A 61,201-nucleotide genomic window follows, 5' to 3' on the forward strand; every position below is an offset into this window, starting at 1 on the left:
ATGCTGCCAGCGTCCACGGCACCATACCAAAGGGGCCCAATTTCTTAGATATATTTTAATTTTATTTAGTATTCGTTTTTAGTTTTATTTTATAGCTAAGTTAGTTTATTTATTAAACTAAAACTTAAGAGGCAGTTGAGAGTGGCAGCTTCTTTGACTGAAGCGGAATATATATGGCTCTATTTGAGGCTGTCACAGAAGCTCTTTGGTTAAAAACTTTAATTTGCAGTAAAATATTAAAGTAACCAGTGCTATATTTTATACACTCAATATAAGTGCGACGTTGAACTTCGAATTACAAACGAGCGACGATCGATTATGCGACAGATCACTCACTAGAGCCATGTTGTTGTCCAGGCAATTGATGCTAAATCGATCAGTTGATCTTTGATATAGGCCCAGAATAAATAATAGTACTGTGTACAGAAGGTTCACTCTTTAACAAAACGGGTCTATTACGACAGATATGACCGCTAGGTGGCGCAAGCGCTAGCAGGCGTCCGTTCCGTAGCGGTGCGCGGCAACTACTATGGCTAGACACCAAAATTGGTGTGGGCCGCATGTACGTGTAGCGACGCGACGAAATCGCGGAGTGAGCCATGCCTAGATTCAATTAATCGCACTAGAGCTTTATTGTATAAGCGTTTGTGACTAAATCGTCTAGTCGTCCATCAATCGTCCAGTCTAGACCGGGCCGGGCCGGAGCGGAGCTTCGTTTTCCATGGAAAGCGCCACGTGATCACACATCAGCCGTCATAGAAAATGACATGTAGGACGCCTCGGCCCGGGCCCGGCCCGCTCTGCCCTGAGCCATCCTTTAGTCGATCTATAATTTTTTTGCACTATATATTTAGTTGTGCTGTCTCTGACGGTTAAGATCTTGCAAACCAACTTTCATCGCAAAATAATCATGTCACTTCTGCTGTTTGTGTTATTAGCTCAAAACTTTTAAACTACGAGTAAGTATGTACCGTTGTACTTATACATTGTAGATATTTTAAACAAACTGTTTGTTCCTTTGAAAATTATCTTATCTGAAAGTCTTAGGTATTTTGAAGAGTAACTTACGACTTTTTGAACCAAATAGCCAGTATACACCGACTTCCTTAAAAAACCGGGCAAGTGCGAGTCGGACTCGCGCACGAAGGGTTCCGTACCATTATGAAAAAAAAACGGAAAAAAATGCAAAAAAAAAGACGGTCACCCATCCAAGTACTGACCACGCCCGACGTTGCTTAACTTTGGTCAAAAATCACGTTTGTTGTATGGGAGCCCCATTTAAATCTTTATTTTATTCTGTTTTTAGTATTTGTTGTTATAGCGGCAACAGAAATACATCATCTGTGAAAATTTCAACTGCTAGACGGTTCGTGAGATACAGCCTGGTGACAGACAGACGGACGGACGGACGGACGGACGGACGGACGAATGGACGGACAGACGGACGGACGGACGGACAGCAAAGTCTTAGTAATAGGGTCCCGTTTTACCTTTTGGGTACGGAACCCTAAAAACGCACAAAGTACACAGCAACTTAAGTAAGCATCACGTAGCTACGAGTACCTACCTAATTATCGTAAAGCTCTCGTTAATTCGTAAAGGTTTACGATACCAAATAAAAAAGGAATTCTCTAAAAAGCTTTTTTGTTTTAGCAGGTTAATAGTAGGTACAATTACGATACAAGTGTGAAAAATAGGAAATTCCCAACGAGTTGCGATAAATTAAAACACGACCAAAGGGAGTGTTATAAATCGACACGAGTTGCGATTACCTATTCGCACACGTATCGTACAATGTCTTACAGTGCATATGTCCCTTTAAATTTTTGGTATAGTTACGCAATGTGCTAATTATCGCACTAGTGCGGTAAAGTAGCACCATATGTACTGTAAAATAAATTTTAATCCCAAAGGCTGGGAACAGTGGGCATCAGCGATTCCGCATCACAGTAAAAATTAAACTTGCAAGTGGATTCGTATGAACACGCAAAATGAGTTTCTGTACAGTACACAGACAAGTGACAGTAGTAAAATAGTGGCCATACATCTACAGATGTAGCGTTCAAAATTTTTATGGGCAGATTTAAACAATACGGCGGCTAGCGCTTTGCAATACAATACAAATACTCATTATTGAAAAACAAATAAAGAAAGAAAATACATTTATTTTACGCCACAAGTGCCACAACTTACGCATAAAAACGAAAATATGCATAATACATTGCACACCTCAATACAGAAAACAATTGTAATGCAAAGAATACAGCAAATTAAAAACAGGCAAAACAACAGGCAGTCATTACATATCTTTCTTACTTTTTAGGGTTCCGTACCCAAAGGATAAAAACGGGATCCTATTACTAAGACTCCACTGTCCGTATGTCCGTCTGTCTTTCATCTCATGAACCGTGATAGCTAGACAGTTGAAATTTTCACAGATGATGTATTTCTATTGCCGCTATAATAACAAATACTTACTAAAACCAAAAAAAATATATTTAAGTGGAGCTCCCATACAACAAACGTGATTTTTTTGGCAAATTTTCATAATGGTACGGAACCCTTCGTGTGCAAGTCTGACTCGCATTTGGCCGGTTTTTATACTTATGTATGTACCTGCGGCCTCGAAATAGTTGATATAAAAATGCTGCAAAGCTAACTTTGCGCAGTCATACTTTATTCAATATTCATAGGTACTGTTCGTTTTATGCCGACTGTGCCCACAGTCGTTTAAAACGGAATGTTGTTATGCTGACACATTATGGCGCCCCGCGGCCGCGGTCATTCAAGACAGTTTTAATTAAGTAAAATGTTCTCTATTCATACTGTAAGTATTATGGCGACTGTGCCCACAGTCGTTTAAAACGGAATGTTGTTATGACACATTATGGTGCCCCGCGGCCGCGGTCATTCAAGACAGTTTTAATTAAGTAAAATTTTCTCTATTCATACTGTAAAGGGGCCCACTGATTAACAGTTATTATTAATTAATTTTGACAGTTCCGAACAACTGACAGGCCGATACCGTCCGGCGGACTGTTAATCGGTGGGCCCCTTAAGTATTATGGCGACTGTGCCCACAGTCGTTTAAACGGAATGTTGTTATGACACATTATGGTGCCCCGCGGCCGCGGTCATTCAAGACAGTTTTAATTAAGCCACATTGACGGGATATTACATTCCCGTACCCCTAGTGTGAATGTCATTCGATAGAGTGACGTGACGTTCGCGTTTGCGTTAAGTGTCGTTTTGTATGAAATTTTGAGTTTCCAAAACGTCCCGTCTCTCTCTCTTCTCTGTTCCTGGGACCACTAATGTCAAAAACCGGGCAAGTGCGAGTCGGGCTCGCGCACGAAGGGTTCCGTACCATAATGCAAAAAAAACGAAAAAAAAAAGCAAACAAAAAACGGTCACCCATCCAAGTACTGACCACTCCCGACGTTGCTTAACTTTGGTCAAAAATCACGTTTGTTGTATGGGAGCCCCATTTAAATCTTTATTTTATTCTGTTTTTAGTATTTGTTGTTATAGCGGCAACAGAAATACATCATCTGTGAAAATTTCAACTGTCTAGCTATCACGGTTCGTGAGATACAGCCTGGTGACAGACAGACGGACGGACGGACGGACGGACGGACGGACAGCGAAGTCTTAGTAATAGGGTCCCGTTTTACCCTTTGGGTACGGAACACTAAAAAGAAAGTGCCTACTTAGCGCGGCACGTATTGCAACTCTATGAGCTACAGAATATTACGGGAACAGTACGGTTACCATCAGTTTGTCACTGACATAAACGCCGTCGAGAACGTAATTTACTTTCTATACATCTCGCTCGCACTCGCATATTAGTGCAAACGGGATGTATAGAAAGTAAATTACGTTCTCGACGGCGTTTATGTCAGTGACAAACTGATGGTAACCGTACTGGCCCTTTACACGCCGCCACAATAGATCACTGCTTGGTCGACGAAACACTCAAAGGCCCATAAAGGGGCCCACGGATTACTAGTTCGCCGGACGATATCAGCATGTCAGTTGTTCGGAGCTGTCAACTTTTGCGTTTTTAGGGTTCCGTACCCAAAGGGTAAAAACGGGACCCTATTACTAAGACTCCGCTGTCCGTCCGTCCGTCCGTCCGTCTGTCTGTCACCAGGCTGTATCTCACGAACCGTGATAGCTAGACAGTTGAAATTTTCACAGATGATGTATATCTGTTGCCGCTATAACAAAAAATACTAAAAACAGAATAAAATAAAGATTTAAGTGGCGCTCCCATACAACAAACGTGATTTTTGACCGAAGTTAAGCAACGTCGGGCGGGGTCAGTACTTGGATGGGTGACCGTTTTTTTGTTGCCGTTTTTTTGCATTATGGTTCGGAACCCTTCGTGCGCGTATATGTATGTTTGTAACCTTGATTGCATTTATTATGTAAATCCGACCCTTCAACCTTGGTTTAAAGTCGTCCCAAAGTGCCCTGATTTCAGCCCAATCCCTTTTCAGCCTGAAAAAACGAAGTGTCATTTAAAAAGTCATGGCTACGTGAATGTAGAATTAGGGTCTATTCTATGTCACGTTTATTTATTTATATAAATTAAATTGCACAAACAAAGAAAAATTTACAAATTGCGGACTTAATGCCAAAAGGCATTCTCTACCAGTCAACCATAGGGTCAAACAGAGACATAAATGTTAGTGGAGGAGAGATTCATATATCATAAAGAGAAATCGAACCGAAAAGTCAAATATTAACTAATACAGGATGATTCAGGAGACGTGAGCAGGACTAACACTGCGCATATCATGAATTATAAGCAACTGTTTCGTATCAGTATTAGTGAGGTTAACGTTAATTTTCTAGTCGTGTTGAAAAAAAAAAGGTAATAATTTTTTTACGACATGCATGGTCACCCTAAAATTAGAATACTAAACTACCGATATTCTGTGTCAAATTGAATGTCATTACTGTCATCACGGTCTGGTTACTTTTGAAAACTCGTATCTCACTCAAGTTTGACATTTTATTTTCTTCGTAATCAAAATGCCATTACGGTTAAAGAGGTTTTATATTGATTAATTAGGTCCTGTAGGGTGACCATGATTGTTGAGAATTAAATTTGCCCTCACCAAAAAGTAAAAAAATAGGAAAAAGTGTTGTTGTTTCTCCTAAATACGACGGTGATCGATCAATTATCAGTTACTGAGTGTGCAGGATTAGTCCTGCTCACGTCTCATAAATCATCCTGTATATATATAATACCTTTAAACGAGCAATACTAGTTTATTTATTTGTATACTTATATATTTTGGCGATCTCGGAAACGGCTCTAACGATTTCGATGAAATTTGCTATATGGGGGTTTTCGAATGCGAAAAGTCCGTCTTCCAGATATTATACCTATTAAACATCACGAAACCTTATAAAACCAAGTCCCTCGCCGCGTCTGTATGTTTGTGTGTTTGTATGTTCGCGATGAACTCAAAAACTACTGAGCGGATTTTCATGCGGTTTTCACCTATCAACAGAGTGATTCTTGAGGAAGGATTAGGTGTATTTGTTAAGGAGAAGGAAAACATCGTGAGGAAAACTCCATACATCTGCGAAGAAATTCAAAAGGTGTATGCGAAGTTCCCAATCCGCATTGGGCTTGCGTGGGGACTTTAGCCCAAGCCCTCTCGCGCATGAGAATAGGTCTGTGCCCATCAGTGGGACATAATATAGGCTGAATTATTATTATTATAATAGAATGGAAAAATAATAAACTGTATAATATGGATAGTACTATGTACAACTTACAAGCCTATCTAAAAATCCTGGCTAAAAAATTAACGCTAAATTCAACTTCCACCAACCAATTAAATACTGTAAACTGGGCTTTACTCAAACGCAATAAGGTTCAAATTCCAACCAGTTAACCGTACATTATATTTCTAAATAAAAATTATCGTTGCTCGCTTGTTTTCAGGGCACCCAACAAGCATAACAAAAATTTTGCCCCTACAAGCATAACAGAAAAATCAGTTTGAATTTAGACTTTAAGCCGCGGGAATACGGTATAAAATTAAATGTGTTTTGCAATTGCGGTTACGGCTTTTATGCGTTGTAAGGCTGGTCTCAAATGAAGCCAATTATCGAAGCACATTCATTGTACAAGGAGATTTATATTAGGGTTTGTGTACCTGAACCTTTTTACCTTTCCCACGAATTCACACATTGTTTAGGCCTACAGGTGTATGCGGCTTTATTTTTGTACAGGTCATGACATTGCGATTAAATTTTTAACAAGCAGAACGATCGTTCGCAGACGGGTCTGCTTGTTAAAAATTAAAATTAGTATGGGTACCTATAGTCAGTCCGTTTTTTAGCATTAAAAAGAAGGTAAGCGATCTTGACATGTCTTTTAATTGATAAACGCTTTTTAAAAATCAGTAACTATTACTTATTAAAACAGAAGAATATATTTATGATCGTATTAGATTCATAATGATTACCTACTCGTGACTTATTTTTAAAACATGTTTTTCAACATCAAGTAACAAAATTTGGTACTATAAAAGTCCTGAGAACGCTTTGGAGCGTGCTAATTAGTGTTCATGATTAGCACTATAATGGTGTTGTAAACGTTTACAAAACCCCAAATAGGCCCTAATTTTATCACTGATTTATTCTATAAACATTACATAAAGGCTCTCACGGTGATAAATCAGCTCTATGGTTGAAATGTAAAAGTGACGTGAAACGCTTTTTAGTACTAGAATAGTGCTGTCTGCAACGTTTATGTCGCAATTTGCAATTATAAAAGTAACCAAAACATGTTTATAGTGCTATTTTGCACCGTAAATGATTCCAGTGATCTTTCGTGAGGTGCCTAAAATATGAAATATCGGTAAGTTCATTCGCCATTGTTTCTTAAAGTGACATTTGTATTTAGGTAATAAAAAGGACGTACTAAAACCATTCGTGAACCATCACTATGCCGGTACATTGTACATGCAAAATATTAAAATAATTGTATCGATAAAATCATTATGCTGATTTCAAAATTGACAATGCGCTCTCATAATTTTCATGTTTTTATTAAATTTTAATTAATAAAATAAGGACTTGTCCCAACTGTGGCTGCTATAGAACACATAGGTTCCAGCCGTGCTGCTAATGTGCTATCATGGCAGAAAATAGCAGCAATATTTTAACGGATTAGGGTTAAGTTATTTAGCAACGTACCAGGTAACTTTTATGGTACTATATAGCAATATAGAAAAACTTTCATGACTTTAACAGAACTCTAGCTAGCCTTATAGCGATGTTGAGAGAGCTTTTAAAAAGCTAAAACGTTACTTAATGGTCGTGCAAAGTCCTTTTATAGTGCAGATTGATCCTCTAATAGTGTTTACGATACTGCTACAATACTAGTACTATAAAAGTTATTTTGACGCATTATTAGTGCAAAATAGGTACATAAAAGCGTCAGTAAAGTCGTTAATAGTATTAAATAGTACCATAATCGCTTTTTGCATATCTATTACAGTGCAGCACTTTAAAGATTATTTTGAAAGGTCCTATAAGCGTTCTAAGAGCTAAATTATAGAACTTAAATGCTCTTTAATCTTATAGAATCAAAACACTCTGTTAAAAACCTTTATAGTACAAGCAGTCACAATGGTTACCATTATAGGCCTATTATATCACTGTTTGGTGATAAAATGCCTTAGTTATAGAACCTTTTGTTACTTGTTACCACTGCGCTGTGTCACCAGTAATCGTTTAACTAAGTGGAATGCTATCCACAAATGACATCTCATAACACAACCGCACTTTTGTGTGCCTTGGAAAATTATTTCGTTACTGAGGTTTTAAGAATAAATGGTTAGCCATGAAAAGGGACTGAAATTCATTCGAAAATTATTCTTCTTTGTGAAATATTCCTTCATTAAAAAGGGTTTAATCTATTGTTTTTTGTTTGAAAAAAGTTCAGAAAACTTTTTGATATTTTGTTTTATTTAAACACAGATAAAGATTAGAAGATAATCCATGTCCATCCAGTCCATTAAATTATAGTATTTCATCATCATCATCATATCAGCCAGAGGACGTCCACTGCTGGACATTATAGGCCTCCCCAAAGAGTAAATTATAGTGTTTATTTATATACAGCTAAATTTTTTTTCGCGATTTCGGGTTTTGTTCAATAGTAAAAGTTGCTCAGTATACTCCCAAAACCTCCCTGGCAACGGGAATGCACTTATTTTATAACCACCCTGTATATAATTGCAAGCGATAAATACAAGCGTTAAAACTTGTTAATTTGGGTAAACAATGTGATCGTTAACTTAAACGACCGTTAACGTTAATTGTCCCATTAACGCTTGTTAAAAGTTATTTTATTGCTCTTTAAAAATGGACTCAAGTACCAAGGGCTTAAGATATAATTTTCCAGTGCAAGCCATTCAAGCCAAAGATACGTGATGTAAGGAAAGTGTCTAAGGTGGTCGTGACATTGGATCCGGTGTGCGAGCGGGACGGACGGACTTGTATAGCGCTGTCGCAACTCACGTATTAGAGCGAAGTGAGGATCCACATTAAAGGTGACAGTCCATTTCCAACGACAGCTGCACTACTGTTGCGACGTTACTGTCATTCATTTTACTATGGAAATTGACAATAACATCTACGTGTCGGAGCAGTAGTGCAGTTGCGGTCAGAAATGGAATGTTACCCTTAAGGTGTCGTTCCGGTGTTAGCTGCAGCTGCAATACTGTTGCGGCGTTGTTGTTGCCGCTGTATCTGTCAATTTATTAACTAAAGTTTGAACGAGTAACGGATTGAACGTTAAAATCGCGGCAGTATCGCCAGTGGGGAGACACTCCTCACTTCGGTCGAACTCGGCTCCGTTCGGCTCAGGGCTATAACCGCGAAAATCGAAGTTCGCAAATTCCGGGCATTTTTCTCTGTCACTCTAATTACGCCTTCATTGGAGTAAAAGAGAAAGATCCCCGCAATTTGCGAATTTCGTTTTTCGCGGTAGCCCCTCAGCATTGCTCCGAGCAATTATGAAGGTTGGCACCACTTGACTTCCTGTGCTCGACCACAGATAAGATAATCACATAAATATTGACAATCCTATACATAATATTTAAAACCCTATATAGCCGAAAGAGATACATACAGTGCCATACATTAGAAAGGGATAGCATGATTCGACCCTGAACCGCTTTCAAACTTTGGGTTTGTTTAGGAAGTGTTTATTCTGTGGTATCGCGGCTACGAACGTCACTCATTCATTCATTCATTCTTTTAAAATTATGGCTTCAGTCCAGTGGGACCATTTTGCCAGTGTCCTGTCAAGGTATTAGGAGCTAAACACGATGACTAAAATTGTACGGTTAGTACAAGACAGTGTACGGTGATTTTACGAGTATTAGCCTTTGTAAAGCGATAGCTCGCTGGCCCAATATTACTTTTCAAGATAGTTGAAATTCGACTTAATGTCAATGTGACAATGTTCAAATTTCAGTTCGATAATAGTGAAATCTAGAACCCTGTAATATTGGGCCTAGCGAAGTAGCACGTGGACTTTCGGCCGTTGACTCCAAAATGGTGGTTAAATAGTACCTGATTTTACGGTACCTATTGTGAAATTATTCACCTATTTTAATAGGGTGTGCTTTTTTACTTTAGTTTTGAACTGACCATTAGTTAATTAAATGTTCTCACTTGCTTAATTGCACAAACGGTGCAACTGCATTCAATCTCAAATGAAATCACGAACCAGCATGGACTGTTTGTTCGCCATCAAACGTACGACTTGACGGCAAACGGGCCGGCCTGCTTGACGCAAACATCGCAAGGCTTACCAAGAAGGACGGGTCTTAGTGCAAAATCGTTGGCGGTTAAGCCCTTTCTTATGAAGTGTAGGGCAGTTCACAAAGCTTACTAGTTGACAAGTACGTGGCGATGGTTGGGTGGCCAGTACCTATATCGCTGCCCCAATATTACAGGGTTCTATGTTTCACATTTATCGAACTGAAATTTGAACATTGTCTTAGTGACATTAAGTCGAATTTCAACTATTTTGAAAATGTAACAGAACCCTGTAATATTGGGGCAGCGATATGTCATGTATCGAGAAAGGTGTAAAGAAAATGATGATTTTTGCAAAATTACCCTTTCAAAAAATCGCGCGTTCTCGTGCGCGAGTCCATACCTACATGAAGTCGCGCTAGATGTATGGAGTCGCGCGCGAGAACGCAACTCATGCTAGACCGACAGGTTGGTAAATAGGTAGGTTAAGTTTATCACATGTCTAACACGTTTTCAAGATATGACTTGTGTCAAACTAATTACACGTGCTAGAGTTTTAAACGGGAACACCCAAATATTCCGAAATATGTTTTTCCGACTTTCATAACCTCGATTTTCATAATGCCGATTTTTTATATGACCGAAATATCGAAATTACGACTTTGAAAACCACGAAAGAAGAAAATCACGACTGTGTTATTTCCGAATACTTAAAATCCGATTTTCATATGGACGAAAGCTTAAAGTTCCGATTTAGAAAAAATCCGAAATTATTTTTTCCGAATTTGTCTATTCCGAAAAATCATTGACCGATCGGAAATAAAGTAATTCGGTATTCAGAAATTCGATCTTTTGTAAACTCGGAATAATGAAATTCGTGATTTTCAAAATAAGACTTAAACGCACTTTTTTAAGTCTAACTAACCAAAATCCGAATCGGAACACCCCACTATCCACGTGGTCTTATCTGTCTTATCCCTAGAGTGTATGTAAAAAGCCGGAGGCGCGGAGGGGAAGCAGCCCTCGTCCGCCGCATTAGTGCCTGCGCTTTGCTACGCAAGGGCGAAGAGGCTGCTATGTCCGTAGCGCCGGAGCAGATGCGGAGCCCAACAAAAAAACTGTTGCCAGAAAAGTGGCTTAGGTTAGGTTAGAACTGCAACCCCACGAAAACAAACAGTTGCCAGTAAAGTGGGTTAGGTTAGGTTAGAACTGCGACCTCACGAAAACAAACTGTTGCCAGAAAAGTGGGTTAGGTTAGGTTAGAACTGCTACGGACAGGAAACCTCCTAGAGTGCCGAGTCTCTTGTCATTCCTCTTGGTCAGTTGATCCGGGGGAAAGGTAAGGGTTCTTGGACGGTGCGCCCCGGGGGCAACGGTAAGTAATCTCTTGATTTTCAAGTAATTCCTTACCGGTGCTGCCAATGTCCTGTCGTGGGGGGGTTGAGGGGGTTCCGCACAGGGTGTCCTCTCAATGAGGGAGAGTTCACCCGAGTGTGTGCTGGAGGGGGGCCTTCGGGCCGGGCGGCTGCGGTCGCGGATGAGGCCTTCGGGCCGGGCGCCTTCGGGCGCGTGAGGGCACAGGAATGCCGCTGACCTGTATAAAACTGCGGTCCCCGTAACTGTCTAGGCAGAGGGCCTATGATGACGGCCGGGGGGGTTGCCACTGCTGGCCGGCGCCGGCGTGGTGGCCACGAGGATGACCACCTCTATAAAAAATCGCTAAGACAACCTGAGGGGGTGGAACCCGGGGTTTTTCCATCTCCTCCCGGCGTGGAGGTTGTCATGAGGGATAAGTGTGTGGTGTCGCCCTGCATACTACCTTCGAGAGGGGGAGCTTCGGCTCCAGGGCCTTCGGGTCCAAGGAGGGGACAGCCTCGGCTGTCGGCAGCAGGCGGTGTTCGCGGTAGAATGCTCTGCGATCCCGTGTTCACCGTCACCATTGCTGCGAGACGGGCATACCGTGGAGGGTTTAGTCGGTATTTGGCCCCTTGGCCACGAGTCCGACATATCCGTCCTAGTTCCCCGGCTAGGCGGAATGCTTAAATGCATTACTCCACGTAAAAAAAAAAAAAAAAAAAAAAGGTTAGAACTGCAACCCCCAAGAAAACGAACTGTTTCCAGAAAAGTGGGTTAGGTTAGGTTAGAACTGTGACCCCACGAAAACAAACTGTTCGGTGACCAGCAAGCCGAAGCTGCGGAGGCGAGCATTTATTGTGCCTGCGCTTTGATACGCAAGGGCGAAGGGGCTGCTTTGCCCGTAGCGCCGGAGCAGATGCGGAGCACGAATCGATAAATTCGGAATTTAAAAAATGGGGATATTTAAAATAGGAGTCACGTGGAATCGGAATTCAAATTTTCGGAATAATGGCATTTCGGAATTCGTGATTTCAAAAATCGTAAATGTTAAATTCGGTGCTTATCACTATCGGAATTTTTATATTCGGAATTATGTGGTTCGGAATTTAAAAAAATCGTCTTTTTTGCTATTCGGAAATATACACTTTAGTGATTTTCATCGTTCGTAATTACGACAGTTGGAATTTTGATGGGTCGAGCATTTAAAAAACGGAATAATAAAATTCGATATTCTAAAATTCGGCATAAAATATTTCGGAATTATGTAGTGTACCCGTTTTAAACACTGCTGCTTAATTTATTGTGAAAGCTTTAACTTCCTATTTCTGGATTTATCCTTACAGCAAAAATGTAAAATCCAAAAAAAGGAACATTTTGCGTCAGTGACTTACTGGGTTATGTACGAAAAGCACAAAATTACTGCCACAAAAATGTGACTTTTTTTCAAATATTATTTCGTTTCAAATCTAACATCGTTTTAAATTAAGTATAAGGTACATTATACAAAAAAAAACATTTATAAACGTTTCACGATCTCGTTTTGCAGAAGAACAAAGCAAGCAGGTTTGAAATGAAAAGGTCTAACTATACTAGTCGGTCTAACCGACGTACATAACGTTTTGTAAATATGTGGCCAAAACAAACTGCACTAAGTTGCTTGTAGTAACTAGCAGAGCTCGGTAAACATGGGGTTTGCTGCAGTTCTGTTGCAGCTGTTCCAATGGTCAGCTGTCTGAATACCGTAATGGTGTTTTATGCAACGGTTGTGTAAAGGCAGTTATGCTGAGGTAGGGTAGGCATTGCACAGATTTTTCTAGGTATATAGAATTCTATTTGAATCAGGCATAATTAGGCAAACGGAAAATAATCACGTTAGAGTTTGTACAAGGTACGTTTCGAGAAAAAAAAATCCAATAATTATGCGAACTTATCACCAATAAAGTAGCTTCGATTCGAGTCAAAACCTCAAATTATACAAGAAATACTGTCTGTCTGTTTTGTAAATAGGTATGTGTCCATAAAAATCTACACTGAGTTGCTTGATACTAACTAGCAGAGCTGGTCTGCTGTTGCAGTTCTGTTGCAAGCGTTCCAAAATGGCCAACTGCATGCTTGAATAGCGTACCTAATGGAAGAAAATGTTTATGTTAAGAAGAAATTTGAGTCTCCCAACAAAAACGTTGACATCAAAATGTTTTTACACAAAGACAGACAGATATATTTAGATTTTTTTTTGCGATTTTGAGGCTGGTCTCATATGTACATACTACATACATAGGTGATAAAAGATGCCTAGATGATTTAGACTTCTACAATCAAAAAGTGTTAAAACAAGTTTGCAGGGCCCCTGTTCTAAATATATTTTTGGTAATGTTTAATAGTCAATAAATAAACAATTAAAGGTAAACCAGAACTTTGGGAGTATTGTCAAGAGGGCGCTCGTTTTGAATTTTATATAGCAACAATTTGTATAGTGGGGACAATGGAAATTGGCAGATGATTTTTGTTTTATTCCGACAACTTTAATAAGTGCGAAGTTTGATGTTTGGATATTTCTTCGGTTTTTACGCTATAAAATTCGTGAATTTTACGACGTATGACACATAAATCAAAATCATCCAAATCTATTTTCTTTTTTTTGTTGTCTTTTTTTAGGTTTGGTCGTTTAATTCCGCCCTTACGCCCTTCGCTAGCAATCCGTGATACCGATGCATGCGATACACCTAATACACAAATCAAATTATTACAAGACATCAACCAAATCGTGACGACCTGACTATAGTGACATTTGTCCATAAGTTTGAAACTTACCCGTCAATTCAGGTGGTAATTTCGTTATGTTTTCTAATGGAAGAAATTTCTCTCCCGCACGTTTTTTTTCCAATAAATAACTATATACACTATTTACAACTTTTTCTCTGTAAAATCTAAAACTTTCGGCATGATTATTGCAGTCTAATAATAATTCACACGAAACTAGACAAAGCAATGTTTACATTGTCAATATTGACAACTATCATAAAGGGTAGATGTTGTCTATTATTAAAGTTGTTGCCATTGCTAGAAATTAGTACCAACAAATTTCCGTAACATGGCGCACCCTCAATAGATCCTGGTTCACCTATAAGTATAATTAACCTCGCAACAAGCACCGAAAAACACCGTGTACATACGCTGGCAGTGGTAGTAGTACCTATTCTGACTTTCTCATTCACTTAACATTTCGCAACCCCCCCTCCCCCCACTCTTACGTACCCTTGAAATGAGCCGGACGCATTTGAAACAACGTCGCCGATTTTAATCTGCATGAATAATAGACCTATAAATCTATTTCATTATCAAAAGGGGGTCGAAAGAAGAGACCTTACCACGGGTTTCTCGAAAATGTATTTATTTATTTGCTAGCTTGTTCAGTCCCACTGTTCGGCAAAGGCCCCCCTCGTATATCTCATGTCATGTCATGTCCCCTATTCTAGGGATTAGATGCCAAGCAGGCTCCCATGAGCCGTGGCTTAATGCCGGGATAACGCGAAGAAGATGATGATGAGTTCGACGTCGATTCGTTTTAAAGTTTCTCGAACCTTAACCAAACCTCGTGGTAAGCGCTCTGAAAGGTTTTCCTTGTCAACGAGAATCGTTAGAGATTTCCGATCCTCCCTATCTACCGGGCACAGATAAAGGAACAGATGATTTCACAGATTTTTATATAGGTTTTGTCATTTAGAGAGTGGCGGATGGAAGGAATGATTGAAAAACATTAATAACCCGTTTCTGAGATTAAAAAAGTTACGCCTCAATATTTGGAAATTATTTACTTACTGAAAAAATTTGAACTTCACAAAATAAGCAACACCAATTTGAAAATTAAAAGAGCCTTCTTACGAACGTGCGCGAACGCTACCTACTATAATTTTTTAGTTGTAAAATGTTTATCGTTAAGTTGGAAACTCCCAGAAAATGTACGTCGACTTTAAATCTAAGGACATCCATGATATGACGACCTATGTCATTGATCTTCTCCCGCCGAATGTCATATCCTTACTGCTTTTTATATTTAATAAATGTGTTAATGCGGGTGTATACCCCGACACGTTAAAGTTAGTTAAAGTTCAGCCTATCTATAAGGGAAAGGGTGAAATGCATATACCTAAATTCTATAGGCCGATATCCCTTATACCTACAATATCCAAGGTCTTTGAGCGCCTATTAAGTACCCGGATGATGCAACATATTACATCTAACAATCTTTTGAATAGCCAGCAGTATGCCTACCAGACAGGTCGTTCAACGACGGACGCGGCGCGCGATGTGGTCGCGCGAGTGATGGTGCATCTCGAGGGCGGGCGGCAGGTCGCAGCGATATTCTGCGACCTTTCGCGCGCCTTTGAGATGATCGACCACTCATTGCTCCTCTCGAAATTGGCACGCTACGGCTTCGAGGGCAAGTTTCTCAACACGATTGCCTCTTTTCTCAGCAATCGACAGCAAAGCACTGTTGTTCTTGGCGTGAAGTCAAACCTCGAACCCGTAGGGGCTTGTGCGGTACCGCAAGGATCGATGATTGGCAATAACCTTTTTTTGATACTAGTTAACGATATAATGACGGCGTGCCCTGAGCCTGAATATATTATGTTCGCAGATGACACGTGCATAATAGTTAATGCAGATAATTTTGACAACCTAAAAATTAAAACTAATAAAGTAATTAATAACATTGCCAAGTGGTTCTCGTCTAACGGCATGCTTCTTAATATAGAAAAAACAAATATTATGCATTTTCAACTTCGTAAAACTGGTATATGTTCACTAGATATAGTCGTTAACAATGTAAAACTCCCCCAGGTTGAGCAAGCAAAATATCTGGGTTTTACTATAGACTCGGGGCTAACCTGGACCCCCATATGATGTGGTCTCTGACAGGCTAGCGTCAGCGTGCTTCGCCCTTGGCAGACTCGCGCCATCCCTAACGCCTCAAAACCTCAGAATAGCATACTATGGGTACTTCCACTCAATTTTAACTCAAGGTGTAGAACTATGGGCTACTGCAGCTGAATGTAATAGACTATTTAGATTACAAAAACGTGCCCTAAGGATTATTTCAAAGAAACCCTATGATTATTCTGCTAAGTCATTATTTTTAGAACACAAAATACTTACGCTACCATGTGTTTACATACTAAACAGCCTGCAAATATGTAAGGTCTAATCTGGGGCTATATACAACTCGTGGGCAGAACCACGGCCGTAACACGCGCGGCGAGCACCTCCTGCTGGTCCCGCGCTGCCGACTGGCCAAGGCTCGGAAGTCACTCGGTGTCATGGGTGTAAAAATGTATAACACACTTCCGAAAGAGGTCATTAACTCAGCTAGTGAGGCAATATTTGTTAGTAAACTTAAGAAAATGTTAATTGGTTTAGCTTGTTACACTATAAGTGAATTTATGTCGAGAACTGCTGATCTCTAAAAATGATATTATTTATTTATAAGAACTGAACTCAAATGTAACTACTTAATAATTTAATCTAATAGTGATAAATTGATAATTAAGTAATGTATATAGCTTTGTGACGTGTAAAATTATTTATGATTTTATAAATAAATATCTCAATCTCTCAATCTCAAATGGTGGTTTTGCATAATGAAGTATTCAATGTTTATTTTAATAGTTCAATATTTCCTTAAAGAGTGCGCTATTACTATACTTTTAAGTATACAAATACCAAGACCATCATTCCACAAAAAAATAAAACCTGAAATTTTGCGAAAGTGGCGCCATCTAGCGAGGGTTAAGCTTCGAGTAACTTCTTCTTGGCTCGCATGGATGTCGTGGCTCGTAAGATTGACCGTTGAATAAATATTTAATTTAATAACCAAAGGAAAATATATTACTTTTGTACCATGAGGGTTCATTCATAGTAATTAATCTTACCCTTAAATGTCATGTAAACTCCCTGCAGGGCAGAGGCCACTTATAAACCACTCGAACGTGCCCCAGACGGGCAGAGGGTTCATACGAACCACAAACTTTTAGATCGAATATTTTATCAGAATACAATAACTAAGGTAAGTTATGACTTACTACACGTACATTTTCTAATAATGTACCATAAAAATACAAAACAAAATACTAACAGTACTTTCTTTCGGCGTAGCGAACACAGCGGGAGAAACGTCAAAAACTGCCATTTGTTGTCGATTTGAACTTGACAACTAAAATATCAAAGAAATTTGTTTTGACACCTGTATTTTTTTTTACGTTCCGATATAACCCACTTAATAGACTTTACGGCAATGACATTTTGCGGTCGTTGTATTTACTCAGCTCGCCAAAAAAAATCATTTGCTATGTGGTACTTATAGATACACAACCTGTTTAAGGGTTAAATCGTAAAATTAGCTTAGCTTAATTAAAAGAATGGCTTGAAGTAATGTACAATCTGTTGTACAACGTTTTCATTTATGCTCTAATAGTGTAGTGATAGATTAGCAGGTAAACAGATTAGGTATAATCTTAGACATGGTAAACTAGAGTCAACATGGGTTCAGTCCAATTAGAGTGTAATCTAGACTCGGACGGGGCTAGATAAATAGCCTTTAAGGTTGCGGCACACATATTAGGAGCTCAGAACCCCTAATGCAAATTTCATTCGAGAGCGTTATGAGCGTTCGCGTTTGCGTTATGTCTATTTTTATATGGGATTTTGAACAGCGCGCCAAGCGGGACGTTTTGGAAACGCAAAATCGCATACAAAATAAAATGTACGCTAGGGATATAATACAATACAGGGGCCTTACCATGATGTCCTTATTGTGATTCGGTTTAGGTTCTAACGTCTGTTTAGGTTAAAAGGTCTGTTTAGGTGTTTAGGTAATAACGTCAAGCATATAATCGAATTCGAAAATGAATCTCAGCACCAAAAAAAAAAAATTCAAAGCTCACCTCCACCAATGGCTTACTCATAGAGTATTTTACTCAATAAACGAGTTCTTTGCTTACAAAGAAGACTCTGCAATATATTGGTTAAGTTAGTTGCATGATAGATTTAGTCCTTTAATTTTATGTTTTTCATTTGATATTCGCACGCCAGAAAAGGCGTAATATATAGAACAATTTTTTACCTACTTAAGACCTCTATGTAACCATATTACTGCGAATAAACCATTTGTATTTGTATTTATATTTGCACTCTCTGGAGGTACTTAAACATGGAGCCTCTAAAACTGTAATAACGTGATAACTAAAAGTAATAAGCACTATTAGGTACCTATATTGTTAACCAAGGGATACAAGGCATCCATTTTTGGCGAGATATTTTCGCCAATCGTACTCGTCAGAATGATTGGTGCCTTTCACCTGAGTTAAACACTTTTGTGTTTAGAACAGTATTTCGATTTCAAAATTACATTTTTTTTTATATACGAGAACTCCTGCTGATTTGTGCGTGCGAGCCGCACTGTCTTGTCAAAGTAGTAGTATCAGCCAAAGTGTGTGACTTAGTTTTTAAGATAATATATTCTGTAATATTAGGTCCTTACCTATGAAATTGGCGTTTTTGTTCATAGATATAAGTCTGATCCTAGTTTTTTTTTTTTACAAAAGTACATACACAATTACAATAAAACTACAGTGCACTCAATAAACAACGATTTTACATACAATTAATTGTTATTTTTTATTGTTAAGTGTTCAGAATTAAGCCTTGAAAATAGGTCTTTTCATGTGCTGTCGGTTCGAGTATTAAAATTACTTATATTTTTCTAATGGTACCAATTTTCAAGAAATGGAGATATTGAAAACATACCTTAAAGGTGTCAAAAATTACTGGAAAAATTTTGTTTGGTTTGAATTAGCCATCAAAAAAATATCCGCAAAATTAATTGTATGGAAATTCGTGTTTCGTTGAAATTCTCCGAACAAAACGCCAATTTCATAGGTAATGACCTAATATGTAAATGAATTATCTATGTGCCAATAGTTGCCTGAAAATTAAGATTTTCATAACAATATCAAAACTTAAACAAATCTTAACGCCACTCAGGTTGATAAGTGAGCGTGAACCCGAAATCACACACGATCGGACAGTGTACACTGTGGGTACTAGGCGTCTGTAAACGACCCAGATGATGTGAAGAGGAACATTTACTGCTTACGAGACGACTGCGATCATGCATCATCGAAATTGCTGCGACCAAGTATTGGCACTCACAACTCATATAGAGAACGGGTTTAACAAACAACTCAAATCGTCAGCAGCCTTCATCGACCTAACGGCAGCGTACGACACAGTTTGGCGTCAGGGATTGCTTTACAAACTGCTAAAAATTGTTCCTTGCATGAAGATATATAGGCTCATCGAAAACACTCTAACTAATAGGCCAGTCCAAGTCTTCCTCGGAGAAGAAAGTAGCAGTGTTAGAGTTTTAAATAACGGCCTGCCACAGGGCTCCGTTCTAGCGCCCCTACTCTTCAATCTCTATGTGCATGACTTACCCGACACCTCCTCCCGAAAGTTTGGATACGCCGATGATCTGGCTCTCATCACACAACACCGAAACATGGATGCGTCAGAACCAATCCTCGAGAAAGACCTTGCTGCACTGGATGACTACTTCAGCCGATGGCGCCTGTGCCCTAACCCAACTAAAACGGAGGTGTGTTGTTTTCACCTGAACAACAGGCTAGCTGGCAAAACTCTCAGCATCACGTTCAAAGGTGCAACCTTGAAGCACAATCCGAACCCCAAATACTTGGGAGTTACGCTAGACAGAAGCCTAACATACAAAGTTCACCTACAGAAAGCTGCAAACAAACTCAAGACCAGGAACAACATTATCCAAAAACTCACGGGAACCACTTGGGGAGCCACTGCATCCTGCCTTCGAACTACGGCTCTGGCTCTGGTTTACTCAACGGCTGAGTACTGCGCCCCAGTATGGATGAACAGTGCACATACCTCAGCCGTTGACACGCAACTAAACCAAACACTCCGACTAATTACCGGATGCTTAAAGCCTACGCCATCCCACTGGCTCCCCATTCTGGGCAACATAGCTCCTGCACACCTCCGTAGGAACAATAGCCTTCACCGAGAAGCCATCAAAACGCTCAGGTGCTCTAACCTTCCCATCCACCGAGACCTCAACGAGATGACTAATCAAAGGCTGAAGTCCAGAAACCCTCCTGCTCTACAGATGCCCAATCAACAAACCACTTGGAGTTTGGTGGAGGCGTGGCAAGCAGAATGGGAGCACCATATGGACCAAATAAGCCCTCTCGTCCATCTCACACCTCAAACACCTCCTATCGGCTTCAAAGAGCCCCGCCGCGTATGGTCCGCCCTTAATCGCTTCAGAACCGGAATTGGTAACTGTGCACACCACTGGCACAAATGGGGTTGGAGCGCCTCTCCTGCCTGCGAGTGTGGACACCCAGACCAGACCATCGAACACATAGTGCTGGAATGTCCCCTCACAAAATATATGGGCAATGTGAATGACTTCAATATCCTGGCTGAAGAAGCGGCTGCTTACCTGAGTAGGGCGAAATTTTAATTATAAGTTGTTAGCATGCTTAATAAATTTTTGAATCCAGTGACATGTAACGAAGCCATACGATAAATAAATGCATCATGCATGGTTGTTCCAACTATCTCTCTCTCAGGGAACCACGTTCGACGTGTTGCCTCTCAGTCGTACTTGTAAATTCGTAGGTAAGAGTGACAGGGAGGCAACACGTCGAACGTGATTCACGGTAGGTCCTCAGAGCGGCTACCGCGAAAACCGAAATTCGCAAATTGCGGGGATCTTTCTCTTTTACTCCAATGAAGGCGTAATAAGAGTGACAGAGAATAATGCCCGCAATTTGCGAACTTCGATTTTCGCGGTTATAGCCCAGGTGACTGAATGATGTAGCCAATATGATAGATGACAAATGTTGTTAATGGTACCTATCAGTCGATTCGGTTTGTTTTGAAGATCAAATATTTATGTGACACCCATTGTATTAAAGCAAAAAAAAAGTCAGAAATTACTAAACAGTGCTTGATCGTGTCACTGTCAACACGCTCCTCCGTGAAGTCGCTTCGCTGCCGCAATTAACCTCATCACTACACCTTAAAAAACAAAGTCCCCCGCCGCGTCTGTCTGTTTGTGTGTTTGTAAGTTTGTTCGCGATAAACTCAAAAACTACTGAACGGATTTTCATGCGGTTTTCACCTATCAATAGAGTGATTCTTGAGGAAGGTTTAGGTGTACAATTTGTTAACCCATGCGAAGAAGGGGCGGGTCGCTAGTTAATAAGAAAACCTACTAAGTAAGTATGTAAGTTGTGGTTGAATAAAGATTTTATCTATCTATCTATCTATCTATCTACTTGCATGCCGAATCGACACGACATCAAACGTTAAATATAATAAAATGGTAGATTTTTGAGTGGGCAACTGGGCAATATCATCCTCTTCGGCTAAAGAGACCAGGAGTAATACCTATGATTCCGATTTTAATTTCTTGTTCTAAAACTGTATAACATAGTTATGTTACACAGTTGTTTAATTCACAATCGGGCACCCGGGCTTACGATTCCAAGAGTCCATGTTACAACCATCGGCTTATGATCACAAAGGAATTGCTGAACTATGGTCCAATCTTCACATTGTGCACGTCACACTGTGAGTTTCTAGGAACGGAGCATCTGGCGAATCCTTTATATCCTTAAGCTTATCTTGTCTGTCTTGCTTTACCAGTAGACGTGGGTGTATCTCAAGAACATCTGCAGTTCTTTAGCTCGTAATCTATCAAAAATGGTTTACGTAGCAATGGATGGGTACAAAATTACCATCATTATGGCGTGATTCATAAACGAGTGAATTGCAAAAAAATATACATAGTTAAGCACCTGTAATTAGTCTAAAGTTAATTGATTCCATTGTGTTACGACAGTTAAGCCATTTCTATTTAAGTTAAATGCATGAAAGTGTGTTAGTGTAAGCTATAGACCTATATGTGTACGAATTAAGTACAATAAATACAATACAATACAATTTACATACTTAATTTTCGTAACACAAATGAATCAATTAAGTTAAGACTAATCACAGCTTCTTAACTGCGCTTATGTAATTACGTAAAATTTTTTTACAATTAAATCAAGCGCGTTACTGACCTGAATTACCTAAAATCGTTGTTTTCCGTCACTTTGACTTATCTAATATAAGTATAAAATTTAAGAAATTAAATATTAGTATTTAAATTTTTTGGTATTTGTAAGACAGGGATAAAACATAATTTAACTAAATCAGGCCGGTAAAGTTTTAAGAACAAGGGGGATAGATTTTAAGAATGACTCACGCTAGAACGGCCCGGGTCTGGGCCGAGGCAACCGAGTGCGTAAAGTCGTAAAATTAGGGTAATGTTATTATGACTCGCGACAGTTTATAGTACATTGTGCAACGTGGGGGGTAAGTGAGATTTTGTAAGCGAGGTCTATAATTCCCGACAGCCGCAGCTTTCTTACCCCCGGAGTTACACACAATGTTTTTCATCACACTTTCGAAGAAAAAACTAATTTTTAAGGCAAATAATTATTAAATATGGTGACATTTCAAAGCAAGTGTGATGAAAAATTATTGAATAAGTAAGTATTTAATCTTTATTAACTAACTTGTAAACATAATTATTATTGAATTATGATCATAAGTCTAAACCTAATAAATTAGCCTGAGGCATTGTTCCCAGGACATTGGCCGCGTTCCCTCTCTGCACAGTGAGGCTGAGTTTTTGCGCAAATAAAGCGCCTGCTCGTAGGTCGCAAAAAAAATTATCTACCTACACTCAACACAAAATACCGAATTTTAAATTAATGTAATTCCAAGCACTAATATTCGTTTTTTGGCACGTTTTTTGGCATTTACCTTACGATAGACATTTGTCCCTACAAATCTCGCTAGGGGAAAAGATACAGGGTATCATCTGCGTGAGTAAATGACTCCCCCCCCCAAGCCCCTTATGTTCTTTGCGTCTGCTCTACAATAAGATTTACTTCAATGTACGATTTAAGGGAAAGTCGACTAGTTAAAGCGTATTGGTAGGTATCTATAGATTCAATGGGGCGATGGGGGATAGCGGACTGCTACTCCATACAAACGTAGGTAGTCCACGTTATCCTCACTGTGACACGATCTTATTCGTAGAGCCCTAAGAGCGTGTCACGTATTTTTGCCGCCATCGAAGAGTAACATACTAGTGCAGGTGACTGTACAGTCAGCGTCATATAGTAGGTAGCATCCAAAGTATTCAAATAGTTCGGTACGCCATACAAATAAGATAGTGTACCGAACTATTTGAATACTTTGGATGCTACCTACTATATGACGCTGACTGTACAAAGTCAACATAAGAGGTAGACGTTCCCCTTAAGCCCGATCGATCTCAGAGTATGCCTCATCTCATTGCCACGCAAATTGGATCGCTGTGCGAGGCTCTCGATACCGAGCTGTCTCCAGGCTCCACAGCCGTGCCATATCCTACTAATACCATAGAGAAGTATAGTAAGAATAGACGATATAGACGCTCACTCCATACATGCAGGTAGCCCGTCTTTGGAACGGACTTCCCTACAGCATCAAAAATGCTCCAAATAAGTTCGCATTTAAAAAATCTTTACGTGCTTTCTTTGCTAGCAGAATGAAAGATTCATAATATATGTACAAGCTCTATATGTTTTGACTTTATTTTTGTATATAATATTATATGTAATATAAGTAGTAGTAGTTATATGTATGTATGTATGTATGGTTTGTTATTTCCTATAAATAATATATTTGTTCTTGTTGTTAAAGTAGCACCGCCCACAATCTCTCAACTCTCAAAGGTTGACTGGTAGAGAATGCCTTATGGCATTAAGTCCACCTTTTGTACTATAAGGTTTTCTCTTGTGCAATAAAGGTTAAATAAATACATAAATAAATAAATACATCCGTTTTAATGCCAAAACTACTATTATTTTCGCAGTCGACATCTAGCATCGAGTAGCGGAATTCTCAGTACCGCTACTTGATACTAGAATTCTCTAGTGTCGCGACTCACGAAAATTGTATTGAACAACAATTTACAACGAATATTAAAAGCAGATGGAGTTGAGAATAGAGTTCCGGTTAATCCGGTTATAATATTAGCTGAAAATTGTTGAGCATTAGATTTTTCGGTCGTCGAATCATCTATTGTCAAGTAGCAGTCCTGATAATTCCGCTACTCGATGCTAGATGTCGACTACCAAAATAATAGTCGTTTTGTTACTAAAACTGATGTATGGAGTGCGCACTCTATGTATTTTTTTCTCTATGCTAATACTGTGTGGAAACCTACGATAAGGTGTGTGACTGGTTTCAATACTAGACAATATTGCAGTGAGATGTTTCGACTTTAGCTCGTTTTTTTTTGCATTAGAAAAAAGGTAAACAATCTTGACGTGTCATTTTATTGAAAAACAGTTTTGAAAAATAAGTCGCGGCAAATAGGTTATGAATACTTACTTACCTACGATTAGGTATTTACATTCTTTTGCTTTCATAAGTTACTGATTTTTAGGATTCCGTACCTCAAAAGGAAAAAACGGAACCCTTATAGGATCACTCGTGCGTCTGTCTGTCTGTCTGTCTGTCTGTCTGTCCGTCTGTCACAGCCGATTTTCTCCGGAACTACTGGACCAATCAAGTTGAAATTTGGTACACATATGTAAGTTTGTGACCCAAATATGGACATGTAACGTAAATAAATGAATTTTAAACATGGGGACCACTTTTGGGGGGTAAATGAAAAAATGAAACAAATTAATTTTTCAAACTATATCATGTTACATATCAAATGAAAGAGCTTATTGTAAGGATCTCAAATATATTTTTTTTATAATTTTCGAATAAACAGTTTAGAAGTTATTCAAGAAAATAGGCAAAAAATGACCATTCCCCCCCCCCCTTATCTCCGAAACTACTAAGTCTTAAATTTAAAAAAAAATACATAAAATAGGTCTATACCTATAGATGACAGGAAAACCTATTAGAAATGTACAGTCAAGCGTGAGTCGGACTTAATTACAGTTTTTGATCCGACCCCTACGGATTTTTTAAAGAGATTTCACTCACGTTTCACATAAAAAATACATTGTTAACAGTGCCGGATTACTTAGAGTAGTAGTTTTCTTAGAGTAATTGGTGATAATTTTCTGATAAGATAATCATTTTAAATATTTAACGGTCTTACCTACTTACGAGTAATTGTAAGGTCAAATTAAAAATAATGTTTAAAAAAATATGTTAAATTGAGAGCTAGCTCAAAGTTTTTTGTACTCGTCGACTTTAATGGTTGAATTAATAAAGACTTTGTAACCAATAAGCAAAACAAGCACGTGCTTACGGCACCACGTTCAGGGAGGGCACCAAAATGCCAGGTTGAAAAAGGTGAACAAATTTTAAAATTAGGGACAGACACATCGTTTTTACCACACGATTTTTTTAGCTGTCCAAAAGCTAAGTTGCAAAAATAATGGCGCGTAATTCTTTGGGAAACAATCAGTAGCAGTAGAAGAGTCGTGATTACATGCATAGATTCGATTTCAACCCACTCTTTTGCGGTTCGGCGTTAGGTCTTATGCGAGGCCTTCTGCCTTACGGCAAAGTTGATCTTCTGCCTTAATTACACTTGGGCGTGGATCCAAATCCAAGCTTTCCTCTTTCGCACCTGGGCCTACTGCCTTTCTCACACTTCGCCAATTCAATTCCAAGCTCTCTGCTTTCTTGCATATTTTATGCATGAAAACAACTTCGCTGAGACCCTTAAATATCGAGCCCTATGCGAAGCTAGGCTGATAGAAAACTGTCCCATCCCTTCTCTGTATGAAATCCTGGATTCGCGCCTGGTTGGGACTAAAACTAAAATTGCGTTTTTATACCGAAAAGTTTTCGCGCTCGCTTCGCTCGCGTTTTCAATTACTTTAACAGGTATGATAAAGGTGACATTCGGGTGGCGACTGCAGCAACATTACTCTGTTGCAACGTTACTGCTGCAGTACTGTCAACTTCCGTGATAAAATGATGTGACTGATTTCCATACTAGAAGTAAAAATGTACAACTGTCTATCATATTGCGTTTTTATATCGAAAAATTTCCGCGCTCGCTTCGCTCGCGTTTCTATTACTTTCTACGCTATGATAAAGGTGACATTCGGGTGGCGACTGCAACAGCATTAGGTACTCTGTTGCAACATTACTGCTGCGGCACTGTCAATTTTCGTGATAAAATTATGTGACTGATTTCCATTCTCAGCTGTAATGCGGCAATGAACTTCTCTCAATTTACCAAAAAATCAATGTAATCTTGATGACCCTAGGGAGAGGGGGCACCTAGAAATGCTTAGGGCATCAAAATATCTTAATCCGGCACTGATTGTTAAAAATTGTGTAATATACGGAACCCTTGGAACGCGAGTCCGACTCGCACTTGGCCGGTTTTAAAAAGCGTTTTTCAATTATAAAGACACGTCAAGATTGTTTACATTTTTTCTAATGCTGAAATAATCGAACTATAGATTTGTTTACATTTACTTAGGTATACTTTAAAAAAAAAACAAAGAGTGCTGTCAAAGGGTAACCCAAGCCAAAGCTGACGCGACAAAATCAGTCTCAAAGCGTCCTGAACAAACACGCTTCTTGTTCTCAAAGGTCTGCTTTTACACTATACGATATACTGCTATATCTTAACAATTTTTTTCGATCGTTATATAATATATATTATTTTAAAAACACAGTCAAAAATTAAAATTAAAAACTAAAGTTAAAAACTAAAATTAAAACTAAGCCTAAAAATAAAACTATAAATAGAAAATTTGCCCGAAATCGCCGTCTATTGGCAGCGTACCCAGAAGGCTGGCAGCATTGCCACGTTGTATGGCAATGCTGATCCGCTGCGCTAGAGACCCAGCCCTCTGGTCACGCGTCAACTCGACTAACCTGCGATTTTTTTTATTTTATTAATCCAGCAATCGATTCCTTAACCATATTATGTTATACCTTGAAACGAGCAATAAATATATATTTCGGGGATCTCGGAAACGGCCCTAACGAATCGATAAAATGTGTTTTAATTGGGGATTTTCGGGGGCAAAAAATCTTATCTCGGGGAAAACGCGCATTTTAGAGTTTTTATATGTTTTCCGAGCACAGTTTTCGTCGCCTAATTCAACATTTTTTTATAAAACAAAATCTAAGTTCCAATACCGGAAATTAGATTTTTCGATATTGGTCCCTTTCAATTCCGGTATGTATTGTAATATCGTAAACGGTCCGAAATTCCGGTATTTCGTAATTCCAGAAATTCCGGTATTTATGCTCTACTCTCGAAAAATTCAACCGCTGCCATTCGTTTGATGACTAGACTCGCAACTAAAACTCATTATAAGTTTCCACTTAGTAGGCAAAGGTAGGAGTCATAGAAAACTAGGAGCTATGTAAAATGTTTTGCTTAATTAACGGGCCAGTTCAAGTTTTAGTTATGCGATCTGATTCCGATGTGATACGTTGTCGGACGTTTTTGGTTGAAGAAATGACACTTTCGACACTGACAGACCAGTAACTTTTGTTAACTTTTGTTCTGCAGAAGAGGGCTATTCGAGCAATATACAAAATGAACCATAGAGACTCACTTAGAGATAAATTTAAGGAAATTGACATAATGACAGTGCACTGTCAATACATTTATGACAATATTCTGTATGTACATAAAAATATTGTAAATTTTAGGAAAAATTGTGAAATTCATAATATTAATACTAGAAATAAACATAAGCTCGCAGTGCCCTTCACTCGGCTCCATAAAATTAAAAAATCATTCATGGGTAATTGTGTAAGATTTTATAATAAACTTCCAAACCATATTACTGAATTATCTATTAATAAATTTAAGAATTATGTAAAGCGTAAACTTATTTCTAAAGCTTATTATACCACACAAGACTACATGAATGATATTACAACGTGGGATTAATTGTTATTCGAAATGATTATTTATTTATTAGGTATATTTTACTTTATTTTACTTTATTAGGTACACTAAACAGACATCGTACAATATCATGGGTAAGTAATACAATTGCACATTATGGCTTAAATCTAGCACGAGATCCAAAACAAGTGTACACAGCATGTTTTACAATTGAGCGGAAATATTACAAACTAATTAACACCATATTCCTATAGCTACAGTGAAAAATATCAGAGAAGAAATAACTATCTAAACATTACAATATAACGAGTAACGAACTTTACATTATAAAGACTATTAAACATCACTGAAACAAACTTAGAGGATTAAGGCAGATGTCATCAGTTAAGTGGGAGAAGAGGGGAAGAGGACGCCAGCCAAGCACTTCCTAAACCTAGCGATGTGAGGGTCAAAAATATCAATATCAGTATCAGTGCCCCTACCGCGATGATATATTTGATTATTGATGAGGAAATGGATATTCCGATGTAATACTATCTACCTCTTTTGTTACTTATGCTTTTTTTTTGACATTTAGATTTTATTCTAGAAATTCTAGACTAGTATTTTTTTATACAATCTTTTTAATGTTTGACGATCCTTTTGTGACATTTTTAGTGTTAAATTTGATATGTATAATAATCCAATTTTATTATGGAATAATATTAACATCAATAAATTGCTCTGATAATTAGATTAAGATTAATTACGATTCATAAGAGCTTGTTGCTAGGCCTACATGAATAAAGTAAATTTTGTTTGTTTGTTTGTTTGTTAACGTATCGAAATCAGATCGCACAACTAAAACTCGAATTGGCCCCTAAAACTGCAGAGGTAGATTTTTAAAGTCAAAGAATAATAAGTAAGTCAGTATTTACCTACTTATTAATACCTTAATACTGCAATGCAACTTTTTGATGTATATTATACAAGTTTTTTATTTAATACTTAGTAGGTATTCCTTAAAAATTGTCCTACTCAGCGCCCCTGGCACCACATTAACCCGGGGTTAACCGGTTAAACCGTTCCCCCAGTGTCAAATTGTACTGGTAACCACGGTAACTCCAGGATTAACCGGTTAGTGCGATGGTGCAAGTGGCGCTTAAAGTTTAATCTTGTGGTAAAGGAGGGCTCCGGGATTTTTGTAGTTACTCGAGCGTGTCAGATTAAGATATGAGTGATATCTTGCTACCCGTGGAGTCTTTACTACCACTTTTAGCCGTCTACGTTGGTTAGTGGGCAGTTAAAAAATCGTTAAGTAGATTGTGGATTTGGTTAATTTGGTCTACGTTGATGCTGTAGGTTATGCTACTTAACTGACAATTATTTGTACAAGTTCGAAACAAATTATCCGCCAGATTATGAAAACGCGTACAAATAAAAATCAGATTCTCTTCTGAAACGTGAAGCGTTAATTAAGTTTCAGGATTTTTACTTCCTTTTCGAAGTTCAACAAAAACTTTCTACGGCTGTTGAATCTGGCCAAATATGACTTATGATTTATCACTACACCTTATAAAACAAAGTCCTCCGCAGCATCTGTCTGTGTTTGTATGTTCGCAATACTCAAAAACTACTGAACGGATTTTTGTGCGGTTGTTTGCGATAGAGTGATTCTTCAGGAAGTTTTAAGTGTATAATTTGCTAACCCGTGCGAAGCCAAGGCCGGTCGCTAGTGTATAATAGTATCAGGTCGCGTAGCCAACATGCCAATCGTTTTACGCTCCGTGGCGATCGTAACGCCACTATCGCTGTCGTACTAATATGGAAGAATGATAGAGAGACACAAAGCGTTTCGTTGTTGTAGTGATAGCGATTGTCACCTTGGCTAGGCCGGCAGAATATTAACCTTTCTAAATAAGGTCTTATAATTAAAACCAACAAAAATAATCTAAAATATTTATTGCACTTCATTATCACATTATAATCATTACAAAAATATTGGCACTCTATCAAACATACACTTAATTGAGTTCTTATATTTAGTAGTTAACTTACGCGCACTAAACTAACTAATACTGAGAAAGATCACATAAATATAGGCCACAGCCAGTTTTATGTCTTTTATTTTATGTTATACAGGGTGAAATTTTAACCACCGTTCATACCCTACGTAGTGACTTTATAGGTCATATTGAACAACTTTTACTATGGGACCAATGCCGAAACCGCGAAAAAAAATTTGGCTGTTTCATACAAACCGGCTGATGTGATGCCGCTGATTTCTATGGGACAGCCAAATTTTATTTCGCGATTTCGGCATTGGTCCCATAGTATAAGTTGTTCGGTATGACCTATAAAGTCACTATGTAGAGTATGAACGGTGGTTAAAATTTCACCCTGTATCATATTATTTATATTCTATATTAAATAAAAATGACATTCGGATATCTAATGCAGCAACATTACTGGGGGCCTACCGCGAAAACCGAAATTCGCAAATTGCGGGGATTTTTCTCTTTTACTCTCATTTAGACGTAATTAGAGTGACAGAGGAAAATGCCCGCAATTGACGAACTTGGATTTTCGCGGTTATGGCCCTGTTGCGACTTTACTGTTACGTTGACGCGGACGCTGTCACTGTATTTTTTTTTATATGCGTATTTTTTTAGACTGACAGCCTTTGATGCGTTAAGTACTGCATCGATTAGTACTTAACGCATCAAATACGTTTAATTTGTCACTCATTTTATCAAGGCCTAATGACAAATTTTGAAATGCCTTTTATTATTGTCGGTACACTTGTATTGGTTCCGAAGAACACAATATTTCAGCTATACTCATAAGATTTAACATAGATAATTGCATTTTATTATAGCTAATTTAAACTTCGCGCGAAAACGCCTCGCATGCCATTTGTGACGTCATCATTTAGTTGGTGGTAGGGTGGTAGACATTGTTTACATACTTACAGTTACGAATTTCCCTCGAATCCGAATGATATTGTTAATTCAGCACCATATATTACGATTAGGGATTTTAAATACATTACAAAAATTTATCACAATAACTCATTTCACACAAAAACTCTCACACGGTTGCAGTTTAAGATGAATTATTTAGATACATGTAAATTTTAAATGAAAATCACCGAGCGCCGGTTTTACTTTTAAATTTTTCATTTTTTTCTAGTTACGACAGCCAACATGGCAATGATAGTTCCATACAGCCAAATAATTAAAAAAGTTTGTTGTTGAAATATCGTATTATTTAGCATTTTATTTATAGAATAACAAATAGATATCTACTTTATATCGTGTAATAATATTTTTTGGACGTAATAAATATTTATTGGCGAAATAATATTTTTTTTGCACCTTTCGAACTCTTTGGTGAGGACGTATAGATTTCGGTCAATGAGGTTGTCTATGTTGCTCTAAGAAATATGTTATGGATTGATGACGTCACTGTTTAGAACGCTTCTGATTGGCGTTTCAGTAATAATGGCCGATTGGAGAATTTTGCACTTTTTATTTTATTGAATATCTTAATAATCCTTCAGTTTATTCTGAGAATTGGCCATTTTTTAGAATCATATTAACATATATATATGTTTCTTTGAAACCATTATTTCCATGATTCTTTGTTACTTGCAACAGGCCTATTGGTGTTATCGCCGCTTTATTACTGTAGCAGTAACGGCCTGGCCACGACATTGCGCGACTGGCTTCGGCTAAGGCGAAAACCATAGGTGAGAACGAAAGGTCCGATCGCTGTGTCTCGCTCCAATCTATGGTTGTTGCCTTAGCCGAAGCCAGTGGCGCAATGTCGTGGCTAGGCTGTAACGGTGCCTTTTTACGCTACTGCAGTCGACATCCGAATGTCACCTTAAGACGAAACAGGAGCTGAGTTGTAAATATTTTAGGTAAATATACCCGTCTCGCTAACGGAAGCGGCACCTAAAAGTAGTGCGATAAGGACAAGGCGAAAAATCCTGCGTAAAAATCTCAAAAATCGAGGTTTCGTACTCCTCTGTTTCCTCCTCCAAAACTTAACCAATCGTAACCAAATTTGGAAATCTAAATGATTATGAAATTATCTGTGTCGGACCGTTTTGCTTTTTTGGCTAATTGATATCAGTTTTGAATGCCACGCCACTCATTGCGGCATAGTCAATTAGGCCATTTTGGCCATTTTTGAAGGGCTCTAGCGCCTTAAAAAACAAAAATATCAAAAAAATAACAAAACGGTCCTACACAGATATTGACAATATTAATCTGTGTTGAAAAAATCATTGCTCTAGCTTCAAAAACCACGGAGGAAAACGAGGAGTACGTTTGTATGGAGAAATGACCACTCCCGTTGGCTCTTAATAAGTCGGGGCAAACACGCCTATAGAGACAAATGCGCCTAACCCAAGCCTAACCTATCTAGGTTACATATGATAAATCGCTCCCTTGCCTCCTCTTACCTCTAATCATTTATTTTATGTTGTATGTTAAGCGCAGTTTGCTCGTATGGACGCACTTGCCCCGACTGAATAAGTAGAATTATGTAATTTTTGCAAATGGCTAACACCTTTGAGCAGTTTTATTCACAATATGAGTGGAGACCATTTCAGCTTCACATCTCTATTTCTGTTTTATTTACTTCTTCTTTTATTCTCTCTGTGTTATTTGTATTAATGTGTTGACTGAATTACATTATTTCTATTCTATTATTTTCGATTCTAAATTTAAAAACCATAGGGCCAGAACCTTTAATTTTGATAAATTTTAACGAATTATTGGATCATGCGTTTTCAAAATCCTCTATTTTTTATCATTCTTATAATAATCATTTACATAAATGATTTAATGAATATTTCAAACTTATAAATTAGTCATTTATCAGCCCAAATACTGAAAGCCTTCATTCTTAAGAACAAATATTAATTAGATACAGGCACTTTAAGTACCACAGATCAACATTAGGAAACTAAATATTAAAATGGTTAATTTAACCATTCTATAGCATAACTAAAGCTAAACACACAAAGCTGAGAATAGTACAGTCAGAAGCAGTTCTTGTAGCACATGGAGCTCCAATGTGTTACAGACTATAATATTTATATCTGCGCCTTGTGTGAGGTTCACATCTAAAAATGCTTTACGTCTAAGGCAAGTCCATACCATCAAATTTAAGGAACCATTCTTAGAAAATATTTCTACTTTTGATACACTTATGTTTGCGTTAATATATACGAATACTGAAAAAAACCAATTTAAAATCTAGCCGTTTCAGACTCTAGGTCCATGGAGTCCCAGCGCGCACAAATTGTTCGCAGAAATCGCGAAGCATCTGGTTGACGCTGGTGACCGAAGCTGGCGGCTACTTCGCACAACGTATCAGCATTGCGATACAGTGAGGAAATGCCGCCAGTATCCTTGGTACAGTGCCTCAAGGGCCTGTTTTAGATTTAAGCTAGTTATTAATTTTGTTTAGTAGTACCGCCGTTTTATTAGTTCTGAAAACTTCTACAAATCAGACATTTTAAAATTACTATCATTGACAATGACCTTTCTCTCCTCAGTAATATTCCTCATATAACAATATAACAATAACATTCTATCACAAATCTTTATATTAATATACGTATCACAACCGTGTCCTAACCGGCAGCGGTGATCCTCTTACATTGGTATCATAAGCATCAAAATGTCTGCTACTCGTCGTTGCAAAAGCAGCCGGACTTGGCTCTTCAGGCTGTGTTTTTACAGCTGTTATAGCAATCTTAGCTGGACTTAAAAACGCCTTTTTAATATCTACTGTTGGCGCATCTTTACTACTATTCGTTGCAAATATTGGACCTGGCTGTTCTTTTTCTCGATTATTTACATCAGGGCTGTGGATGCTGGCAGGGCTTGTTTCTTTTAAATCTTCAGCTAATGTGACGTCAGTTTTTTCACTGGAGTCCTTTTCTGGAGTTTTGGTTTTCTCGTTGCTGTAGGTGCGTTTTTTTCCTGAAAAATGGAGATGTATAGGCATAATGAATAGTGTTACAGAACGCTTAGTGTCTCCAAAAACAAATTTCTATTTATTTTACTACTTCTGCGAATAAAATCAGCTTCAGGATATTTATCATTTTCTACTGTTTTAGTCATTTATTTGGGGTCTCATCTGTCGGGTCCCATGTGTTTTTCGCTTTAATAGGTATCTCTATCACTATCATCCTCCCATCTGTTAGTATTTGGAGCACATTACATAATTGTAAGCGGGAAAGAGGGACAGGAATAACTCAATGAAAAATCAGTCTATTGATAAGTGAAAACCGCATGAAAATCCGTTCAGTAGTTTTGGAGTTTATCGCGAACATACATACACACAAACAGACAGACGCTGCGAGGGACTTTGTTTTATAAGGTTTAGTGATAAACACGATGTGATTTTAGGCAATACATAAAATATTCAATAGATACCTGGCATCTTATTATAAATGGTAGCAACAAGCGGATGTAACAGACGCTCATCGAAGACATCCGCATCAGTGCTGGTGATGGCTCCGATGATGCACCCGATGATCACGCAGGTGAAGGTGCCGATGACGGCGTACCACATGTAGGACACGGAGTACATGCTATGGAGGGCCGTGGTGCTGGGGAAGATAAAAGGATAAGATAAGATTAATTATAAGTAACAAGAAAGAAAGAGTAGCCAGTCGCTTTTCGGCGAAGGAAAACATCATGAGGAAACAGGACTAATCCCAGTAAGGCCTGGTTCACACTCTGGGTTGAAAGGTCAGATGGCAGTCGCTTTCGTAAAAGCTAGTTCCCACGCCAATTCTTGCCAAGGATTAGTTGCCAAGTAGAACCCAGGCTCCCATGAGCCGTGGCTAAATGCCGGGACAACGCGAGGAAGAAAGAAAGAGTAGAGTGAACAATTTAACAGAATATTAACCAGCATATCGGTCTCCGCTCAGTGTAAATTTCCATGATCGTGATATATATAGAGCAACGCACGGATTGCGGAGGGTGCGGGGGTGCCTGCCGGAAGCGTTATTTATTATTAATATTAAGAGGGCCTGGCCCTCTGTCGCTGCAGCATTTTCCATTCCAGCCTATTCTGGGCTTTCGTTTTTACTTCCTGATATGAGTGGCTACAGCACCATTCTTTTATCTGTGTCATGTATGATATTCTGGGTCTTCCTCTTCCTCTTTTTTCCTCAATTCTGCCCTCCAGTATGATTTTGTTTAACCCTTCGTGTCGGAGTATGTGACCTATACATTTGGCTCTACGTTTTTCAATGACGTGCATTATTTGTCTCTTCACTTTTGCCTTCTCTAGAACTTCAAGGTTGGTGCGCTTTTCTGTCCAGCTGATTTTGAGCATCCTTCGCCAACACCACATTTCGAATGCTTCTAGACGACGGCGGTCTTGTGTTGTGATGTTCCAACTTTCACATCCGTAGAGGGCGGTGCTCCAAATATAGGTTTTGATTAAGTTTTTCCTTATGTTTATGTGGATTTTGCTGTTGTAAATATGTCTATTTGAAGTAAAAGCTTTCTTTGCCATTGCTATCCTAGTTCTTATTTCTTTCTCGCTTCTGCCTCTTTCTTCGATGATGCTTCCCAGATAGGTAAATGTGTTTACTTGTTGTAGTCTTTCCGAGTTGAGAGCGATGTTTACTCTGGGAGAATTGGTTTTGCTTGTCACCAGAACCTTTGTTTTCTTAACATTTATTTTAAGGTTATACTTTCAAAAATTTCGTCCATTTTTTGTATATTTACTTGGAGCATCTCTTCTGTGTCTGCCATGAGAGCAATGTCATCGGCAAATCTGATCCAGTGCATAGTTGTTCCATTGAAACTTATTCCTTTAGTGCACTCTTTGATTTCATGCATAGCTTCCTCTATATATAGGTTGAACAGCAATGGCGATAGACTGCATCCTTGTCTTACTCCCCTCTTTATATTTGCAGTTTTAGTTACATCATCTATTGTTACTTCTGTCAGTTGGTTCTTATACAGTTCTACAATTATTCTCCTGTCCTTCCAATCTATGTGTTTGCGTTTCAGGAGGTCAAAGAGTTGGTTCCATTCAACATTGTCGAAAGCCTTCTCTAAATCTACGAAGCTGATGTACGTGCTTTTGTTAAGGTCAAGGCGTCTTTCGATAATATTGCGTAAAGCCAGTATGGCTTCCCGAGTTCCTATGTTTTTCCTGAACCCAAACTGATCGTCGCTAAGGTTTTCTTCTACTTTAGGGTAAAGTCTGTTCTGTATGATTTTTAGGAGAATTTTTGAAGCATGTGACAGCAGACTGATCGTTCGGTAGTTTCCACATTCCACTGCGTTACCTTTTTTAGGAATGGTAATTGTTTTGCTCGTCGAGAACTCCTCTGGTACCTGCCCTGTGTCATAAATGGTTGATATTAGGTTGTAAAGGTAGTTTTTAGCTTCAGGGCCGCAACATTTTAATAGTTCTGCTGGCACATTGTCTTTTCCTGGTGCTTTCTTATCTGCTAATGCTTCCAGTGCACTCTCGAATTCTCTCCAGAGTATGTTCGGGCCTTTGGAGTCATCCGGGACTTTTTCTTCTTCCTCCAATATGTCTCCGTTAAGATTTGTTCCTTCGTATAGTTCCTCTATGTATTCAACCCACCTGCCGACTACATCTTCTTTATCGTATAGCAGTTTGCCTTCTTTGTTGCTTATGACCTTGCTCTTTGTTTTCTTCTTTCCTTGCAATGTTTTTACCAAATTGTAACCTCTTTCCAGAAAACCTCTCTGCATACAGAAATCTATTTTACTACACTGTGCGTCTAACCACTTTTCTTTCTGCTGGACACATAGGGTTTGGATTCTGTTTTTATACTTCCTATACAGATTTTGACCTTCCTCCGTTGGAGTGTCTCTATATTTATTTCGTAGTAGTATTAAATCCAGAATTTCCTGAGTGATCCAATTTTTCCTGGGTGCCCTTTTAGTCTTTCCAAGTACAGCGGATGAGGCCTTCTCTATAGTTTTGGTAATAGTTTTCCATTGACCTTCCAAGGTCCCTTCTGGTGTCGGCCATTCTTGTAATATCCGATCTGTTGTTTCTTTATATTCTTTTCTGTACTCTAGCCGGAAGCGTACATTTTTCAATTAAAATCGTCATATATGTAAGAGCTTAGTTCTGGTAGGTGTAACAATTTCCATTTGTTCACTTTTTTATTTGGTCAATGTGCACGAATGTTCACTTTTTTATTTGGTCACTGTGAGTACCTACTCCTAGCTTCGCTCTCTTCTGTAGCCCTATACACTTTTCGTGAACAAAATTCATGAACCGTTCCTTTTTAGGTTGCTTTTTAATTTTGTGCGTTTTCACAGCGTTACTTTGTCAACTTACATCACAGACTCCTGGGGAACGTACACGCGGCTCGTGTTCATGTTCTGCAGTAGGTGTTCCAGCTGCATCAGCGTCTGGTTCACTCCGACTGGCAGTGGCTTGTGGAACACGTTCATCGTTCCGTTGGGACACTCCTGCAACATCATCATTGTTGTATTCATTATCATGTTTCAATGTGACATACTCTTAAATTAAATCTAGACTTTTTTAATTGATTTTATGATCGCTTAAACTTTGTACATTGTATTTTGTTAGAGATCTTTTGATCTTTTGACGTCCTTTAAATAATACATTTACCTTACTCATAAAGCTTTACAAGCCTCAATTAGTTAAATGATTCTTACAAAAACATAAGTAAATGACAGAGTAAGACAAACGATCAATAATGTATTAATTTAATTTAGCGGATCGACTTTTTTTTCGCTTGTGTTTTGTCGACCTGTCTTCATAATTAAAGATCACAGTGTAAAAAAATCTCATACTCACATCAACAGACAACGGCAGCATAGCGACACTAGTATCCACATAAAATAATCTTCCAGCTGCCATCCAGGTCGTAATAAAATGTGCGGCAATCATGCCCCACAAGGCTCCCTTCCCGTTGGCGACAGGACAGAGGGTGGCCAACACGAAGACCCCGAGTAGGGCTCCTGAGGTGGCGGAGGTGACAAGCATGGAGCCCTCGATGACGCCACCGACCATGCCCACGCAGAGGGATAGGCACATGATTATGAGGGCTGGAAAGAGGTAAGTTTAGTTTACATAATTTATATTATTATGAACCTCCAGGTCTTTTTTTGTTTTATCTTTTGTATTGCATTTTTGATATGTTTACGTGACTGTTTGGGTTTCTAAATACAATTAAAAAAAGATTCTTTAATTTTTTTGAGAGCTTAAATGAGTTATAAACATTTTCATCAACGTCTATTTAAAATAATGAGAAAGGTATTACCGTTCTCGAAGGCAAAAGGTTGCCTTAAACAACGAGAGTTTGTAATTGTTATTTGCGCTGTACGTAACTCGTCCCCTGCCTGCTAAATTTCAAAATTTATGATTATTGGAAAATTGACTTTATTATTTTTTAATTAAGATCTACTATTTCTTTATTTACTAATCGGGTAAGTGTGTCATCCATAATTTAAACAATAAACATAATTTAATTACGATTGAATTTCCAATGATCATAAATTTTAAGATGTGGCCGTAGGTATAGCAGGGGACGAACTATGTATTATAGGCACTCAACAACTTTAATGTATCATTGTTAATAAGGATAAGGACTTACAATAGATGACTCCAATGATCTTGATCACAGTAAGCTGCTGCTTATCAGAGATGCCTTGGAATGCTGGTGCAGCAGACACAAAGTCTTCCCACGTCACCGTAGCCAAAGAGTTCACATTGGATACCAGGAAGCTGAAATTGTGTGAAGAGATTTTTAGTAACAAGCCTTCTTTAATGAAAGCAATTAAATTACCTAAATTACACATTATTGATGTTCGCAGGATCATATAAGTAGTTCATGGGATCATACTTTATTATGATCCTGTAATTAATCTGAGATTGATCGCTATAAACTTACTATAAAAGAAGTTCTATGCAGTAGTTATCGGGATCGATATCACTCTGACAAGATTGAAGGAATTCACTACGTTGGACCTGATTCACCGTACAAGTAACTTTTAGATATATCAAATGATGAAGCTGCAAGCACATGAAATTCCAGCTTCTTACTCTTACTTCCTTGGTTTTGTCAGAATTGGTTAACACTTAACTGTTCACAATTGAAACTGGACTCGACCAAAATTTACCTCAAAGCTCCGTTAAACAAGCTTCCCAGGAACAGTCCCAGCATCCCAGGCAAGAATCCAAATTGATCCTGCACGTAGAAAGGCAGGACCTCGTCTGGAGCCGCGATTCTGCCGGACATCAGAGGGTCACAGTATTTGTAGACAGCGTAGAGCGCCATACCTGGAATGTTATTATAATATTACGAGATCTGTAGAGGAATAACTTTATATATTATGTTAATTGAACAACCCACAAAATGGATGGATTGATGAAGGATGGTAAAGAGACCAAAATAACTCAGTGCTAGGTTCTGATTAGTGTCAAAAGAACTATAAATTTAGAAGACAGCTAAGGTCGAAGCTATTTTAGAATGGCCTTCTGGCCTTTAAAATTTTCCCTCCACAAGGCACTAACTTTTTCCTAAGGATCGGGGCAAAGCACAGTTAAATTTAAAGTCTACTTATACATTAGGTACAGATTTCTCGTCTATTGTTTCTCTCATGACAGAATGGTCTTGATCATTATGTCAACGATTGGTTGAAATAATGATCAAATGACACACTTTACTTGGTCTGTCTAACTTATACAGCAGATGTTACATTATAAAATGTTGACTTACCAACAACTCAAGACAAGCTGAACACTTGAACAGTACCCCCATAGCCGGCACGTTAGCTACCTAGCAGAGTCCTCCGGACTTGGGACTGGGACTGCGGACGGCAGGACAGGCAGAAGGGGACCACCACAGCCGGGACATTCATTAGCTAGCAGGGTTCTCTGGACTCGGGCCTCACTATTCATGGAATAGTAGCGCTGGACGAAGGTCTGTTGACACCCATAGATAGAGAAGGATATGAAGAGTTGACTTACCGACAACCCAAGACAGGCTGAAGAGAATCCCCACAGCCGGGACATTAGCTAGCAGAGTCCTCCGGACTCGGGCCTCGCTATTCATGGAACAGTAGCGCTGAACGAAGGTCTGTTGACAGCCATAGATAGAGAGGGACATAAAGAGTTGGCCCACGATGGCAGACAGGGTGTCCACGCGTATTGTTGGGTCCCAGTGGAATCTAAAAAATTATAATAAATGAATAAATGAACGTTGTTCAATAAAATATGGGTACGGTGGAATATAATAATGCTAATAGTCGCATACAACCTAACCTTATATTCATCATTTTACCCGCGTTTTGTCCCGGCTTTTTGCCACATCTCATGGGAGCTTATATTATGATTGTAGTTTTACTTTGTAGTTATGTTGGTATCCGTTATATCCATTCAGTTAAAAGATTTACCATAGGTACCATGTCCAGTTTTTTTTGTCCTCACTTTATAATATTTGTAGGGAGTTTTTCAAGATTAAAAGAGAGACAAATAAGTTAACAAGCCCCTCTAGATTAACACTAAGCAAGCAACAGGATAATGAAGCTACTTACTTGAAGAACTGCAGTCTTCCTCCATCTATATTGTCTTCTAGAACCTTCTGCGGGCCGCCGGCGCGGATGGTCGCTTGGATTATGAAGGCGCCGCTCACTAATATCATCGTCATGGTTTGGATCACGTCGGCTCTGAAAACATTGAAGTAATCATGTTTAGAATTTAATAATCATCATGTAGCATGAATTTGAGAGACAGTGCATGAGAATAAGTCAGTTTCCAATATTTATCAATGAGCGCTTCATGTAAAGCTCATTGAGTAACCGCTACCGCTGGAATGAAAACTTTCCACTATCAAAATTAAGTATGATGATGATGATGCATTTCTGTTATCCCTCATTACGGACATCGCAGAAGAATCCTCCATTTGTCACGATCTTGAGCGGCTACTTCCAGCTCTAAAATTAAGTATACTGACATGATAGCAGCAGAGAGTCCTCCAAGCAGGTTGAACACGATCCCAACCGCCGTGATCGCAGCAGCTGACGCCCAATCAGGCAATGCTAGTACCGCATGAAGGGCGACCGTTGGAGTGAACAAAAATAAACCTTTATCTCAATCCTTAAAGCTCAAACTCACTTGATAGCAGCAGAGAGTCCTCCAAGCAGGTTAAACACGATCCCAACTGCCGTGAGCGCAGCAGCTGACGCCCAATGAGGCAAAGCTAGTACCGCATGAAGGGCGACCGTTGGAGTAAAGACTGTCACAGCAAGGTTCAAGAGTTGGCGGACGAGGAAAGTGGCTGCGGCTACTCGGCGGACCCAGACGCAGTGGAATCGCATCTGGAAGTGATACAAAAAGCACAGTTTAGATGATGTGAGAGCTCGCAATCTTCATTGCATTGTGGTATTTTATTTATTGGTAGAATCGAATTCATGACCTAAGTCTGGGAGTTTGCATACGTACATACATAATCGATTAATAGGTATCTGGGAGAGCTTTGCTCGGAAAACATATAAAAACTCAAAAATGCGTGTTTTCCCAAAGATAAGATCTAGCTAGATCAATTTATCGCCCCCGAAAACCCCCATATAGTAAATTTCATCGAAATCGTTAGAGCCGTTTCCGAGATCTCTGAAATATATATAAAAATAAATATATAAACAAGAATTGCTCGTATACCTAAAGGAAGTATAAAGGTATTAGATAGATAGATAAATAAAAAAATACTATGAATCAAGTTTCAAAAGTCTATTAATGAGTAATTTTTCAAATCGAATAACCAGAGATTATATAACAATGACGTTAAGCTGAAATAAACAAAGGATAAAATGATAATTATTTACTTTAATGTTTGCTCAGTTGGGCACTTAAATTGTTCAAGGTTAATAACTTTAAAAAATCAAAACCGTAAAGTTACCCATTTATAATAATAATAATATAGGTCTGGACTCTATAGTAGATCGGCACGAAGACCCAGCAGACGAGGGGGATGGCCAGAATCATCCCGTACAGTCTCCCACATCGCGGACCCTCGGTACACCAGCTCCGATGGAAAATCACCTGTAAGTACTCGTAGACGGAGTTGGTCTGAAGCCTGTAGTAGACCGGCACGAAGACCCAGCAGACGAGGGCGAAGGCCAGGATCATCCCGTACAGGGTCTCCCACATCGTGGAGCCTCGGTACACCAGCTCTGATGGAAAATCACCTCTAAGTACTCGTAGACGGAGTTGGTCTGAAGCCTGTAGTAGACCGGCACGAAGACCCAGCAGACGATGGGGAAGGCCAGGATCATCCCGTACAGGGTCTCCCACATCGCGGAGCCTCGGTAGACCAGCTCCGATGGAAAACCTGGAACATCAGAATATAATTGTTGTTTATTTATTTTCTGTTTCAGGTACATTAAAAAAAAGTATAATATAACTAAATTAAAACTAAAAACTAATAATTAGGTACAAAATAAAATTAAAATACACCTAAGAAATTGTTGTTTAATTTTTTTTGTCAATTAATTTCCCCGAAATATTGCAGCCGACTAAAAAACGCTGTTTGAATAGTGTGTGTTTAATTAGTTCAGCCGTGTCGCTCACAAATTCGATCCAATCGTACAGTCTAACGCAACTAGTTGCGTCCAATCGCACGCGTGAGGCGAACTCATCAACCAATCGCGTTGTAGCGGTGGCACACCGCTGTACGTAAGGCCAGACCTGGGGTATAACCGCGAAAATCGAAGTTCGCAAATTGCGGGCATCTTTCTCTGTTACTCTAATTACGCCTTCATTGGAGTAAAAGAGAAAGATGCCCGCAATTTTCGAACTTCGATGGTTCTGAGGTAACGTCAACGCATGTAACAAACACTTTTAACACTTATCACCCCCTTATTCATAAACGCGCTATAAGCCTAAATTAGATAATGATCGTTTGTCTTTATCTGTCATTTTGACTTATGTATAAGGATAAGGCCCGTAAAGTTTTATGAATAAGGGGTTCAAGGATTACACATGTATAAGTAATTAATTAAATTCAAGAGTTAATATTATGCATCTTCACTTATTTGTGTGTATGTGGTAACACTTATTTATAAGAAACAGGATATTCCGTGGAACATTAAATGTATATCTTATGTAGAACCATATAGAGTTGACACTTCACTAAGTCGTCATAGCAATAGGTATTTCTAGTGCCCACACCAGAAAGATTAAATGCGTAGTAGGTATGCAGTAAATTAATTTCGTTCGAATTGACCACGGAATTGACATTCTCTTGCACACTTGATTCGGTAATTAAAAAGCAGTTATGCGGATGATTTTACAGAAAAATAAGCAGACAAATAGTGATATGACTCATATGATATGGGGTTCGTATCATTTACCTATATAGGCAGTGAATTATTAAAGATGTAATTTTAGATTTTTACTATCGAACCCCCGGTACCGGACCCGGGTATGTCCTTAAACTACGTCCAAGACCACCGGTGGACGGGCAGCAGCGTCCCTCAAATTCGGTGTACTCGACTGCGATCGCCAACCCGCCTGTCAAGCGTGGCGATTATGGCATACACCCCCCAAAGGGGGAGGCCTATGTTCAGCAGTGGACGTCTTATGGCTGACATGATGACTATCGAACAACGAAGGGTAGCTTTTTGAGGGTGAAATACGTTCCAAGATAAACATTTGTTTTCTTGAATTCACTTCACATGAAACAATTACGGGTACCCAAGAAAATCGATTAATGACCTAAGAAAATAAAGCATATCTAAATCAGGCCCAAACTATATTTAATTACACAAACGGGTCTACCGCGATATAATTTCATTGTTTGTTTGTGTAATTAAATATGTGTACAAAACGCGAGAGTTTAAAGTGTTATAGGCCCTAACTATGTCAAAAATTTCCCTAATTTGGATTTCCAGTTAAACTTCAATATGGCGAAGTAGTCTCGAGAATATTTTTGTGTGTTTTGCTCACACATTCAATGCCACTAAGTGCTACGGGTTACGCTTGTAGCGCGTAGCCACGTCTTCGCCGTATGGAGCGCGTAGTCGCTACGAACAGTGTACCCGACAGTCAGGTTCTTGGCGCTGAATGTGTTAAAGTCTAACATTTATAGCTTTATTATGCAGTGAACTACCGTGGAAGTGTGTAGCGAATAAATAATTGACTACGAGTAGGTACCTATAGTGTATCATGTGGTAAACTGGTGTTTTTAGGATCACGTGGCCGGCTACGTGGGATTTCAGGGGTTTCTAATCCTCGACTAATTTTCATTCATTTGCTTTTCAGTCACGTGTTGCATATTAAGCTATCAATATTACACTTCAACCAATATGACTTAGCAAAAACAAACTTGGACAGTCTCGAAACATCAAAACAATGAAAGATTTTCTACATTTTGGTACCTCAGGTTATGATAAATACTACTATTTTTTTCTCAAAAATGTGCCAAAATATTGTAAAAATCTATTCTGCTGTATTTGTGTGAAAAACTTAAAACCAAAATTGTTTATCATCCTAAATTATTTTCAACTTTTTAACAATAACTTTCAGTTTTCACTTTGATATAATTACCTAGTATTAGTAGCATCTTATTAGTCATGAGTAAATTCTAGATCAAACAGAGTTTCTTCACTGTTTTCTTAGCCTGATAACACACGGCCTACTTACCATTTAATTCACATTTAAATTATCATTCCGCATGTTATCTGCGAACTGTGACGTTTGCCTTGGCTTGATAACATAACATTTAGTGTATACAAGTGAGTAAGCAAGGCCATGCAGTCATTGAAAAAGTTACGTGCAGAAAAATAAAATAAATAAAAATAAAATTAATTACAAGCTTTCGGAAAGATTGGCCTAATATTGCCATAGAACGAGGCGCGAGGAAGAAAAAGATTCGAGCCCTACACCAGCAGGATGTAAAGGATGACTCACGTTAGACCGTGGCGGCACCCGGCGCGGCAGACCCGCGCCTGACTGTGCCACTACCAGCCCGAAGGCCCAAACACAATGAAACCAACAACAGTGGAATCATACCAATTAATGTACTCCACCAGAATATAAACCGTCTAGAAAATAAAACCTATAGATTGGAATGCGAACTCCAATTACGCGATCCTGTCGCTGACGTGGTTTGCCTGACGGAGCACTGGCTGCAGTCAAATCAGCTAAGTACAGTCAATATCCTTAACTACTCCCTTCGTGCTCAATACTCGAGACCCTCGCGCCGTGGCGGAGGTGCCTGTATTTACGCCAGGACCGAACTAATAACAATAGAGCGACCAGAAGTTGGAAACCTGTCAGTTGAGATGCACTTCGAAACCTGTGCCGTCGAGTGCATCGACGCCGACCTCATCGTGGTGTGCATTTATAGACCTCCTAGCGGTGACGTACAATTATATCTTTCTAAGCTAACCGAATTATTAAATATGACAATCATGCAAAATTATAAAATCTTGTTAGTCGGTGATATTAACATAGATTTGCTGACGAAATGTAGCCTGACATGTAAAATGAATGATATAAACAAACAATATGGATTTAGACAATTAATTAATATGCCTACTAGAATAAGTACTGTATCTAGCACTTGTATTGATCATGCATTTACTAATGTTCCGAAATCTGACATCCAAACTTTATCTTGTATTGACCTTAACTTGTCTGACCACGTAAGCATAAATGTTACTGTAAATATTAAAAATAATTTAAATACATGTAATCATATATTAAAGCGAACTTTTTCAAATAGTAACATAAACAATTTTATTTCAAACATGAAACAATATAATTGGTTTGAAATTCATGATAAATGTATATGTCCTGGTGCTAAGATGGGTTTAGTGATGAACGTAATAAAACACTATTTTGACATATGTTTCCCACTTAGAAAACAGTTGGTAAAAACCGGCCAAGTGCGAGTCGGACTCGCGTTCCAAGGGTTCCGTATATTACACAATTTTTAACAATCAGTGCCGGATTAAGATATTTTGATGCCCTAAGCATTTCTAGGTGCCCCCTCTCCCTAGGGTCATCAAGATTACATTGATTTTTTGGTAAATTGAGAGAAGTTCATTGCCGTATTACAGCTGAGAATGGAAATCCGTCACATCATTTTATCACGAAAATTGACAGTGCCGCAGCAGTAATGTTGCAACAGAGTACCTAATGCTGTTGCAGTCGCCACCCGAATGTCACCTTTATCATAGCGTAGAAAGTAATAGAAACGCGAGCGAAGCGAGCGCGGAAATTTTTCGATATAAAAACGCAATATGATAGACAGTTGTACATTTTTACTTTTAGTATGGACATCAGTCACATCATTTTATCACGGAAGTTGACAGTACTGCAGCAGTAACGTTGCAACAGAGTAATGTTGCTGCAGTCGCCACCCGAATGTCACCTTTATCATACCTTATAAAGTAATTGAAAACGCGAGCGAAGTGAGCGCGAAAATATTTCGATATAAAAACGCAATTTTAGTTTTAGTCACAACCAGGCGCGAATCCAGGATTTCATACAGAGAAGGGATGGGACAGTTTTCTATCAGCCTAGCTTCGCATAGGGCTCGATATTTAAGGGTCTCAGCGAGGTTGTTTTCATGCATAAAATATGCAAGAAAGCAGAGAGCTTGGAATTGAATTGGCGAAGTGTGAGAAAGACAGTAGGCCCAGCTGCGAAAGAGGAAAGCTTGGATTTGGATCCACGCCCAAGTGTAATTAAGGCAGAAGATCAACTTTGCCGTAAGGCAGAAGGCCTCGCATAAGACCTAACGCCGAACCGCAAAAGAGTGGGTTGAAATCGAATCTATGCATGTAATCACGACTCTTCTACTGCTACCGATTGTTTCCCAAAGAATTACACGCCATTATTTTTGCAAATTAGCTTTTGGACAGCTAAAAAAATCGTGTGGTAAAAACGACGATGTGTCTGTCCCTAATTTTAAAATTTGTTCACCTTTTTCAACCTGGCATTTTGGTGCCCTCCCTGAACGTGGTGCCGTAAGCACGTGCTTGTTTTGCTTATTGGTTACAAAGTCTTTATTAATTCAACCATTAAAGTCGACGAGTACAAAAAACTTTGAGCTAGCTCTCAATGTAACATATTTTTTTAAACATTTATTTTTAATTTGACCTTACAATTACTCGTAAGTAGGTAAGACCGTTAAATATTTAAAATGATTATCTTATCAGAAAATTATCACCAATTACTCTAAGAAAACTACTACTCTAAGTAATCCGGCACTGTTAACAATGTATTTTTTATGTGAAACGTGAGTGAAATCTCTTTAAAAAATCCGTAGGGGTCGGATCAAAAACTGTAATTAAGTCCGACTCACGCTTGACTGTACATTTCTAATAGGTTTTCCTGTCATCTATAGGTATAGACCTATTTTATGTATTTTTTTAAAAATTTAAGACTTAGTAGTTTCGGAGATAAGGGGGGGGGAATGGTCATTTTTTGCCTATTTTCTTGAATAACTTCTAAACTGTTTACTCGAAAATTATAAAAAAAAATATATTTGAGATCCTTACAATAAGCTCTTTCATTTGATATGTAACATGATATAGTTTGAAAAATTTTTTTTTTTCATTTACCCCCCAAAAGTGGCCCCCATGTTTAAAATTCATTTGTTTACGTTACATGTCCGTATTTGGGTCACAAACTTACATATGTGTACCAAATTTCAACTTGATTGGTCCAGTAGTTCCGGAGAAAATCGGCTGTGACAGACGGACGGACAGACAGACAGACAGACAGACAGACGCACGAGTGATCCTATAAGGGTTCCGTTTTTTCCTTTTGAGGTACGGAACCCTAACAATGTGAGTAACTGGGTTACCGAAACGGTTCGACAAATTCGTTACCGAATACACAAACTTAAGTTAAAAATATCTAAAACGCCTAATGATTGTGAGTTACGACTGACCCTTGAAAAAATGGAAGTACTGTATTGGTCCACGTTGAAAACCACTCGTTCTGAATATGTAAACAGTCAGATAGCTAGATCGAATGAAAACTTGTCTCGGTGCATATGGCGCGTAATCGCCTCCGAAACATGCAAAACCTCTAATAAGAATAATAGTGCCATAAACGTGTTTATTTCTAAATCAGCTGGTGAGAGCGATACCGCCCGCGCCGTCGCTGCTGCCGACCGCCTAAACCGGTATTATATACAAACAAATGTAAACAATACAAAGCCGTGTAATCGCTCTGCTCTTATCTATTTGTATAACTATTTACCAATGTATGTGCCTACATTCCAGTTTGAACCCTATACTCTAACTGAAATAGTTAAAGCATTTAAAACAATTAAACGTAAAAAATCCCAAGATATAAATGACATGTCTACTTGTGTGCTGGATTATCTGCCGCCGGTGGTGGTGTCATTATTCCTGCTATTATTCAATGAGTGCCTACTTAACGGAGTATATCCAGATATATTGAAACTTATAAAAGTACAACCTATATATAAGGGGAAGGGAGAAATGGAACTCGAGAAATGTTTTCGACCAATATCTCTAATACCCATTATGTCCAAAGTGTTCGAGTATCTTATGAGTTCATCACTTATGAGATACTTCATAGGGAATGGTTTATTAAATAAACAACAGTATGCCTATCAAGCGGGGCGGTCGACCACGGACGCGACACGCGATGTTGTGGCGCGGACGCTGTCTCATCTCGACGCCGGGCGACAGGTCGCTGCTATTTTTTGCGACCTGTCGCGCGCCTTTGAGATGATCGACCATTCTTTGCTCCTTGAAAAATTATCTAGGTATGGTGTTGGTGGCCAGTTTCATAATACCATACGCTCCTTTCTAAATAACCGTAAACAGAGCACATGCGTCATGAACTCTAAATCGAATTTAGAAAATATTGGCAATATTGCTGTACCGCAGGGGTCAACAATGGGGAATGTCCTATTTTTGATCCTGGTAAACGACATCTCATCGGCTAGTCCTGATTTGGAGTTCATAACGTATGCTGACGACACATGCATCCTGGTGAGTGCCGACAACCTTCAAATTTTAAATTCTAAGGTCGAAATTGCTATGCAACAAATATCTCAATGGTTTGCTGCAAACGGAATGCTGTTAAATTTAGAAAAAACCAATATTTTATATTTCCAGCTTAGATATAACATCAATAATAAACTAGATATTAAACTAAATAACATCGAAGTACCACAAGTTAAAGAGGTAAGATACTTAGGCTTCATTCTGGACTCCGGTCTCACGTGGTCCCCCCACATCGACCATGTGTGCGGTAAACTGTCTTCCGCATGTTATGCACTTTCGAGAATAGCACCGACATTGTCTCACGATAATGTGAAAAAAGCTTACTACGGATATTTTCATTCTGTTCTTATCATGGGTGCTGACCTGTGGGCGACGGCGCGGCGGCTGACCGCGATAGGCCTTTCAAATTACAAAAACGTGCTGTGCGTATCATTAGCGGTAAGTCACATGATCATCCCGCAAAAAGTTTATTTAAAGACCATAAGATACTCACTCTTCCAAGTGTTTACATTTTAACTGCCTGTAAGTATGTTAGGGCCAACGTGGATCGATACGCTACCCATTCGCAGGCCCGTAGGAAAAACCGGTTAATCGTCCCGGGGTGCAGACTTGCAAGAGCTCGGAAGTCTCTTGGCATCTTAGGCGTAAAATTATATAACTTACTACCCGAGGAAATAAAGATGGCAAAAACTGATAAAATGTTTGACCGAAACCTTAAAACATTTTTAATTGACTTAGCATGCTACAGCGTCGACGAATTTGTCGAAACGTGCACTAACCCTAAGTAATCTACTATACTTATACACAATATAAACAAATGTATACTTACTTTATGAAATTAATAATATAATAACTTATGTTTGTTCAAGCTACATGCGACCCTATTTGACTACTTACTGATTGTTTACTTGATTTGTTTCGCTTAAAATAAGTTGTTTATTTAATAGTAATATAAAAATTACTGTGCAAATGCTGTACCAACCTACCTACTGCATATTATTATTAATTTATTATTTACTGACTTGTAAAACATTGACTTTTATCAATAAATATCTTGTATCTTGTATCTTGTAGACCGGGCCGTGTCCGGGCCGGAGCTTCCAGCGCTTACTTTTCTATGACATTACAGGCGATCACGTGATGCTTTCCATAGAAAACGATGCGCTGGAAGCTCCGGCCTGGACACGGCCCGGCGTGTCATCCTTAACAAGATGGAAAGTAGAATTCTATGTGTATTGGTTGCCCTGCCAGCCCTTGCTCCACAGAACGGCGCCAAGTAGATTTAGGGCGACCATGTTTCCGTTTGCCGGGCATCTTCCAGGTCAGAGCCACTTTGGATAGATGGGTGTCAGGTTTCCTGAGGATATGTCATATGCCCAATCCAATGTCATTGTCATTCTACACCAGAGCAAGTGACGCCGCAACAGAAAACTGCGTCACGAAAATGATTTATTAGTATTTAAGATTTTTATTATTGTATATATAATTATGTTTGTTTGTAAGGTATGTATCTATAGGCCTTAGTAGCCTAAAAATAAATGCTTTGTTTCATTGATTGATTGATTGATTTCGGCGTCTGGATCTCCTTGTGTACGGGTGCTTGTCTGCCGGCCTAGCCAAGGTTACAATCGCTATCGCTTCGACAACGAAACGCTTTGTGTCTCTCTATCACTCTTTCATATTAGTGCGACAGTGACAGTTGCGTTTGTAAAAAGCGACTGGCATTTTGGCTACGCGGCCTGGTTATTCTCCAGATCCAGTTAGCGTTTGTGATCCAGTTAGGCCAAAAGATTTTGAATTAGCACCTATTAAATAATATATTATTATCTTACCCAAAAAGCTTCTAACTCCGAGCGTTCCCCTAGCGACTGAGAGCACCATAGCCAGCGTGCTGACCCCGCCGCCCGCGAATATGTACGCACGCTTCGCGCTGCCCCCTGCGCGGGCGCCGCGCGCGCGCCACAGCGGCACGCAGGACGTCGCGCACACGAACACGCCGAACACTACGCATTCCCACGCTAGCCACCCTGTCGCCATGGTTCTGGAAGGAATAATTAAATATTTTGTTAATATATTCTAAAAACAATGACTATGTGTTTTTGTAGTCAATGTAAACAAACATCTAATTGTTTCACAATAGCATTTGTTCTAATGCTAAATTTACCATTTGGATTTGTTTGTTGTTATTCAAATGTTTGGAAAGCTTATTGTGATCTAAAAACGCTAGATTTTTCAAAAACTCCGTGGTCTGAGTCTAACTGCTCCTTATGGAACAATAATTAATTAAACGTATAATATAGATGAATAATTTAGGTATAATAACTTGTTTTTTGACGAAAAAAATAATTATTGGTAATAGATAGGTATAATAGGTTATTTTTTGAAGAAAAAAAATATTCGTTTGTTACTTATGAAAACAAAAAAAGCACGATGTTCTAAATAATTATATAGACGAAATATATTAGGTATATTATTACTTAGTAGAGACAGAGAGTTATTAAACAGTTTACTCGTAGAATAGTTTGAAGTTGACTTCCACATAGTTTTAATAAAAAAAATGTATAATATTCTTTTGGTTAGAATATTTATTCGCTTCTTTTTATTTGATTTTCAGCACGTGTCCCTAACTATACACCGAGATGTAATCACTCGTAAATTAAACGAGCACGTGTCAAAAAATAACTAGAATATTAGAATCTATTACCTTACTGATAAGATTCAGAATGAACTCTACAAATCGCTGACCCAATATTACAGGGTTCTATGTTTCACTTTTATCGAACTGAAATTTGAACATTGTCATAGTGACATTAAGTCGAATTTCAACTATCTTGAAAATGTAACATAGAACTTTGTAATATTGAACCAATTCATACTCCCACAGCCGGGATCAAGTGGGTAAAGATTATGTAAATGTCAACTGTTGGATGTAAAATGACATTTCCGTAAATGGCAATTGACTTTGACATCATAGTAAAACGGAAGAGTCGGACCGAGCTAAATCGGCAAGGCATTAGCAATAATAAAATGAGGTACGAATGTCTTCCTAATTACGTATTTCTAACATTAACTTCGTATATCTAAGATTTAATGTATTTTTTTAGTGTGTAGTTAGAATCGGTGGTATTTTTTTACATTTAGAAGTACCTTGTAATATGCCTAATTTGAAGAAGAAGACATTTTACAAATTAATGACAAATTTCTAAGAATATTTATGAGATGATAATGACACTCCCTCACTTTGATCCGTTTAGTTCAATACTTGGAAGTGACGAGGGAGGCCTTTGCTCAGCAGTAGGAGACTAGGCTCATATAAATAAAATAAATAATTATTGATTATTTCCAATTCCAGTTTCGAATGATTCACAGTTAGTTTCACTAGACTTATATCGACCGGGATATGGACCGTGATTACCTTTTGTATTGTTTTCAAGCCCCCGATATTACGACGCTGTTACATGCATCTTGTTCACGGGTAACTGAATATAGCGGGTAGGAGTGGGTCCATATTCCATATCCCGGTGGATATAAAGGATGACTCACGCTAGACCGGACCGGGGCCGGGCCGAAGCTTCCGGCGCTTCATTTCTATGGAACGCACCACGTGATCACCGATCAGTCGTCATAGAAAATGACACGGCTCGGCCCGGTGGTGTAGCGTGAGTCATCCTATGTAGTATTTCCAATTCGTTATAAGTACCTACTTCGGTCGGTAAAAAGATTGTGGGTGAAATATGAAAATGTGGCGTCATACACACATGCATATGACAGCCATCATTCGTAATTAGGTGTCAGATATAATCTAGTCTGTCGCTACCATTAGCAATGTCACAGTAACTTACGTAGCAAATTGCACAAAATTGCTTTATTTGTTATTTTAAACGCTACACGCTATTAAAGTAATTGTAGAAATATTTATATGGAATCACGGGAAATTACAGTTTATTTTGTTGTATAACTTTGTCAATTTAAATGTTTGTTTTCTTTTATCTTGCAAGTTAGCGGAAGGATCGAAAAAGTTAATTCGACAAGGTTTAAAACGTTTGGAGTAATAACAAGCTAAATTATGTACATGCAATGGCAGATTGCGAAAATGGCAGCATAAACGTCATATTTATAAGAAAATATTACTATAAAGTAGAGTTCATAAATAAATATATAAATATTAGGGGACATCTTAAACAGATGAAACTAGCCCCAAACTAAGCAAAGCTTGTACTATGGGTGCTAGACGACGATATACAATAGGTATACTTATATAGATAAATACATACCTACTTATATATACATACAAAACACCTACTATGACTCAGGAACAAATGTTTGTGTTCCTCACACAAATAAAGGATGACTCACGTTAGAGCGGGCCGTGTTCGGGCCAGAGCTTCCGGCGCATCGTTTTCTATGGAAAGCATCACGTGATCGTCTGTCATGTCATAGAAAAGTAAGCGCTGGAAGCTCCGGCCCGGACACGGCCCGGTCTAACGTGAGTCATCCTTAAATGCTCTTACTGGGATTCGAACCCACTAGGCCAGACCGGTCGTCAATATTAGTATACATTTTTTAACCTCATTGCAATGGATTAAGGTGAAGAAATGTAGGTACCTATAAATAAATTATTAACTTGAGTGTAAGTACAGTGGAAATTGGGTCGTTAAAAAAACGTTTGCAGTTAGTTGGAGTTGCAGGCGTCCATAGCTGTGGTGACAGCTTACCATCAGGCCGTATGCTTATGTATCACCAACGTGTTCTTAAAATACCTTAAGCTACTTTGATTTAATACTCCATACAAATACGTAGTGTGTTGATACACGCGACAGTCATTAGATTGAACAAGTTTTTCTTATAAATTCATAGACTAGGAATCCTCTAGACGGAGTTTAGAGCAATTATTTCATGAAACCGATGCTGCCAAAAATACTGGGGTGCGGGGGACGAGGTGAGCGAGGTCCCGTGCCGTGATTAGTCCGTTCAAAGACACGGCCGTCACACAAATACACTTTCGACTCGAAAATGGAGTAAAACTACCGTATTTGTGGCAGAGGGGATAGAGCTACTATGCTCAGTCTGGAGGATGTCTTGTCTGTGTATAAATTTAATGAAATCGGTTACATAATATCGCTATTACAATAAAATTATAATAGAGGCTGATTCTAATTTCACAATTTGATATCATATCAAATTATCATATCACCATTTAAGTTTTATGAAGCAGATACATCTGTAAGCAATACTACAAATTTTAAAATCAAAAAGAAAAAGTGTTATATGCACCGTTTCAGGTAAGCTTGCTACCTTTTGAAACACGCCCAAAGGTGTAATGATGTGATTATGATGTCCTCCCACAAGTATCCGTCGACGGCGACACCCGGACAAATCAGTATCAGTATCAGTACGGTTACCATCAGTTTGTCAGTGACATAAACGCCGTCGAGAACGTAATTTACTTTCTATACATCTCGCTCGCACTCGCATATTAGTGCAAACGGGACGTATAGAAAGTAAATTACGTTCTCGACGGCGTTTATGTCACTGACAAACTGATGGTAACCGTACAGGTATTCAGTAAATGGGCTCGAACGTGACATGCGAAACCGAGTTTTGTTTTTAAACTTCCGCAAGACATGCAGTAAATAAAGCTCGCCATTCGAGCCGCAACTGTATGTGTAGGAGGGCTTGGGCCGAGATTTTCGAAGCTGGCATTTAGAAAAAAATTGTAATTCTTCATTTTGGAAAAATTCGCACTTTTTTAATAAACATCGGTAGCTCAGTCGGTTAAGAGCGATTGAACCGATGTTCCAAAAGGTTACAAGGAGTCTTACCCGAAACGGTAATATTTTTTTCCTTTAATTTGATAATATTTAAGGTCGTACGACCTTGACCGCGAGCGCCAATCACCGTTAGCTAGCGCTGATTGGTGCTGACGAAATGCAATCACGATAGAGATGCGCAAAACGCTTCACTGAGTTAAAAATATTGATTCATATCTTTCGCTCGCAGTGATATGTATCACTCATTTCGCTCACTTCGCTTAGTGGATCTGTAGAGTATATTGTTCAAGACTGAGTAGAGGGAAATGTCAATCAATCAGATACACACAGCCATAAGTGCGACCAAGATGGCGAATCACGCGATAGATCCTGCCATGTTTTCCCGACGCCCTCCGAATTCTTCCGAACCGCTCCGAAACTTATTCGCATCGTCTCACTCGCTCCTCGCTCGTCACGCTCGGCCGGCTCATTCGAATCATGAGTGGGAAATTGGAAAAAGTGCGCTAGGAACACTAAGATAGATGAGCGAGTGAGCGATTTAAATCATCAGTGAGTTGAAGAGTGAGCGAGTTCAATCAAAAGATATAGTTCATTTAAATCACTCGTGAATGACACATGTCTAAATCAAGAGTTATCTCATTCATTTCGCTCTTACTCCTAGATGCGCGTGAGATAACTGAACGTCGAATCAAAATAAATAAAATATTTTTCAAATCGTTATGGCAGAATCAGCCCCTTAGTCACATAACTAAAGGTCAAGCACCGGTTTATTTTATCCCAAATCCTGGCCTTGACTTTGCTACATCTAAATATGTATTACATATTTATAGACGGGTCTATCGCGAATTTATTTTACTACCTTTATTACCTTTATACAGGTTTCACGACCAGTGCAACCTGTGTCGAAACGTCGGTAAATAAAGGTACCTAATAAAATAAATTCGAGATAGACCCGTCTATAAATGTGAGTTAATATGTGTTCAAAATGCGAAAGTCTTAAATATTATATTACATTTCATTCTAAATCTTAGATACTACGACATAAAGTTCTTTTTCAGTCTGGCCTAAACAAAAAAGAGCTCTCTAGAATGTTTGTTTTTGAACTTTGAACTTAATATTGTTTATATATAAAGTTGAAAATATTTGTGCCACGATATTTTTTCTAATTATGTATGTTTAGATGTCTAGACTCAGCTGAAGACGAGTTTGGCACTAGTTTCGACCGTCGTGTCCAAGTAGTACGGAAGGTATGACGAAATAATAAATGTTGTGATGTTATTCTTAATCATCTCTAAACAAGTACCTATAATTATATTATTTTATAATAGGCACCATTTTATTTAATAAATTAAAATTTACAAGTGTAATAATTATTTACTTATAATTGAATTTATTAAATGACCAAAATAAAATAATCCCGGGTTTTGACTGACTTAACTTGACATTAATACATGGAGATTGTTTTTATTTAAAAATGTGTTGTGGTTCAAATCTCACAGTTTTGGTTGTCAGCTGTATTATGTACACAACTACGTAAGTAATATCACGTTTTCAGGCCAACCGTGGCACCGGGATTCACGGCTATCTGGCTGAAATCTAAATGGATTTTACGCTTACTGGCCATTCGTAATAATAACATGAGTTGCCGTATTGAGTCAATTTTGATAAACATCATGTCACTCTTGCATGGCATTTTAATAGCAAAATGGGGACAGAAACGGACCCAGTAGGCTGTGTGCGATCACCTTATATATATAATAATATGTCACAGATAAGTGAATAATATTATGGAGGTCAAGACCTGTCACTTTGAATATGTAGTCTAGTAAATCCCTATAGAGGCTATAGATCAGTGTTTTGCCAGGGGGGTGTCACTACGCAGTTTTGGTACAGGCCGCTCGGCTCGCACGGTAGTCGTGTCACGAGGCGCTCGCGCAAAGAAGATTCACGGTTCGTGCGCGGTTATAAGTTTCAATTTTGTTGCAGGCGGCGAGTACAGGTATAATTTTATAGGTAGTTTTTCTGTGGTTTTGCCGATGACATCAAAACTTTTAACAATTTATAATCAATATCGTTTATCAATATTGCAATTCATTGAGAGTGGCAAAACTATCTACCATAAGGAACCCTAACTTTACGTCGGAGCAACTTCGACCAAATAAAATATTAAAATATGTAACAATATTATCAAGAAATACTTAGGTCTATATCACAATAATTAGAACAGCGTGTAAATATTTTGATCTACACACATAATATCATAAACCCTCTATCGGCCCGATTCGAACTTTAAGATATGTCAAATATTACGTTTAGATACGATATGGATTAGATAATTATTATGTCAGTGTCAAAAGTGACGTTTCTTCAAACAAAAACGTCACTGAATAATTTTACGGTTTAGACTCACTTGTTTTTAGTCACTCGCGCCACACGGCAGTACGCGATACACGGCCGTCGTGAATGCTGCTCGCACTATCAGTGCTTGAGAAAGGAAACCTAGGCTCTCCGAAACATGTCGCGCGAGTGACTAAAAACAAGTGAGTGTAAACCGTAAAATTATTCAATGTTAGTATGTCTCACAACAGTTTAAATTCGAAAAACGTCACTTTTGACACTGACATATCTAATCCATAATTCCATATCGTATCTTAACGTAATATTTGACGTAAGGTCAATGTGGCTAATTCCGTCATAAGGGCTATTCGGCCTACGAGCGTACTCTTATATTTCTTTGATTTTCAATCGTAGGAAAAAATAACATTTGCTTTTGATTGCTGAAACTAAAAGCAATCGCTGCTTTGTCGACGAAATTATCAATGTTATTCGTTGTTCGAGAAAAACGCTAGTGGACGGAATAGTCCCTATGACGGAATTAGCCACCATGACCCTATCTTAATATTCGAATCGGGCCGTAAGAGTCTGTTTATATCTTAGAATCATTTTGATCTAATATTTAAAACTTGCGCGTTTTGAACACATAAACTCACATTTATAGACGGGTCTATCGTGAATTTATTTCATTACCTTCATTTTCCGACATTTTGATCTAGTACCTTAGGTCACCATATGGGCTTGTATACTCGATTGATACCTAACATCAACATATGCCTATTATTACAGTCGTGTGAGTGCCAATTTTATGGTTTAATCAGCTCTTTGTGACGCAACACTTCAGCCGATTCACAAGTGTGCGCGTGAGTTCATTATACGCCAAAATCATTGTAATATTGGAGTTAATTGGACTTTACTCCTTAAGAATCGAATTTCAGATATAAGCCCAGGGCACAGTGTAAAAAGTAACAGTGGACCGACGCCTTTGATGTTTACGTGCGTAAATGCCGACGCCGCACAAGAACACAGTAGGGTTGTCACAGACTTTTACACTACTGCCGAAGACTTACACTTGACTTACTATAAGACACCCTAGCCCTGTAAGTAGTACCGAGCTACTAACAATAGCGATGTATGCAACTCGGGTGCGCGCAACCGGTGGGGTGGGAGTTGCCCTGTCTAGACGGCTTCGTCCAATGACTGTATTGTGTTATGGACTGTGCCCAGGGTATGAAATTTTATGGGGAATAAAATCAAACGTTACGTTATGTTATGTTTCGTGCGCAACTTATCTTACGAATCACCTACCAATGGTTTCATGGAAACTATTTATTCAATGTCAACAAATATCGTAGAGCCACAACGCGTAGCAGACGCTTCCCGCTTTGTAACGGAGTCGGACTATAGTAGACCAAAAGGACGACCGAGGTCATATCTTTATCTCACTCACCCTGCCTTCGACCACGCGAGTATGAATGAGAAGTTTTACGACCCCGGTCGTCCGTTTGGTTTGGCTCTACTATAACTGATAAAGAAGAGACGCGTTCCATATATTTTCGTACATTGAACCGCTGTTGACATCTCTGATGCACTTAGTAAAATCGTAAAGTTTGCGGCACGTCACTGCGATTCCGCACCGTCAGCGTATTTTGAGCAGCGGTGTGGATGGCAAGCAAAAAACCGGTACGCGTTTCGATGCGTCACCGCGATTCCGTACCGTCGCCGTTTTTTAAGCAGTGGTGTGGTCGCATCTTTATATAGCTATTAGATTATGTGTCATTATAAATTAATTATATTTCATTATCGATACTCAATAACCAGAGTTAACCGGAGTGCGAAACTCGCCTAACGTAAGAAGATAATAAGTTTAGATATAAGAAAAGCAATTAAATATCAATAGATTTTTCCTTTTGTTAATAACTGGAAGTCGATGAAATAATTGCACAAAACCAGAGGCTAAATTAAAAAAGCTGTTATAATGGTGCAGGCGAGAGCGAGCTGCGCAGAGATTTATGTTAAGTCAGAAAACCACCAGCCAAATAACACTAGACCCTACTCATAGTGTTCTGTTCCTGCCGGTGAGTAAAGGACGACTCACGTTAGACCGGGCCGTGTCCGGGCCGGAGCTACCGGCGCTTACTTTTCTATGACATGACAGGCGATCACGTGATGCTTTCCATAGAAAACGATGCGCCGGAAGCTTCGGGTCGGACACGCCCGTCTAACGTGAGTCATTCCTAAGGTTGCCAGAGCTCAACGAGGCCGCGGGGTCTTAGGATCGGCAAAGGCAAATTTAGGTACCTATTAGGTACATATTAATAAAAATAAATAAATAAATAAAAATACATAGAAAACATCCATATATCCATAACTCAGGAACAAATATTTGTGATGAATACACAAATAAATGCCCTTACCAAGATTCAAACCCAGGACCTCCCTGCTTCGTAGGCAGGGTCACTACCGACTAGGCTAGGAGGCCGTTACATAAAACGTAAATTATGTCTGTTTAAATTTATTTCATTTATTTATTTCATTAAATTTATTTATTTCATTCACGTGTGAATGCATAATTGATTGCAATTTCAAGTCTTTTACTATCACAACAGGATAAAAACACGCGTATTTGCATGTAAATGATTAATTATGTGGAAATGAACATAATAAATGCAAATGATGGTTTTAAATATTGGCAATTTACATTAGAAATGTCAAAATATTATAATTATTTTTTTAAATTTTATATGAGTTATTTTTTTATGAGCCTTACAAAGTAAATGGCCTGATGTATTTTAGGATATGCAAATATTTATTTTATTAGTTTAGTTACATTTTTCAACAAAATGATATCACTAATTCTCACTCGGTACTCAATCTATTCTGTAAAAAAGTAGGTATCCCGAAACCTTCTTCGTAAAAAATGGACAGCAAAAAAGAACCCACGTTTTAAAATCATTCATACGATAATACTTATGTGTGACAACTAATTAATTGCTACAATTAATTTAAAATTAAATTGTGTTAAATAGTGCAAATCATTATTTGTAAACATAAAAAAAAAAACAATAACTTAGCAATATTATTGTTGCTTTATATTTTGCAATAGTTACTTCCAAAAGTTGTCTAGAAGAGATCGCACTTCAGCGAAAAGACTTGCAGGTTGCAGGGGGCTTTACGTTGACCTCAATAGAGTGTTTATATTATATCATGTAAACTTTATACATTCCCATCAGCCCAGACAAAACACTCACAAGTCAAAACACAATTGTTCTTAAACAAAACATCCACGAAAACACCATAACCAGCTCTTTAGACTCACGTGTGTTCCGAATATAGCTTGATATTGGCTTCGGTCCCAAAGTATAATGCACTACCGGGTTACGAGATGAATGTACGCGAGGTACGTGCGGCCGGATTGGCGCGGTGGCGTAGACTGTTTTCAGACGATTGACGCTTGTACACACGGGTGTCTTTTTATAATGAATATGTGTGTGCAAATAGATAATAGTGATTCTGATTAGAGATTTAAAGGGATGACGATCTAATGGGTTAAGGATAACTCACGCTAGACCGGGCCGGGGCCGGTCCGGAGCTTCCGGCGCTTACTTTTCTATGACATGACAGGCGATTACGTGATGCTTTCTATAGAAAACTATGCGCCGGAAGCTCCGGCCCGGTCCCGGGCTAGCATAGAGTGAGTCATCCGCAAAACGTAGCTGTGCGCTTATTCGACTTCAGTAAAGTAAAATTATGCTTCTGCAACTGATATGAGAAAAAAATAAGGCGTTATTTTTTACTTATACCTATTTGCAAACTTATTGAAAAGACATCAAATGTTTCCATTACATTACATCTTAAAATTGGTTGACATTTTTTTGTGTTTAATTACCTGATAAATGATACGGTGCCGG

General features: G+C 38.6%; 1 protein-coding gene across 2 annotated transcripts; it reads right to left on the reverse strand.

The window, feature by feature from the left end:
* Nucleotides 1-32,406: 32,406 nt before the first annotated feature.
* On the reverse strand, nucleotides 32,407-60,748 carry LOC134800995 (sodium-coupled monocarboxylate transporter 1). 2 transcript variants are annotated; one of them, XM_063773491.1, is made up of 13 exons: nucleotides 60,610-60,748; nucleotides 51,018-51,226; nucleotides 42,376-42,518; nucleotides 41,306-41,508; nucleotides 40,726-40,857; nucleotides 40,160-40,359; nucleotides 39,310-39,469; nucleotides 38,784-38,914; nucleotides 37,985-38,235; nucleotides 37,499-37,632; nucleotides 34,588-34,763; nucleotides 32,743-34,131; nucleotides 32,407-32,707 (listed from the first exon to the last, which is right to left on the reverse strand). In XM_063773491.1, exons 2-12 carry the CDS (start codon nucleotides 51,220-51,222, stop codon nucleotides 33,767-33,769), a joined length of 2,100 nt encoding a protein of 699 aa, XP_063629561.1. In that variant the 5' UTR covers nucleotides 51,223-51,226; nucleotides 60,610-60,748; the 3' UTR covers nucleotides 32,407-32,707; nucleotides 32,743-33,766. The 2 variants fall into 2 exon arrangements, with proteins under 2 accessions (XP_063629561.1, XP_063629562.1); XM_063773492.1 differs by lacking the exons at nucleotides 51,018-51,226; nucleotides 60,610-60,748 and having other exon boundaries at nucleotides 32,408-32,707; nucleotides 42,230-42,457.
* Between the last annotated feature and the right edge of the window lie 453 nt (nucleotides 60,749-61,201).

The sequence above is a fragment of the Cydia splendana genome, chromosome 21, assembly GCF_910591565.1.
Source record: "Cydia splendana chromosome 21, ilCydSple1.2, whole genome shotgun sequence".
NCBI classification, from domain to species: Eukaryota; Metazoa; Arthropoda; class Insecta; order Lepidoptera; family Tortricidae; genus Cydia; species Cydia splendana.

What these genes read in the sequence shown, in the direction of transcription:
- LOC134800995 (XM_063773491.1), bottom strand. Translation starts at nt 51,222, where the DNA reads ATGGCGACAGGGTGGCTAGCGTGGGAATGCGTAGTGTTCGGCGTGTTC. An exon ending in CGGAGTTAGAAGCTTTTTGG is followed by an intron (nt 42,519 to 51,017) that starts GTAAGATAATAA and finishes CTGATGTTCCAG; the next exon opens with GTTTTCCATCGGAGCTGGTC. An exon ending in CAGCCTGTCTTGGGTTGTCG is followed by an intron (nt 39,470 to 40,159) that starts GTAAGTCAACTC and finishes ATAACATTCCAG; the next exon opens with GTATGGCGCTCTACGCTGTC.